The sequence below is a fragment of the Phragmites australis genome, chromosome 10 (assembly GCF_958298935.1).
Source record: "Phragmites australis chromosome 10, lpPhrAust1.1, whole genome shotgun sequence".
NCBI classification, from domain to species: Eukaryota; Viridiplantae; Streptophyta; class Magnoliopsida; order Poales; family Poaceae; genus Phragmites; species Phragmites australis.
The window spans coordinates 10637752-10709163 of NC_084930.1; the positions used below are offsets into that span (position 1 = coordinate 10637752).

Below are 71412 nucleotides of genomic sequence, written 5' to 3' on the forward strand. Positions count from 1 at the left end.
TTTTCACATCTTTTGTATAGTCTTTTATCTTTGATGTTTATACCAAAGATATTATACACAAATATTCAACAAAGGGGGAGAAAATTACATTTATCTAGAAATGAAAGAAAAAATTAGAATATGTGCCATCATAAAGGAGGAGCATGTGTTCTTGGGTTTTTGAGTTTTTCTTGCTTTTTTTATGTTTTTGCCTCATCTTTGTCTCTCTTAGGTTTTTTGCAATATTTCTTATGCCAAGTGGTATATTTTGCTCTTTCTTGAGTTTTTGTCACTTGGATGAGTTTATCTTAATTTCTTCAAACCAAAATCTTTGTACTTTGAGAGTTGTCAATATGTCTTCGTTGAAAAACTAAGTTGAGATGTGTCTTGGTTTACTTATGATGAGTGATTGATATTGGTATTTATTTTGCTTGATGATCTTCAGTTTGGCATGAGCTTTTATGTGATTTGAATTGATTTGGGATTTTATTTGAGTATACTGATTATGGACTGACTGGAATTAGAGTTGGAGATATGTGTGTATTTGTCTCATGGTGTGTAGGTGATGGATGCAACTTGACGGTTGACGACGGGATGATCGGGACCAAGCAGAGTGCTTGGTGTCGGACGATCAAGGAGGCTGGATAGGGTCAGGAGCGATTCTAGCTAAATACGTGGAGGTCAAGCAAAGTATGGAAGGAGGATGGAGACGGTGTGTTGACAAAATCAAGCGAAGCAGATGCTGATACAAGTGACAAGACGGCCGTTCAATGAATTTAGAAGAAAATTCCCTCAGTGGTAGATAGAAGTGTACTACAAAATAGGGGTATTTTGGGAAAAGATAGAAAACTTAAAGGTCAAGTTTTCTATGCCTATAAATAAAGGGGTAGGACTATAGAGAATTTGAACCAGCCACTTGAGTCCCCTTATGCCATCCATTTGAGAGCTTAGAGCTAGGATTTTAGAGCAGAAAAAAATGAGTGTTTAATGTATGTAATAGATAAGAGTTTTGAGAGATAAATATTTGTAATCCATCTAAAATAGGGTTGATCTCTTTGAGTAATGAAGTTTATATTTTTGCATATGATTGAATTCCTCTTCTTCTAGTATCCCTCTATTGGTTCCCTTGTAAGTTTGCAAGTTTTCATTTTTTGATTTTTATTTTTATTTTGATTTTTTGACTAAAATTTCAGCATCTTGTGAGGTCATTCTTCTTATTACTAAAGGCATAAAATTCGCATACACACGTTTATATAATATGATCTTAAATTCCCTAACCTCTAGATAATCAATTTGGAAAGTTTCATTGCTCTATGTTCATCTTTTCTTGTTTTTTGTAAGTTATGATCTTTCGAGTGCTAAGATACACTGATTAATCTTAAATGGAACATATGGTTCATATACTATCTGTAAAGTTATATTGCCTCGATTTTCTCTTATTAAAACTTCTCTATTTTTACTTTCGTTTGAGTTTTGATGTGCGTTAGATAATCCAAATATGAAAAAACCATCAATTTCGTCTATTTGATCCTTATAGTCGTCAATCTCAGTTACTACATATAATCGTTATTGCTAATATGGCACTTCTGATACGCAAGTGCACAGAAGATTCAGGCAGCACTGTCAAACTTCTTATCGTATCATACCTACCGCTAGATAATGTTTTTTTAACAGAAAGGCAGCTGCTAGATTGTATGATGGTTAGGGTGTATACGTATATGGTCTTTGAATCACTCCTAGAGAGAGAGAGAAACTCGCTATCACAAGTTGTAAGGTGGTAAGGCAAGGCTCAATGATAGACTTGTGCCCAACAAATACGTAACTTTCTGAAGGCTCTGCAAATCCAAAGGGATCATGGCATTGAGCAAAAAGACACCATGTGCCATGTCTACAGAATACAGGGACCCTCTGTGGGGGTAAGAGCAAATGCATGGTTGGTGATTGAAGAAGGAAACAATTACAGTACATATACAGGAAATTCAATCAAGGATGGCGGCTGCACCTTGAAGCATAAGGTTATAATAGCAAAACCTTTTTAAGAGGCGTTGCATAAAGCGAGTTGTGTCGGTTGTCAGCACTTAAATGAGACAAGGAAACTATAGACATATGCATGAATAGACCAGCAAATTAACAATAATTTCGTTGAGAAGCATGTTAATGAACCCAGATTCTAACATAAACTATGTTTTCTCTTTCAACACTATTTACCCCTTTCAGTAAGCCCAGAAAAGGATGGGCCAAGATATTTGAAAAAGGTACCACTGAACTCTCGGTCGTCAGAAAATCGAAAAAACAGTAGTGACAGATTAGGTCATATCTGTTTTATCATCGAGGTACAGAAGGTCCTGCCAATATTGAATTCATATAAAAAATAAAAAGACAATTACTGCACTCTGTAGCAAAATTAAGAGCACAAGAACAAACCATAATAATTTATCCAATAACTATAACACTGAAACTAAAATGAGTCATTTGACTAGTAAAATGATGGGGATGGGTTCAGACTGCAATCTGGTAAGTGGTTGTGGGGAGCACACGCCCGCAACAATTCATTGCTATCACGGGAGCAACAAAAGCCAGAATAATCAAAGAGAGAACGATTAAGGATAAGATTAACCTACGGGTAGGATGAAGGGATGAACCACAGCCACTTATCTTAGGGCTAATGCTTGCCATTCTTGGATTATATTTGGTAGCAAAGACGAATTATAATAAAGATAAAAGAGACTTCCGTGACAGATTTGCAGATCAGGGAAGAAACTAAATAGTCAGTATCTCTTTGATACCTACTACTTCGTAAGAAAAACAACTCTGCATAGTCCATATGAGAGATCTCCATCCATCATCAGTTTGCATCCATAAATGGAGTTGGCAAATAAAAGTTATGTATGTATAAGTTGTTCTTCTGTAGATTTGTCAGACTACGCATTGGTAATGTGTTGGCTAGGTGATGGGTTAATTTCATACTTCTGTTTGTTTTTTTTAATTTGAGATATAACAAGTATGATTTGTACCAGTGTATATTGTTTGATATGAAAGGCAAACAAAAGACTCACTTCTATCAGTTATGCATTACTTTATAACCTCACAATTATCTATGAACAGGAAGCATAAGAATAAGGTGGTGGAAAAACAAAGTAGTACATGAGTAAAGGCTTTTAAAGCTAGACCCTGTCTTATACTTATACAGTTCTGCTGCACTATCACTAATTTCTTGAAAATACATTAATCATTGTCAAACAAAGGACCTAACTTATTGATTGGATGGCAAGTTGGCAATGTATCAATCAGAACTAGGATATTTTATAGAATGGTTTGCAGTGAGTAACTTTATTTGGAGAACGAGCAATCACGCAATCTTTCCATTTTTCCAAAAGAAGAAAAATATGTTCATCATTGCCATATCTATTGTTCCTTCTTCGTATTCCCTTTCTTCTTGGGTTAATTGCCAAAAAAGCAGAGGTAGAGCCCATGGGATATCAAAAGGTTGAAGTCCTCAGACCTTTTCCCTATTCTACTGGATTGTAGATGTCTACTTTTTGTCTTCATATCAACTAATAGGTTCAAGTGTATACAAGCTCCCTTTGGTAAGGAGAAATAAATTACTTAAATTGTTTGATACTGATTGGTCAACAAATTCTGACTGTTAGGTGAAGTCCAGTTAAGTTAGATTGAACAGGATGTGAATGTTTCTCGTATTAATCATATGGCAGAAAGTTCCCTCCAAATGAGTGTACAGACTCAAATTAAGAAGGCAAACTACTAATGGGCAGCTGACAGTTTGTGTTACGAGTGAACTTATGTTAAACAGGATACTATTTCACCACAGAATACTTCAACCAAAAAAAAGAAAGTATGGTCTATCAACTTATTTCCCTTTCCCTTTTTCGTGAAAATGGCTCCTTTTATCCATTCCATAATGCACAACTCAACCCTGGTGTTTAATTCAACATCGTAATTTCTCAACTATGTGCCACGAGGACTATAAAATTTAATGTGCAAGTCAATGTCTTAAAAGTATGCTTACTAATTTCAGATATACTTATGAATGGAACAAACTATTTTGTCTCAAAACGATAAATCTTCATAATTTTAGCATATCATCAAACATGACATAACACCTCATATAGAACCAACACAGACAATAGTAATACTCTAATGGTACATTCATTATCCAGACCACTAATGTTTAAGAGTGATACAAAAGCAGACGAGCTGAACAACCTAACTTAGACAAAACCGTAGGTTATCTTGCACAGTAATTACTGAGTGAAATGGATGTGATGCATGCATGTTTTATTCTAGAAATTGAGACATCTCTTCTGCCCTGTAGAGAAGGAAAAACAGCGCAGGACATATTCCAGTTTCATGCAGGCGTCAACAAGAGATAAATACTAAATCGAAAAGGATTACGTCAAGGATGAGTACATTTCATTACACAACGTTCTAAAAATACCATGTGCATCCACAGAATCACTGACACTGATACTTAGTACCTGTAAAATAAAGATTTGTCTATCAGGGCAGTGGTCCCATATTTGTCCTTCTATCCCAACAGCAACGACCCACCAGTAGTATAAAATTCCCATGAACACTCTTGACCTAACCTCCACTGAAAAGGAAAGTATACTTGACACGCCTTGGCTATTGCTTCCACTTATCTCATACAAAATACTCTCAAAAGTTCTTGAACAAAGAAAGGGGTTTCTTAGGTTTCAATTTTCTTTAAAAGAAAGAAAAAAGGAATGCCTAGCTTTTTGAAACGTAGTTACCTAACTTGTATGTGAGAATCACCTAAAATTTACACGCCTTAAACAGAACAAGCACATACACCCCCCAAATCACATTGTCTTTCTTTTCGTGAGGACATTGTCCTCCTTGATGATATAGATCCATAGCCTGAAGATTTGCAGCCTCATGAAATAAGTACAAACAAACACAAACTGCCAATTTTCTTTTGTACCGCACTGCGGCATTTCAGTTATGAAACCCTTGCGGATTATACCACCAACGCTCATACTAAGAGCACGAGTACCCTGAACCTAAAGATCCCTCTAAACACCTCGCAACCCCAATGCCAGGAAGAACGTGATTAAACGCCAGAAACACTTCGAGCGCATTCCGTCGAACACGCCGGGGACAGCGAAACAAAATCACGATCGCGCAATCCGCTCGCGGTAAGAGAGGGAGGAGGGGAGCGGAGCAGAGCGCAAGGAGTCACCTCCGGCGACGGCGGAGGAGACAGGAGCGGGATCGCCATGGCCCGCGGCGACTCGATTCCTCTCCTCGCCCTCGGCAGCTCGCGGGACTTCGCCGGGAGCGCGAACGGAACACGAAAATTCGCGTGCGGGCGCATGCACCGTTCAATTTGTTTTAAGATTCGTGTTTAACGAATAGGGAAAAAAATATAAAGTAAACGAGAGAATTGAGGTGCACAGCTGCTACTCGGCCCGAGAAAAGCTGGGCCGGGTTTGGGCCGAGAACCAAAGTGCTATCAGATTTGGGCCGATAAGCTAATAGCCCACCAAGTTACGGGCCAACAGCCGGCCCTGCAAATCAGGCCCTGAAGCCTTTTGGCATGCAGGAGATGCTGCCACACGATACGGAATATCCATTTGCTTCAGGTTCCATAAGTTTCTTTATGCATGTAAATCCCAGAGGTTTCAACTTATGAGAGGAGGTTCCTCAACTGAGACCTATATTAATTGGCCAGGAGAATTACAGTTAATTTCGAGATGTTGCGCAATACAGGTAGAAGTAGGACATCACCTCGCCTCGACTAATGACAACATGAACCATTCTCCTAACCAAACTAAATAATTTACTAGCAGGAGCATTTTGCTCTCTCTTTGCCTTAAGAGTGTGTACAATGTGTGCTTAGAGTAAATGTTTATGAAAAAAAATCATTTTTTCTCAACTGTACTGACATAGGTGCTTAGTCGAATGACAAGATGCTTATTTAAGTATTGTTACTTATATTAAGTGCTAGCATGATAGTTAATCATATTTAAGCAGCTATAGCCTTTGTGTTACATTAGAAATTATAATTTTTATATAGGTACTTAACACTCTTTTTCTTTAAACAACTAGTATTTTTCATCCCTGACAACTTCCACCTAGGCAGCAGCTGCGGCAACTCTGGCTTCCTGGACTAACAACAACAATGCAGTCATATCCCACTTGGACTGGCGCCTTCTTTCATGCATTTGGAATTCTATTTGAACTAGGAGCAACTCCATTTGCCTCCTCTTAACTCTTTCCGGAGTCCAAATTTCGTACTCAACTCCAAACATCCACTTGAACAATCCAGATACGAAAAATTGATGTAAATCACCCAAATCCGACCATGAACCGCCATGATGCTAGCTGATGTACCTTCCTTTTTCGACCAAGGGAGCTCCCTTGTGTCTTCTTCACTGAAGGATCCACAAAAGTTTGAGGTCGTACTACATAGTTCTTCTTGGCATCAACACAAGATGCACAGGTTTTAATGTCAAAACCTGAAACATAATCAGGCAACACATTCTGTTGTGCACACAGGTCCTCAAATAAATTATTCAAAACTCTCAGCCGATATTGCAACTCAAGTAAAATGGCAGCCAAAAATAAACTAAACTTGACAATGATCCCTCTTTCTTTTGTTTCTTCGGTTAGTCTTCATCATACTAGTACCATGGCACCAGTCTGACCTTGTTTTTCCATCTCCCCCAGATGTTCTTGAATGAGTCCGTCCGAATCTGTTTGCCTTGCATCGAGTGCAACTGCAATTCTGTCAAATACTGGAAGAAAGAACAAGATTTGTATGTTACAACCTGAGGATCAAGTATTGAAGAACGGTTAAAGCCAGGGGCGGAGCTCCCGCTGGGCAACCGGGGCCATGGCCTGGTCACAGCTCGTGTTTTGCCATTAATTCTCTAGTACCTCTCTCATGCAAGTGATCGTAAAATGTATAAATTTAATATTCATTCATTTACTGTAGTTCTAAATTTGATCCGTCACTTCTCAAACGTACAACTAAGATGAAGCAAAATCAGAGACACTGTAGCTCTCCGACTTTGCTACATGCAGTTAGATAATCCCATTCCGCATATGCCATTGTGTATCGTCACAAAGACCAGCTTGATCAATGCTGCAAAACATATCCAGTGACATGTAATAATCATCCCTGGAAGCAGTTTCTGAGCCCACCTACGAATTCTCAAATACATCTCGGTTTTAGCGTTAGTTCCAAAACAACTTCCTATCGTGCTCCATAGAAATTCTGGAACACTGAACATTGGAAAAAATGAAGTGATCCACTGGTTCTTCGCCATAATAGTAGCATCTTCCGTGAGCACTGGACATGCATAGCTAAGCCTGCAAGGGAGTTGTGTAAATGAGATAACGGATAATTATGGTGACAAAAAGTAGTGCTAATAGCAAAATTTGACAAGTCGGATATTATGTGCAGGTGGGACCAATATAATAGTCATTTATTTGTGGAAATCGATTCAGATACGATTTGCAGCCCATTCGAATTAGACGCAGACGAGGTTCCTATACAAGTCCACAGGGACGGTCGATTCACCGACGCACAAGCCAAAAAGCAAAATCTTTATTTTATTTTCATATTCCCTCCGTTTACAAATTCTTGTCACTGAGTTTTTATTGTAGAAAATTTGATCATACATTTTTTTAAAACAGATTTATAGATACTTAAAACTTTATATTATTAGATTTATTACAAAATAAACTTTATTAGTATTATAGATTTTTAAGTATTTATAAATTTTTTAGAAAAAATACACAATCAAATTTGTTATAGTAAAAAGACAGTGACTACTTCCTTTTGCATCTAGGTTAGATTAGAGTAGTCCTGTTCCTTTTCTCCTCCCCGATCAATTTGTGCGCGTCGTCGCTGCGGGAATCTCTCGTCGATTTGCGCATCTGCTGCCGCGCGCCAGAGCCGAGACCGCCACGTTTGATCATCGCGAGAAGGCAACACCGCGTCGCGCAGGCGTTGGCGTTGGCGTTGGCCAGAGCCGTGGTCGCCGCGATAATATTTCTGCTCTGCGCCGATCACAGATCCACGTGAAAGCAAGCCTGTGACCGCGACCCAGCCACGCGTCACTTGAATCCTATGCTTGAAGAAGCCGATTGGAGCTTGTAGCTGTCTGTCACATGGAGTGGGTGGCTCCCTCTGCTGACAACTCTATCGATCAAGGTCTGCGCTCTACACGTCCTCGTTTCTGGAGTCTGGTACGTGGCGTGAAGGAACCGCCGGCAACATCGAGGAGCACTAGAAAGATCAAGGCAACTGACCTGCTCGTTTTTGTGCCACCCATCCGAAGAAATCAAACCTAGAGAAGAGAAGAAAAAATTCAGATCGAAGCCTGATAATTCGAGTGTTTGTGCGAAAAAATATGCCAACAAGTAGAAATAGGAAGAAAGAAGTAAGACGTAAGGAGGGGACACACCGACTCTTTAGCATTTCTTGTTCACTTTTCACTGACTCAATAGTCGTCTGCCTAGCTTCTTAGGCATCACCGATGCAACAGATGCCATCCTCTTATCTAGCACGATAGCATCTAAGATCATCTTCAATATATACTTTAAAAATTTATCTCGTATAATACTATTATAATATCCTTTAACACTATTATAGCATCTTCTATTTTTTTCATCTCTAACAGCTACCATATTTCCTACCTTCATTACTTTCTATCTCTCCTCGAACCCACAGTCATTCACTAGCTATAGTAATACGGTATCCATTTTCCAACCGTAACTTTGCAGCTAGCTATTTCCGTCGGCAACACTGTAGCGTTAGAAGCCGATGCTGTTGGAGCATGTTACGGACGCCAGGAGGAAGCAAATATGCAACACGTGTTTTGGAGAATGGCAGCACAGTATTTTGAAGATCCTACTGGAGATGGCCTAATTTATCAACTCTTTACTATTTTTTTAGAAATATAAGCTTAGCTCATAATATTTGTATAATTTTAAATAAATTTTAAAGGTCTAACCATGTGAATGAGGTATATTTCTTTAGTCTTATATTATTAGTGGATGTAGATAGAGATAAATTTAAAAGAGTTTCTCTTCTTCACTCACTTAGTATGTGTGAATGAGAGGACACACGTGCGCTTGCTCGCCTTGTCGGGCCGTGGTCGGGGGCATGGCGGGGCAGAGGGCGCGGGCGCACAGTATCTGTGTGAATGATCCGCCAAAATCAGGTCCGGTTGCTTGTGCAGGTCCGACTTCCTTTTACGGTTTTATTCTTTTTGCTGCGTAGGTAAACAGATAAATATATAGAAATAGTGTCAGTTAAGACTCCGATCGTGGCGACATAACTGACTCCGATCTTGGTGCATCTCAACCGCGCGACTCTCTTTCTATATATATCTACTAGCTGACGCACAAAAGTAAGACGCGAGTTGTATATTCGCAACTAGGGTTTTGCTAATTTTTTCTATTATGCCGTCGCATGTAGACTACTCCATCCCGCTGCACCGGTGTGCACCGACGAACAGGAGAGTAGATCTCCAGGATTCGTCGCTTTTGGGATCTTGTACCGGGAAATGGCGAATAAGATTTTTAGGAAGCGCTCGTCGCGACCGCTCACAATGTGCTTCCTCTACATCGTTGTATGCTACTTTGTCTATATTGCCACCATCGTCACCGTCTGCTACATCGAGATCAACTTTGACTATTTCATCTTTGTCATCGCCTGCTGTATCGACATCACGAGGGCTTCTGTATCTCACGTCGTCATCGGGTACGTACATTGCAATCCTACTCGAGTGTTTAATCGAGTGAACTAGTCGATATACTATTTGAGTGTTTTATGCGATACATTTCTTGAGTGAGATAGTCAAGATACTTCTCGAGTATCTAGTCGAGACTGATTATGAATGGTCAAATTCTAGTTGATTCTACTCGAATATTATCGTGGCTCATCTGAGCTAGTCGATAATTGATGCATCTATTTGTGTTCATGTTATATCAAGAATTGAATCAAATTAAATTTGAAAGTGTTATTTTTTCCAACAATCCAAAAAACCTTATTGTAAGTACTTTGATTTAACGATGGCTAGTTTTGCTAATGCACTAAGGCCGGACAAGTTTACAGGTGTGCACTTTAAGAGATAGTAGGTCAAGGCTACTCTGTGACTTACGGGACTGCAATTGGGTTACGTCTGGCAGGCCTGAAGGAACTCTTTCCTCTGATGAGGAGAACGAGTTCCAGGAAGCCAACACACTCTTTATAAGATGTGTTCTTAACGCTCTTGTCGATCGTCTCTATGATATATACATGCACATAAAGGACGCAAAAGAGTTGTAGGATGCACTGAATGCAAAATTTGGTCATTAGATGCAGGCAGTGAATTGTATATTATGGAGCAATATCATGACTGCAAAATGGTCGATAATCGATCGATAGTCGAGCAGGCTCATGGAGCAATATCATGACTGTAAGATGGTCGATAATCGATCGATAGTCGAGTAGGCTCATGAGATTTAGTGCATTGTAAAAGAATCTGGGCTCATAAAGTGTACCTTGCATGATAAGTTTGTGGTTATGGGGCATTATTGCCAAATTGCCTCCCTCATGGAGGAATTTTATCACTACTCTAAAACATAAGAGAAAAGATATTTCTGTTGAGAGTCTAATCGCGTCTCTAGATGTTGAGGAGAAAGCTCGAGCTAAGGATGTGCATAACAAAGGAGGCGATGGATAGTCTAGCGTAAATGTGGTGCAACAGTCCTCTAATGGAAAGTACAAAAGGAAAAATAATAAGGGCAAACAAACCACCAACTTCAAGAAAAAGAAGATGAACAAAGATGATAAACTTTACTTCGTGTGCGGTGAGATTGGCCATTGGGCTAAAGATTATCGAGACCACAAAGGAAGAAAGGTTAATCAAGGGAAGAACACTAAGTCTGCCAATGTGACCACTGGTAACACTGGAGATGGAACTAGTGGGTATGATAATCTACCCATTGTTCTTTCAGTGAATCAGCTTACCAGTTGGTGGATTGATACTGGGGCTAATATATATATATATATATATATATATATGTATATATATATATATATATATGTATATATATATATGTGTGTGTGTGTTGATAGTTCAATGTTCTCTTCTTATCAGATTGCTAGAGGTTCTTCTGTCTTAATAGGAAATGAGTCTCATACTCATGTTTATGGTGTTGGTATGGTAGATCTGAAGTTTACTTCGAAAAAGATCGTACAGCTGAGGAACGTGTGGCATGTCGCTTCAATATACAAGAATCTAGTTAACGGTTCTCTTCTTTGTAGAGATGTGTTTAAGATGGTACTCGAGTCCAATAAAGTAGTTCTATTGAAACATGAACTTTTTATTGATAAAGGCTATGAGTACGGAGGCTTGCTCCGTTTTTCTCTTTCTGATTCTGCAATAAATCTGTGAACCATATTTATGGCAATATTAATGGAGATGAGGCTAATGTTTGGCACTCACAATTATGTCACATAAACTTTGGTTGTTTGACTCAGTTTTTCACCTTGAATTTAATTCCAAATTTTTCCATTGTCAAAGGTTTTAAGTGCTAAAGTTATGTGAAATCTAAGCAACATTGTAAGCCTCACAATGCAATGTTAGAACTCATACATTCAGATCTTTGCGAGATAAATGGTGTGTTGATGAAGGGTGGAAAAAGATAATTCATGAATTTAATCGTTGATGCATCTATATTTTTTTATGTGTATTTATTGAAATCGAAAGATGATGCTCTAGACTACTTTAAGATCTATAAGGCAGAAGTTGAAAATCAATTGAAAAGGAAAATCAAAAGACTTATGTTAGATCGTGGTGGAGAGTATTGCTTGAGTGATTTCAACTTATTATGTAAGGAATATGGAATTATTCATGAGAGAACGCATCTCTATTCGTCCTAATCAAACGGGGTAGCTGAAAGGAAGAATCACACCCTGACCGACGTAAGTTAATACCATATTAGACACTACGGGTTTATCTAAGGCATGGTGGGAGAGGCCTCGTCAACTTCATATTATGTTCTAAATAGAGTTCCTACTAAGAATAAGGAGAAAACCCATATGAAGAATGGGAAGGAAGAAAACCATCAGTTTTTTATTTGCGCACTTGGGGATACTTAGTGAAAGTCAATATATCAATAACTAAAAAGTGCAATCGGGACCTAAGACAGTGAATTATGTCTTTTTGGGATATGCTCATTAGAGCATTGCCTATAGATTTTTTTAGTTAAATATGAGGTATCTGATATGCTAGTCGATACAATTATAGAGTCTAGAGATACCACTTTCTTTGAGAGCATATTCCCTATGAAAGATATATATAATATTTCTAGTCAAATATCTGAGATAATTCCTAAACCTATCATACTAATAGAGTATTCTGAACAACCACTCGAGCTAGTTTCTGAGGAGAATGGTAGTGAAGCTCCGAGAAAGAGTAAGAGACAAAGGATAATAAAATTATTTGGTGGTGATTTCACTTTGTACCTTATGGATGACACTCCCAAGTTAATTTCAGAAGTTTATGCATCTTTAGATATAGACTACTAGAAGGATACTGTTTGTAGCGAGATGAATTTCATTCTTGCCAATGGGATTTGGGAAGTCACAGATTTACCTTATGGTTGTAAACCTATAGCTTGTAAGTGGGTGTTAAAAAAGAAGCTTAGGCTTGATAATACTATCGAAAAGTATAAGGTTCGGTTTGTGGCCAAGGGTTATACCTAGAAAGAAAGCAAATATTTCTTTGATACTTACTCACCAGTCGCTAGACTGGCCACAATAAGAGTACTACTCTCCTTGACTGCCTCACATAGTCTTCTCGTTCATCAGATTAACGTTAAGATAGCTTTTTCTTAATGGAGAGTTGGATGAGGAAATCTATATGGATCAGCCTGATAGGTTTGTAGTAGAAGGTCAGGAGGATAAGGTATTTAAGTTGCTACAATCTTTGTATGACCTCAAACAAGCTCCTAAGCAATAGCATGAGAAGTTCGATAGAACATTAACATTTGCGAGCTTTGTTGTAAAGGAAACTAATAGATGTGTGTATTATCATCATGGTGAGGATGGGGAAGTTATTCTACGCCTGTATGTTGATGACATCTTGATTTTTAGGACAAATGTTGATATGATTAATGAGATCAAATCATATCTATCTAGAAATTTTGATATGAAAGATCTGAGAGAGGCCGATGTGATCTTAGACATTAAGTTGATCAAAGGTGGGAATGAAATTACACTTTCGTAATCCCATTATGTGGAAAAGATTTTGAGCCGCTTTGGCTACATGGATAGCAAGATCGCTCCAACACCTTTTGATCATAACTTAATACTTCGAAAGAATAAAAGAATTGCTATGGATCAACTAAGATACCCTCAAATAATCGGATCACTCATGTACCTAGCTAGTACTATAAGGCCTGACTTCTTATTTGATGTGAGCAAATTGAGCCAGTTTACTTCTAATCCGAGTGATGATCATTGGCATGCGCTTGATCGAGTCATGCACTACTTGCTAGGTACTATGAATTTTAGACTTTACTATACTAGGTACTCATCAGTACTGGAGGGTTATAGTGATTCAAATTAGATATCTAATATTGATGAGATCAACTATAGAAGCAGAACTCACAACATTAGACACAGCCACTGTTGAGGCAGAATGACTGCGTGAGGTCTTGATTGATTTGCCAGTGGTTGAAAAACTGACAGCGGCTATCCTTATGAATTGTGATAATCAAACGATTATTGTCAAAGTGAATAGTTCTGAGGACAACATGAAATTCTCAAGACATGTAAAGAGAAGATTGAAATCTGTCAGAAAATTAAGAAACTCCGGAGTGATAGCATTGGATTATATCCAAACAAAATCTGTCAGAAAATTGAGAAACTCTAGAGTGATAGTATTGGATTATATTCAAATGACTAAAAACCTAATAGATCAATTTACAAAGGGACTATCACGAAATGTGATAGATAATGCATCAAAGGAGATGGTTATGAGACCCATATGAGTTATACAGTAGTAGTAACCCAACCTATGTGATCGGAGACCTCGTAAATTAGGACCTAGGAAGAACAAGCTATTGGTTAACTGAAGGAGAGTACCACATAACCCACTCGAGTAAAGATGCAATACTCTCAAAATCTGTAAGACAGGTTGATTATTGCCTTAATGTGTTCTGTTGGCATTAATTAGCAAAGATGCTAACCTACATAGTATTCTTGAAAGAACACACATATATAATAAACTCATGAAGTGACCATATGTAACACCCTAAAATTCAATACCAGCGGAGTAGCCTATTAGCAGTCAAGTATCAGTTATGACTTCAAGTGAAACTTGTTTGCACAAGACTTGCAATTAAAGGCTTAGTCCATTGTCCAAATTATGAATGAGTGTAGCTTGATGTTCTAAGTGAATGTTCAACTTAACAGCCCCAACTGAAACACTAGTTTATCAAACAGTATTGAGGAAAAGGAAAATCTTCGTGGGACTTTAAAATCTGGTGGGGAATTGTTAGAAGATATGTGCTTAGCCCATTATATTTGTATAATTTCAAATAAATCTCAAAGGTCCAATCATGTGAGGGGGACGTGTTTCTTTAGTCATACTTTGTTAGTGGACGTGGATGGAGACCAATTTAAAATGATTTATCTCCTCCGCCCACTTAGCATGAGTGGATGAGAGGACTAGAAGAACACATGCGCGCTCGCTCGCCTCGTCAGGCTAGGATGGGCCATGGCCAGGGCTGGGGCTAGGGCGGGGTGGAGGGCACGTGCGCATGACACCTGTGTGAATGGTTCGCCGAAATCGGGTCCAGTTGGTTGCGCAGGTCCGGCTTCCTTTTGCGGGTTTATTCCTTTTTTGCTGCGTGGGCAAATGGATAAATATATGAAAATTGTGTCGATCAAGACTCCGATCATGGTGGTGTAACTGACTTTGATCATGATGCATCTCAACTGTGCGACTCTCTCTATATATATATCTGCCAACCGCGTGCACAAAAGTGAGACGCGAGTTGCATATTCACAATTAGAGTTGTGCCAATTTCTCTCTGTTGCACTGTCGCATGTAGACTACTCCATCCTATTGCGCCAGCGTGAACCGACGAGTGGGAGAGTATGTCTTCGGAACCCGTCATTCTTGGGATCATGCACCGGAAGAGGGCAAATAAGGTTTTGGGGAAGTGCTCATCGTGACTACTCATGATCTGCTTCCTCTACATCATCGTGTGCTACTTCATCTATAGTGCCACCGTCGTCGTCGTCTGCTACATTGAGACCAACTTCGACTACTTCATCTTCGTCATCACCTACTGCATCGATATCACGGGGGCTTCTGCATCTCACGTCGTCATCGGGTATGTACACTATAATCCTACTCGAGTGTTTAATCGAGTGGACTAGTCGATATACTACTCGAGTGTTTTAGTCGATACATTTCTCGAGTGAGCTAGTAAAGATCTTTCTCAAGTATCTAGTCGAGGCTGATTAGGGTTGGTCGAATTCTAGTCGATTCTACTCGAATCTTGTCATGGCTCGTCCGAGCTAGTTGATAATTGATGCATCTATTCATATTTATGTTATATCAGGAATTGAATTAAATTAAATTTGAAAGTGTTATTTTTTCCAATAGAAACTTCAGATAAACACACAGACGCGCGCACACACACCATCTTATGCATGCATTCATACAATGCCTACTAAAGACCGAAGATGCAGAGCTTGAAGATTGACGAAATCACCACAGACACTTCGTTGTCAACGGGTACGTCACTTACCACTAAAAAATAATTATATTTGATGAAACACACAAGAAGCAAGGTTTAATTCTTGATGGATACAAGTACAACCAACTCTGGTAACTATCCATCTACTCTTTACTTACTTTCTTCGTCCTGTATCACCTTGTGAGTTGTGACTAATCACATATGATCTTTCAATTTAACTGTTTCCTATGAACTTATCCTTTTCCAAAAAAAATATTTGCATGCCCCTTTCTTCGTCCACGCCTTTCCTACAGAAATTGGGTGCTTGGCTTGGACCGATGCTTAAACCTGCAATAGCCAGATCTAAATTACAAGATAAATTCCAACCGAGTTGCTATTTGCCTCCCTACCCTATTATTCAGCGAAGAGACACAAAAAATTGCCTCCAACCGTTTCGCTACTCCTATCGCCACTTCTGGCACCTCGCCTCTGCCTTGTGCCACATCTGACGAAGGTCTCCCTCTTCCTCTCGCAATCGACCAACGACCACCAGAAAGTTGGCCCTTTCCCACCACCACAAGTGCGTTTCATCTTCCTCTTCCCGGGTCAATTTGAGGTTGTAGGTGCTCGAGTTAGCCGGATCTGAGAGAGAGAGAGAGAGAGAGAGAGAGAGAGAGAGAGAGAGAGAGAGAGAGACCAGAGAGGGAGACCACCGTAGCTCGCTGGCGTTGTGGTCCACCTTGAGCTCGCGCGTGCTGCCCTGCCGCCATCGAGATTGTGTGTGACCACTGCCTAGCATAGCCTCTACTTGCCGCGCCTCCTCGCTCGTCTACCACGCGAGGTGCTCTACAGGAGTGCCACAATAGGGGATGAGAGGTAGGGGCGGGAGTAGTGCGAGGTGACGACCGGTTTGGGGTGAGGAGCCATGGATTTTGGGAGGTGATTGTTACTGCTTGGGGGAGGGAAGGCCAGCGGAGAGATATAGATCTGGTGCTACGCTTCATATGCTTCATGTGATGCTTGGATACAGAGGCTAGGTGATATTGTTGCTTGTGCTTTGTATATGTGATGTTGTGCTCTCATTTTTGTTTCTCAATTGCGTGAGTATTGACCAATGGTATATAATTTTGCAATGCAAGAAGGGATAGCTATATGCAGCTATTGAGTGGCCAAAATCTTGATGGCAACCAATTTTGTGGTGACAGCTAATTTGCAAGTCCACACGTGGAACAAGGAGATGAGGGTGCAAGTTATGGAAGCTAAGCCACTTGTGAAAAGCAAGAAGAGAACAAAAAAATTTAGTGAAAAGGAGGACGCTCTTTTGGTGTCGGCATGGATGTTGTTCATGGCAATGAACAATTTCGTAGTACGTATTGGAAAAGAATTCGTGAGTATTTTCATGAGCATAAGGACTTTGAATCAGATCATTCTTCCAACTCTATCATGCCCGTTGGTCCACCATACTAGAGAGTGATATTAGATTTTGTGGATGGTATGCTCAGATTCAAAACAGGAGGCAAAGCAGGGTGTTCGAGCAAGATAAGGTATAAATGTTTCTTCTTTAGTTTAGTTGTAACCGTATATGATGCTAGTATGTTTGACAACACATATTCACTTGTGCAGATACTTCAAGCATGTGAATTGTACAAGGCAAAAGACAAGCAGGGTAGATCGTTCGGTTTGTTGCATTGTTGGAATATCTTGCAGCATGAGCAAAAGTGGAATGATAGATCTCTCAAAAGAGATAGAAGATATCCGCCAATGCAAGTCCAAAATCGTCTACTCCTAGAAGCAATGAAAGTCATCATGATGAAGGAGAGGGTCTTACTTCAGAGCCCGACGATGCAAGGCCACATGGTAAGAAGAAGGAGAAAGAACGACAACTTCTAGGTAAAAAATTGATTTCTCCTGAAGAGAACCTTTACATGGAAGCATTAGAAAATATATGGGCCAAGAAGAAAAAGGCCAAAGCCTTGAAAGAGATTAAGAAAAAAGAACACAATGATGAGATAATTGCATCGGAGAAGAAAAATTTTGAACTAAAGGAAATAGATCTAGAGTTAAGATAGAGGATAGAAGATGATAAAGTGATGAATATGAGCATTAGTGGTATGAGTGAGCGACAACAACAACTCTATATGAAGATGCAAGAGGAGATCATTGCTCGACGATTTGGCACATAGTCAGGTTGAGATGATTTATTATATGTGGTTTGTCATGTTCTTTTGTGTTCTCTTGTATGAATATGTTGTTGAATGAACTGTGCTTTAATAAGACAATACATATTAAATGCGTACTCTTGTTTAATACTGGTCTCTATGATATTGCTAGAGGTGCTCGATGAGATCTTCTCGAAGCTGAGAGTGAATTTTCTTATCTCTAATATTATGATGAACTTGAATGAATTCATGTAATTCACGCGCACGAACTGTCAAAGGTCTCACAACTTCTTCAACACCATCGTATTGGAAATCTTCAACTTCATCTTGCTCATCTTCAATAATCATGTTATGCATGATGACACAAGCTATCATGATTTCTCTGAGTGTGTGTTTATCCCAAAAACAGGCTGGTCCACGAACTATAGCAAAATGAGATTGTAGAACACCAAAGGCTCGTTGCATATTCTTTCTAACTGCTTCTTGTACCTTGGCAAAATATTTTCTCTTATTACCTCTTGGTGATGATATGGTCTTTACAAATGTAGCCCATTGAGGATAGATTCCATCTGCAAAGTAATACCTCATTGTATAATTATGACCATTAATGATATAATTAACTTTCAGATCTTTCCCTTCGGCTAACTTTGCAAATAAATGTGAACAGTGAAGAACATTGATATCATTGTGAGACCCTGGTAAACTAAAGAAAGCATGCTAAATCTAAAGGTCTTTAGAAGAAACAACTTCTATAATGATTGTGGGCTCATGCATATGGCTGGTATACTGATCTTGCCATGCTGCAGGGCAGTTTTTTCACTTCCAATACATACAATCTATGTGCCAAGCATTCCAAGAAAACCTCTTTACTTTCCTATTACAAGTAATCTAGTTGTATCATTCTTATTTGGAGATCTCAGGTACTCATCTCTGAAGACTTCAACAATAGCTCTAATAAACCTTCTGAGACTCTTTATAGTAGTACTTTCACCAATACGAACATACTGATCCGTATGGTTCGCTGGTACTCCATAAGCTATCAAGATGAGTGCTGCAGTAATCTTCTCCCAAGCAGATAACCTAAGGCGTCCACTTCGATCTCTTTAATCTTCTGCCAAGCAGATAACCTAAGGTGTCCACTTCAATCTCTTTTTTGCACAAAATAATACGAAAAAATAGAGAACGACCCATTCTAAACATGAGCAAAGAAAGAACAGTGAATAAACATGCATGAAGAAAGAGTATGAATTAACAAATAAGACAAACAAAAAAACTAGATTAACTACAAACCTGTGTCGAAAGAAAGTTGGGTCATATATAGGAGCATCCAAGAAATAGTCATTGTATAACCTCCAATGCTCGGCTTCTCTACCGCGGTGAATATACTGACATCTAGGCACATAATCGCGAAGCCGTGAAGCATTCATAAGTTAATATTATGTGTGCGCTTGATGTAGTGTACCAAGAATAAGTTCATCATCACCATCATTCGAGGATGATGATGAATCTAAGAGAGATCGATGACTTTTTTTTTGACAAGGAAAACATTTTTTGGTGACAAGGAAGACAGAACAAGACCAATGACCTGGTGTAGCAACCAGGTGAACATACATGTATATATATAAAGAGGTGAAAAATAACCGTTGAAATATATGCTGTTGGAATATAACCATTTGAAATATAGTCGTTGGAATATAGCCGTTCAAAATATAACCGTTAAAAAACTAGCTATTGCAAAACTAGTTATTCAAAATATAAACGTTCGAAGTAACGCTATTTAAAATAAATGGTTACTTAGGTAATAGCTATTGGCATATAGGGAGATAAATTTAGAATGTCGATTAGAGCAAACCGAAGAATAGAGAAATAAATATAAGTAAAGAGCTCTCTAATTAAGAAAATAGAAAATAGAGAGGTAGAAATAGCAACTCAGATGGAAGTTGCTGTAACACAAAGAGGCTCATCGCGCCATCAGACCATCCCGCTCGTCTCCAGACCAATCTCGTCCGTCCATCCGCCCACGGCTCGCCATCCGGACGCCCGCCGCCGCAACCCTAGATACTACGCTCTCTTCTCCCTCTCCCCCTCCCCTGCGCCGCCATAAATCCTCTGCTCTCTCCCTCCGTAAACCCCTCTTCCTCCGCCGGGCTGCTGTGCTGCCTTCGCGATCTCCTCTCCCCTCGCGCCAAAGTACGATCCCCCCAATCTATCCCGTGGAATCGCTTCTCCGATCCATTCGTGCCGGTAGCTCTCAATCTCGCTTATTATTTTTTCCGTCTTGTCGTCTGTGCAGATCTGAGTCTCGGATCGGGCGAAGCCGGCGCGAGTCCCGTCGACATGGCCCTTGTGAGTTCCCCCTGCTGTTTCGTTCGTTCTTGCTGATTCAGCGTTGTCGATGCACTTCCTCGGACGGATTCTCGGGTTTGGATGGCGCGTCCCGGTTGGTTAGCTTGATGTGATTTGCAATGCGGCTTGTTAGTTTGTGGCTGCGTCGCGTCTCTGCTGGATGTGATTTGCTAGTCTTTTTTTTTTTCAAGCAATCGATTTGCTAGTCATGGTATGGGCGTGTGGGGATTTGGGAGGTTTTCCTCATGTGATTGGGTATCAAGTTATTTAGATAGATCATCGACTTCGCTTTGGATTAGGCGTGTGCTCGTCTTTAGGAAGCCAAGACGAGACGATAGATCACCTGCTCTTTACCCTCGGAGCTCTGGTATGACATTCAGGGCCTGTTTGGAAAAGAGGTTTTGGGATCCAAATCCGTAGGATTTAGTATAAAATTGAACTAAATCCTCAAAATTCGTAGAGTAAACCTCCTCTTTCAAAACAGAGTTGCTGGATTACTAGTAAAATGACGGTTAGTGCACAATTAAGAAGGGCCACCTTGGTGATCATCGTATTTAAGTGACTACGGAAGTAAAGGAATGGCATGGTTCTTTAAGGAGTTCATCATGAAGGAGCCCAGTTGGCAATGAGCATAACAGAGGAATGTGAGGAATAGAAGTTGGGAGGTGCAATTTGTGAATTGTGGACTTGTGGTTCAATTGATACGTTAACAACAGTGTTACCTGGACACGCGTATCTGAAATTTTTTTGGTAGATACGCGTCAACTCGCGTCTGACACTGCGCGGTACGCATCAGACTCTTCTCCGCGGAGTCGCCACCTTCACTTCAGCCGATGGCAGCGGCAGGGGAGAGGAGGCGGAGGCCGCGGCCGCGGCGGGGGCAAGGGCGAGGGTGGGTAGGTGGTGGCTAGGGTGAGGAGAGGGAGTCGGGACTTGGGAGGGGCTGGAGGAGATGGAGTCAGGAGGGTATGTAGGGCATGAGACGGGCTGGATGGGCTGGGTGGGCTGGAAGTGGCAGCCCAATAGCTCATCTAATCCTTTTTTTTCATTTCATTTCTTTTCTTTTTTCTTATTAAACATAGGATGCATTTGCTAATACATCAGTCATGAATGTGAAAAAAATAGTAGTTGCAATGCAAAATTAGTTGCACAACATATTTTCTCTAATTTGAATTTCCAATTTTATTTTATTTTATAAATAAATAAATAAATAAATGCAAAATTAGTTATGTTTTAGATTGTACTACGATTACAATCTTGTTCCTTAGGTTGTATATCATTAGGCAAGGAATTCGTTAGGAGTTACGTTCATCCATAACACAATTGCAACTCAATATATTTTTATTTGTGTCTGCTTGTAACTCCCTGTCTCGTGAACTGTAACTCTACTATTTTTTGGATTGTAACTGAGGGTGACGCAACAATAACTAGAGTTGAGCCTATGTACATTATATGTATGTATGAAGAATCCCCGAGTCCCGTTTTTTAGAATTTGCCTAATCGGACACCCGCACCCAAGTCGGACTCTGATACCCGCACCCGTGTCTCTGTAACACTAGTTAACAGTCTTACAGTTTATTTTTCTAGTAAGCATCTAGTTTCTACTGCATAATTTGTAACATTTTCTTTTCATTTCTCTCTATTTGCACTTACCTTTACTTAGTTGAATTGGTAAACGGTATTGTTTAGTCATAATGTATATGACAAACACTCCTGCGTGTTCTAAGAAAAATGTTAATTTATCTACTATTTTAGCTGTCGGTAGCTTGTATGTGGCCATACTTGGTGGATTTTAGGAGCTATCTTTTTTACCTATGCTAGCAAAACATGCCTGTATTGTTGGTTATGCTTATGTTTCTGATTCATTCACTTCTATTGGATATTGGTGTAGATGTAATTATTGGATTGCATATGTAATATTAAATTTCTATACCAATGCAGGAATTTCATTTGTTAACTCGATATGTCTAATACCTATTGTTGCGTAGGTATTGCATTCTGGACCTGGAAACAAGAATGCTTTTAAGGCACTTATTGCTGCAGAATATAGTGGGGTCAAGGTTGAATTGGTTAAGAATTTCGACATGGGTGTCTCAAACAAAACCCCTGAATTTCTTAAGATGAACCCCCTTGGGAAGGTATACCAACTATATTTAGAAAATAGTTCATTATAGTGGTTCAGGAACTAATAACTCTTCTCAGGTGCCTGTTCTGGAGACTCCTGATGGTGCTGTTTTTGAGAGCAATGCTATTGCACGCTATGGTATATATAACTCCACAACTTTTCATTCCGAATCTTTCATGAGTTTCTACTGATGATCCAATGTCTCTGTTTTTCTTTAAGTTGCTCGCTTGAAGGATGACAACCCTCTTTTTGGGTCTTCTCCGATTGAACATGTGAGTGTTTTTATCAAATGCTAACATAGCTCAATAAGTTTTAGTGCTTATCCATTACTGGTTCCTGCAGGCCCATGTTGAGCAATGGATAGACTTCTCTGCCACAGAAGTTGATCCCGGTGTTGCACGGTGGCTGTACCCAAGGCTTGGTTATATTCCTTATGCTCATGTGGTAAGTTGTAGGATGGATAACTTAGATCTCACATTGTTGAACATCAACTAGCTATTGTCTAATTTCTTACCTGTGCAGACTGAGGAAACAGCTATTGCTTCATTGAAGAGATCGTTTGGTGCTCTGAACACACACCTTGCCTCAAACACATACCTTGTTGGGCATTCTGTCACTCTAGCTGACATTGTAATGACTTGCAACCTCTACCATGGATTTACACGGATCTTGACCAAGAGTTTCACATCTGAGTTCCCTCATGTTGAGAGATATTTCTGGACCATGGTTAACCAGCCTAACTTCAAGAAGGTCATGAGCGATGTCAAGCAGGCAGAGTCTGTACCTCCTGTTCAGAAAAAGGCAGCTCCTCCTAAGGAGCCAAAGGCAAAGGATGTCAAGAAAGAAGCCCCGAAGGAGGCCCCGAAGCCAAAAGTGATTGAGGCACCAGATGAAGAGGAAGCGCCAAAGCCAAAGCCGAAGAATCCTCTTGACTTGCTGCCACCAAGCAAGATGATCCTTGACGAGTGGAAGAGGCTATACTCAAACACAAAGACCAACTTCCGGGAGGTTGCTATCAAAGGTATCATCTCCGTTTCTTCAATGATATCAAAAATATATTCGGTTATTCCCTTGCAATTGTTAACTGTGAGTGGCTGGAATTAGAAGTCTGGGTTTCATAATATATCGATGCTACCTAGACACTAACTTGGGTGTCCTCTTCCGACTTGAATGCTTCTTCCTTACCAAATTTGGGCATGTCATAATATTTTTTAGAATAGATGGTAATATAAATGTTACTAGTTGTAGTTGAGTCAACCACAGATAACCACAAAATATTTATGCCAACCCAAACTAAGTTACAAAGTAAGTGGATCTGATTTCCAGTTGGACTTGAGAGTCTCCCGTTCCAGTTTCGTGCTCATTTCTGTAACACCTTGCCCCCCCAGTGTTCCCCAGCTAGCCTTACCATACCCTCCCAAATGGTTAGCATTACCTGGTTCTGTCTCCCTCTTTGTCCTGGTCTACATTGCTTCTTACTGCAAAGGTAGCAGTACTTTCCCCCCAAAAGTGTGCACACTTCTCCATGCTTTTTTAAAAAGGGATTTCGAAATATCAAGACCTTTTTCTAGTTAACAATAGCTACATGCCATGTTAGCTTTAATCAGTGGAATACTATAATAATATTCTAGTTTGCCACAATAGTTTATGATAATTTGAGTAAATTAGTTAGATGAATGAGCTTCATTCCTTATTCTCAAAATTTCAACCAAAACTTATTTGCTGCCTATGTTTCAGGTTTCTGGGACATGTATGACCCAGAGGGTTACTCTCTGTGGTTCTGCGACTACAAGTACAACGACGAGAACACCGTGTCATTTGTGACAATGAACAAGGTTGGTGGGTTCTTGCAGCGGATGGATCTGTGCCGCAAGTATGCCTTCGGCAAGATGCTTGTGATCGGCTCTGAGCCCCCTTTCAAGGTGAAGGGGCTCTGGCTCTTCCGTGGCCAGGACATTCCCAAATTTGTCATGGACGAGGTATATGACATGGAGCTCTACGAGTGGACCAAGGTTGACATCTCCGACGAGGCCCAGAAGGAGCGCGTCAACACCATGATCGAGGACCAGGAGCCGTTCGAGGGTGAGGCCTTGCTTGATGCGAAATGCTTTAAGTGAGTGCGTTTTCCTGGAGGCAGAACTATTTAGGCCTTGAATCGATGTTTATGGAAGATTTTGTTTGTTACTTGTGTCTATGTTGTCCTGGTATACCCCGCGAACTGGTTGAAATTTGTGCTGTGATGAGAATTTTGGCTATCTTGTTTTCTTATCTCTGTCTCCATTTTTCCAGTCAACAATTTTAGTCCTGTTTCTCACACGATTTTATGTGATTAAAGGTGGGACTAGCCGACTAGTAGTGCTTGTCTGTAACACGCTAGAATTTGCAAGGCAGCTAGCACGTCTTTAGTCCGTGCTAGTTTTGTCTTCAAACTTCTCAGATTGGAGATTAAAGAATTATTTTGAAAGCTCAGGTGTACAATGGAGGGGGAGTAGGCATCTGGGTCCAAGCCCGGTGAGGGGGAGTAGGCATCGGGTCCGAGCCCGGTGGGTCGCTGATACGTGGGTTTCACATGTCAGCGTTTCCCGTGAGCGTGGTGCTTGGTTGAACCCTCGATTAGTTGAGCAAGCACTCGGTCCTTGTAGACTAGAGATTTTCATGCTTTCAAACAAAAAATTTCAGTTTAATCAGATCTTACCCAAAACGTAAGTATCTGTGACTGGAGTAAGTAGCTCCACGATAACGTATTTGTGAAACTGAATTAATTGTGCCACAGAAGTCAGGTGAAATTACACGACAGGAATGGCCACAAAAGCATCTTGAAACGATTTCTTTCCTACAAATAATCCCATAGAGATGGAGATAGCACCAAATTTGCTGACATCTGGTGTCGAAAAATATTAATAACATCATTGCCCCTACCACCAAAGTATAGTGTACAGTGATGGGAACCATGATACAGCTTCTACAGAAAGGAATACACCAAGGAACAAAAGGTGAATTCCTGCATGGTCACCCTGCTATAGCGTATTAGGCTGCATGTATGGGTCCTAAGAAGATATCCACTGTTCCACACCAATCTCACATCCCCTGCAATTAATTAGCTGAGCATATTATCTTTCATTATACACCGACTCGAGTTCTTGCGATGGGTCAAAAACTCAAAGTTGAAGCCTCACGCAAAATGAATTTGTATACGGTTCAGTGAGGGCTGCACATGTCCATCGAGAAACATACAACACCTTTGAGCAGGATCAACTGTAAAGAAAAGACAAACTTGTCAACAAACAGTTCATACTGAAGCACTAACTCTAGCAGTCGAGTGAAGATTGCACAATGGTGGACAACTTGCAAACACTACATATACATTGCAAATGAGAACCAAAAGTCCAAGAGCAACATGATTTATATTTTTGTGAACTTTAGAGGGCACAGGAAAAGAAACCTAAAATGGCCATTCCAATTAAATAAACCAATACAAATAAGCAACGCTTGGTGTGTGTGTGTGTGTGTGTGTGTGTGTGAGAGAGAGAGAGAGAGAGAGAGAGAGAGAGAGAGAGTACCATATGTTCATGTGGGCAGAAGCTTAGAAGTCATATTTTGTCCGTCCACTCTTCAAGATTAGGCAAAGCGTATCAGATAGCATAGAGGTTGAGTTATAGAAATTCCATGCCTCAAGCATCAAACGCTTCCTAGAACCTTTGAAATGCACAACCTGAAAATATTAAGTCAAGAATCAATCTGTGCGTGCCTCATAGTTACAAAACAAGTACGAGTATGATAGAAATGTGCATATTTATCAAACTAACATGATCCACGGTGTGCTACTTAAAAATCTGTATGTGTAAAACTGACGGAGTGGTCATCGATGGGAAGCATAGTCTGTCGATAACAAAAGGAACTATTACTAATTCACTATGCTCAGTACTAATGCAGTCTCAAGAAAGTAATTAAATCATAATGCCATAGATCCATGAAACAGAAAGTTGAAACAAATTATCCTATTGTTCATACTCGTTTATATAGAATCATGTGAAACAAAAAGGTTGCTAAAATAATTTATTGATGTCTGACCAAAACAATTTCCATGAAGAAAAAGAGAAGAACTTGGAACAGGTAAGTTCCTTACAAGTAAGAAAAATGTTATACCTTCACATCCAAGGGCATACCATGAAACTGTCCAGCGCCTTCAGGTGGAGTCCAGTTATAAATAGCACAAGGCAAAAAGACAACCGACGCTCCATTGACTTCACCTGTAAACGCCTCATGCTTAGAAAATTTGCCAAAAGCCGATGGTAGATGAGACTTCACAACCCATGCCAGGGCTAATTGATCGCCAAGCATGTGTGAAGCCTTCATATATTTCAAGCTGTAAGCTTCAAGGACTTGTTTAAAGAATTCCACAGCTCTGAAATAAAGAAGAAATAAAGGCTATTTTAAATATTGCCGACTTTTTATGCTACAATCTGTTCAATAGCTGTAAACTTACTTAGAGATGCCATCCCTGGTCCCTCTTATCGCTATGAACCCAGAATTTAAAGGTTGACCTTTGTTATTACGAAAAGTAAGAGCCAGGTGACAATGGGGATATTTCTTGAATATATGTCCAAGATCGTCAACCACTGCTATATCGGAATCAGTTAAAACAAAATGATTGAAATCCTCCACCCTCTCAACCTCCACAAGCTTTTGCTCCAGAAATGCCTGATAGAGGGAAAAGAAACATAAACACACCACTCTTTCAGTAGAAAATAATGAATAAAGATGACTTTTGGGTGATAGTAATAATATTTAGATCACAAAAGTGGGTTTTGAGGAAACATATGCGGAAAAAATAAGATATTTGTTCAAGTGAAGCTTATAGACTTACAATGTAGGACTTGATTCTTTGAAGCATCAAATTTCCTCTAGAATAATTTCCATCAATAGGCAATAGTGTAGCACTCCCTTGAGTTATTGAGAGTTTTGAATTAGGATCAGTCAATATGATCACATTGCTTCTTGGCATTGACACCTGCAGGGTTCTACAGATAGGATCAGGTGTTAAACAACCACCATTACTAGTGTTGATAGAGATCATGAGGCACACTGTATTTGTTAAGTTTCAATTTAGATGCAAAAGGCTATTTGCTATGGCGCTTAATGACATTGTAGACAAATACATGGTTTCTAAAGAAGGTTATGGTAGTGATGTTAGTACTTCCATTCAGACAGTGTTGGTTATATTCCTTTTCTCTTACCTCCAAAAAAATACTCTCACCAACACCAAGAGGGAGAAAGTAGCACTACGATTGTAATTCTAACAGATGGGGGTCTTTGCTATCAACCATTCACAGCATGCAAAATACATTATTCGAAACGTCTAGTTGAAATATTGGTTATCAGTTATCACACGAACAAAAGAGAGGAAGTAGAGATTCAACTGTAATTATAATGGATGGAGGTGTTTGCTATCTATTATTCACAACATGCCATCAGTTATTAAATTACTGGTCATCAAAACATTTTTGCTAAAGTATTAAATCACTGGTCATCAGTTATCACACAAATGAAAGGAAAGGGAACAGGTACCTGTATGAAACTGATGAAAGTGTAGAGAATGGCCATGGACCTTTCAATCTTGCCATAAGAATGGTTTCCGACTGTTACAGCGTCAGATGACACTTTGCCATCTCCAGCTGGTTCAGAACTGTAAGTTGTGAATACCGTAACAAAAGAAATATGTTCTCTAGAATAATTTCCTGCACTCGATATGCCAATCTTATTCAGAGCTTTAAGTCCTGAGGAAAATGAGCAAAACATCATCAGTCACATGAAATCAGACACTAGGTCCTGTTGTGCTTACAATGTAGAGGTATCCATTGGAGATAGCCGGAGCCCAAAAGCCAACCTACGACTATTAAGGTCCAGTTTAGCAGAGCTCCAACTCCAAAAATTCTTGGAGCTGGGTATTCCTAGCTTCAAAAATTCGTGAAGCTGGAGCTGTAGGTATATTGAGGATATTTAGATGAGCCATCTTAATTCTATTTTAGATTAAAAACTGATACTTAAACCACTTTATTTTAACATACAATCTCAAAATCTGACGTGGAGCTGGAAGATAGAGCTCTGCCAAACAAGGTCTAAATAAAGATTACAGAACATCATATACTATAATTGAAAATACAACTGTTGGAGATCTAAGTGCAACGAAAACACTAGATTTATTTGAAACATGTTCTTCAAAGTCAAAGATGTCTCTCCTTTATAATCTGCTAATGTTTTCCATCCAATGCATTAGAGATGTTCAATTTTCTGCTCGTGATGCACAGATTCCGTGTTATCAATGTTTGTCATCCAGGTTTTACAACCCTAAGCCTATCACAACCAAACAAGGTTCCAATTTGTTAGGCTCTAAATCCAGTTTAATGAAATCTAAGTTTACAGTGGAAGAGCAACATTGGAGCAAGAATGTACATGCATCGCCATTCCTATTAAACCCTAAGTATTAATGTGTAACATACTTGACCCATTCTTGATTCAAGAACCGAGAAAACTTCTACAAAAAATTTAGCAATGATGGTACAATAACTCATTTCCGAAGCATAAGGACTGGCCGAGTTAATTTGCAACATTTACTAATAATTTTATGATGTTCGCTCTACTATAAGCAATTTATAGTTGGAAACATTTAACTTTAGCTATTATGTACTTTAACATTTTTGTTGGACAATGCAATGTTAAACCCGTACCCCTACTACAAAAATTGTAGCTCTACCACAGTGATTTTGATAACGGCCTGTATGGATAGGGAGGAATTGAGCTCCAAATCCTTGGTATTCAGTTCAAACTCGAACGCAATCCTCCCTATCAGACAGATAGGCCCTTGGCCTAAGATCCAAACAACCCCCTACAAAGGCCGCTAAACTCAACATGAATGGAGCTTGCCGGAGGGAGAGGAGAGAAGAGACCTAGGCACTGGAGGCGGTCAGGGCGGCCCTGTCCGGCGGCGGGGCCGAGGACGAGTCGATCAGGACGCTTCGGCGCGGCGGGAGGAGGCAGGCACAGGCCCCTCTCCGGTGCCCACAGGTGCAGCCTGGACACTGGCACAGATTGGATCGTCAGGGGCGCCCCATTGCAACATGCTTGCGGGAATTGAGAGGGCAAGGGTCGCACCGGAGTAAATGAGCGGGACGAGGAGGAGGAGGAACAGCGGGCGGAGGGGGATGGCGCGGATTCGGGGCCTCGGTGTCGCCATGGAAGCGGAGGAGGAGGACGAGAGCCGAGCCCCTTTCCCGTCGGCGGCGGCAGGCAAATGACGAGCGTATTGCAGTTCAACGCCGTTACTTCCGCGGAAATCGTATTTCTGTCCTCTGCTTCGGGGGCCTCCTTTCATTTTGGTCCCTGTGAACTTGTGAAGTGTCTCATGAAGGTACTAATTTACCTGTTTTACTAAACGGTGGATTTTGTTAGACATAGGCAACTTCCTAACGCATATCATTTCTACCCTTATAACAGTACTTAGGATGGTGTATTTATCTTCTTAAACAATAATGCCCTAGTTGTGGTTTGTTTAGCGCATGAGTACTGCTGTTCCTCTCCTCCGCGGCAAGCGCGCGCAAACGCGGCGGCAGAAGCCCCTGGCCGGTGGCGCAACCCCCGCAGCGCGGCCATTCGGTTCCGCCCCAACCCCACGCGCCCCCTCTCCCTCTCCCGCTGGTGGCGGATGGCCTGCTCCGCCTGCCCCCGCGGAGCCCCTCCGCCGCAACTGAATCCTCTCCAGCAAGCTCTACATGGACGTCCCCGCCTCAAAGGTCGGTCCCAAACCACCTCCCCCCCCCCTCCGTTCCAAGGACCGGACGAGCTGCCCATGTTTCGATTTCAATTGCGTTTGTTTCTCGCAGGCGCCGGTGGTCTACTCGCCGGCCTACGACATCGCCTTCCTCGGAATCGAGAAGCTGTGAGTTGCCTGCCTACCCATGTCGCTATGCATGGAGAGAAGCATCGGCTGTGTGTGTTTGACAATGTGCGCGTGTGCAATGTCTTGTGCAGGCACCCGTTTGATTCCTCCAAATAGGACAGCATCTGCAAGTTCCTCATCAAGGAAGGGTACTTGCAGAAGAACAGAGTTGTGGAGCCGTTGGAAGCCTCCAAGGAGGATTTGTTAGTGGTAATGACCAAGAATCAAGAATATACTTTTCGCCTGGTTTATAATCCGGTGTGTTTTTGCTCCGAGTCTCATGCACGGCTTGCTTGACCAGGTGCACTCGGTGGCATACCTGAACAGCCTCAAAAGCAGCTTCAGGGTTGCATCTATTGTAGAGGTACCGAGCTATTGATTATTCAAAAGAGGTGGAATTGGACTGAGTGGTGGCAAATTGTACAGCATAGTTAGCTTATGATTAATGAAATGTTGTACAGCATAGTTAGCAAATTGTACAGCCTGCACCAAATCACAGTATATCGTAGGTCCCTCCTGTGGCGCTTATTCCTAATTGGCTTGTGCAGGGAAAGCTACTGTACCCGTTCCGGAAGCAGGTAATGTCTTGTGATTTGGTGCTCCCATTTGGATTGTGTAGAACCCAGCTGCATAAGTTGAGTATCTGAGAAGAATGTAAGTTATTTTTCTCTGATTCTCTCCATAGGTGGGAGGGTCCATTTTATCGGCCAAACTTACGCTTGAGAGAGGATGGGCCATTAATGTTGGTGGAGGATTTCACCACTGTTCGACAGAGGAATAGGGTGGAAAAGATTTTGCTAATGATGGTATGGACTTTATTTTATTTTCCTGCTTATTTTCTGTTCATTATACATGTCGTTCTGATGCCAATTTTCCACTTGCAGGAAGGGTTTACACTTTGGACATGTACAATGCTGGGATTTATCCCTTTGTAAGTGTTGGGATCGAAATCCCAGACAAGGAGGGCCTTCGGGGGTGGAGGTAGCGAAGGTCCCTTATAGTGACGTGTACTAGAAGTAGAACAGTTTTCGATTACCTTTCACGGTTACACTGTGGCTCTATTTATAGCCCGTACCCGCCGATTACGGGCCCGGTTTACACATATTACCCTCAAACCTGCTACATTCCCGGAATATCCGGGGGTAATATGGTATAAATGAGCATGATCCCATAATTACAACCGTGCTCAGGACAACTGGGCCCACTGTCAAGCTAGCCGTCCAACCGAAGGATATCGAAACCCTCTTCGTCCGACCTCCTGACGAGCTACCTTCGCCGCCTCCTGGCGAAGACCTGGTCTTGTCTTCGCATGGGCCGAAGGACACGGGACGCGAATTGGGGCTTCGCCCAACAATTGAGATCGGTCAGCCTTCGCATGCGCCGATCTGGTGAGAAGAAGATGCAACCAGCACAACAGCTATCACGCAGCACCTCCAACTAACCTCGCAGTTGTCTTCGGGTGCGGGGATGGTGGGAGATGATCCCCAACAGTAGCCCCCTACTGGCAAGGTTTATCTTCGATAGGCCGAGCCTGTAGTCTTCGAAATATCTAAACGCCGTCCCCCTTCGGCACGCTGTTAAAAAAATTTATTTGTTTTGTGTGGTTTTTTAATACCATTTAGCACCGCCGCAACGATATCTATAACTACCTGCATTTAATGTTCATGGTAGTTATCCGAGCACGGTTTCCGGTGTCGGTTCAATTTTCGATGCTGGAAGTTGTAACCGCGTCTGAATCCCCCTATAAATACCAGATGCTGTCAAAATTTTTTGTACCGTGCCCTCGTTTAAAGTTGTCGCTCTCATACGAAGTAAGTTACAGTTCTTCGGACGCCCTAGACGAAGCCCCCGATTGCCTTCGCACTGCAGGAGGATTTCCTTGAACTAGATGGCTCCGAAACACAGGTCGTCCCGACCGAAGACTTACTGGATTGGACAGTCTAAGGTAGATGGCGAAGTTCTAGCTGGCCTTGTCAGGGAAGGGCTGATTAGTGATGTCTCGAATGTCCGGCTTCCCGGGAAGCAAGAGACACCGGAGCCCGTTGACGATGAAGCTATCGTGTTTGTGCATTATTTTAGGGCTGGCCTTCGGCTTCCCTGTGACGAGATGGTAATCAAGGTGTTAAAACTCTTCGAGGTATATTTGCATCAGTTGACGCCTAACGCCATAGTCAGAATGAGTCTTTTCGCCTGGGCCGCTCGATCGGAGGGGGTTAAGGCTTCCGCAAGGGCCTTCTCCGCCGCGCACTGTCTGCATCATCAACCAAAGCCGGTCTTTGTCCGCAAAGTCCAGAGCGAAGCACACTACGGTTGTCTAAACTTCGCCTACCGCGCCAGCCTGTCTACTCCCATGGTTGTATACAAGAATAAGTGGCCTAGCGATTGGACTCAATGGTGGTTTTACCACAAGGTGGAAGCCGAAGACTACCTTGTATCGAAATGCGAAGAGGTCAAGGGAAACCGTGCACCAGATGTGCGGTTGAAACCATCGCACCAAACCGCGCTTGAAGCCTTCGCCCGGTGTGCGAAGCATCTCTCAACTCGTGATTTGGTGGAGGAGTATTTGGCGGCCGGGGTCTGGCCTCTTAGCCATGGCTGGGCTATTCCGGCCTTCGGGGAGAAAGGGCCCGAGGGGCTTTGCCATCCTCATCCTACTGTGGAAGGCTTCGCAGGTACCCTCTTGGCCGTGCATTCTTACTTAATTTAAATCTTCTCATCTAACAGTTGTTAATTTTTTTTAGATTTGTCAGTTGCTGAAGTGGAGGCGAAGGCTGTGATGCTAGTCGGCAAGATTACTCCCGGCGAAGCGCAACTGTGCGCCGACCAGGGAATTAACCGCAGATTGAACAGAATCTTCGATTATCGTGGTATGTCATATGATGAGCGGCCGAAGATTGCCGCTGTGCTGCAAAGTAATGCGGGAGGCTCCCTAGCAGCGGAAGCGGGGGATGAGGGCGACTCCGCCCACGGGTTGGACCACACCACAGGCAAAAGTCCTTCCACGGGCGAAGAACCCGCTGCTGGCCCTCCGACGAAGAGGAAGCTCTCAGAGCGATCGCCAAAAACGGGCCATACCAAAAAAGTTGTTGCCCTCCGTAAAAAACCACGCGAAGCCGCGCCCGAGTCTCACGCAGAAATGTCTCCGGAGGGCTCCGCTGCTTCGTGTGACACGACCCGTCGGGAGAGTTCCGAAGGAGCGCAGGAGACCCAGGCGCCGAAATCCCTGTTTTGTTCGCGCGTCGATCTTCCGACGTTAATTCTGAGCGACGACGAAGAATTGACGGAGACGGGTGCAGTATCTGAGCCCGGCGTTCCAGAGGATCCTGTAGCCGAAGGTGGCGACGACATAGAGGTGGCGGCGTACTCGTCGCCCTCCTCACCTTCGAGCTCATCTTCCGAGAGCGAAGATTCCACGCCAAGTGCGCCCCGCCGCAGAGGGAAGGGCTTGATGGGGCTTGGCGGGCTGCTCGACGCGAAGGCCCTTGAGCCCGAGGCTTTGCGGGCCGCCGCCTTTGAACCGAGTGTCGGGGAGGTCAGCGATGCGAGAAAGATTTTTGGAACCTTCGTTCTTCCTGAGCTCGAAATCCCGCTTGCTCAGAAGTCTTCTAGCGAATTGATCGATGCATCCGACGTGTCTATAACGAAGGTATATCGAATATTTTCTTACATTGATAGAAAGAAAACTTGGTATTTTACTAACTTACATTTGATCTTTCAGGTTTTGCTCCTCTCCCGAGCTCAACGTAAGCAAGCAGAAAAGTCCGAAGCCCATGCCCGAAGCGCTCAGGCCCAGATTGACTTGCTACAAAAACGGGCGGAAAAAGCTGAGGGCCAGAAGCGCGAGATGTCGTGGCGTGCGAAGGATGCAGAGTCACGATTGCAGCGGCTTCAAATGGAGGTCGACGCCCTTCGCTCGGTGAAGGGGATCGTGGACAGCGAAGTGAGTTGCCTTCGGCAGAATCTGCAGTCCTCCGAAGCGCAAGTTTGCGAATTGGAAGCACTTTGCGCGTCGGAGAAAGAGAAAGCTGAGCGGCTACAGAATGAACTAAGCGAAGTGAAGGCTTACAATGACGATGCCCTTAATGTCATTGGGGAGCTTGAGCCGAAGGCGGTTGCCGCTTGCGAAGCAATCAGCCGTACCTTCGAAGGTATAGGCGCCTCGGCGACTCCCCCATCACTTGAACTCGTAGGACTGGGTGGGCTTATTGGTTGGATCAATGAGACCAGTAGTAGCCTCCTTCCAGCTGCACAACTTTACAGCAACTTCTGCGCCATGGTTGCCGCCCGAAGTCTCGTACAATCTGTGGAGATGACGGGTTGCGACCATCACATTGCTCTCCAACGACCTTCCTTCCAGTATCCTTCGGATCTGTCAACTTCGGCCGTTACAAAAGCATCGAAGAGCACTGCTCGATCATTCACCACCAATTACTGGTGCAAGCATGGCCGCGAGCTCGCTCTTCGAGAGGCCGAGTTGAACCGGCAGAGGGTATGGCTACTTAACTTTTTTTTTCTTGTCGAAGGTTATGACAGTGGTTATATGTAGCAATAATGTATTTATTGTTAGGCCAAGGCGAGGGATGACACCTTGTCGAAACCAACAACTATGGCTGCTGAAGATACTGGGAAGGTGGGATGAATTGGCGCGAAGGGTCGTGTTGTTTATGCTTTTGTTTTTATAATTTAGCGATGTGACACACTGGCTATGTAATACATTATATATTCATATCGAAGTGTTATTGACCTTTTTGCGCTCCCTGCGCAGGTCCTTGCTTCGGACACTGCGCAGGTAGCCGAAGAAGCTGTGCCTTTGTCTATGATGAGGGATAATTTTTATGTGTCCTGGTCCTGTTGGGAATCATTTCACCGACGTCATGCTAATATCGATTTGGAGCGGTATTGGCATGCGAAGTGTAGATCGTATGACGATATGAACGCTAGGACAAAAGCGTTTTGGAAATCTGTTAGTCCTTCGACGCTAGTTAGTTGACGAGCTGAACGAAATCTGCATCGTGCGGCGAGAGGGGACGTTGACGGCACATCGGTGCTCGTTGAGCCGAAGATTGAACCTCAAGACGAGGAGCCGTTTTCACACAGACCCCAATTGTGCTATCGGCGTGGTCCCTCTTCGCAAGTAGCTATGCGAAGTGGTAGTGATGGCGAAGCTCCTATGTCGCAGTCTCATTGTAATCAAGTTGGAGCCCCTTCGGCCCCGTCGTCGCGTTTCCATGCCAGTGAAGGCATCAATTATCAATTTTCTTTCAGTCGTTTGTATAAGGATTTTGTTGATCCAGATGTTGATTTTGATGCGGAATAAATTGGGTTTTTGTTATGATTTGTTCTTTTGTTACACCTTTACCGGCATGACGCCCGAAGCATTTTTTTGGTGCGCTGCGCTCTAAGCCTTTGTTGGACTCTTCGGTTTAGACTTTCTTGACGAAGGCCATCCCCCGATTTTCACCACAGTTTCCTGCGATTCTACTGGGTTTAGACTTTCTTGACGAAGGCCGTCCCCCCCCCCCCCCCCGACTTTTACTCGCAGGTAACTTCGGCTTGGTGGGGGGCAAGCGATCTTGGCCTCTGACGTCTAGCTTTGAAGGTTTTTGGCTTCAACTCGTTGGACGGTTGATATTTGGGCAGGCACTCCTAGCCCCCTGCCCTTGACGAAGTGCGCTGCCTTTTAGTTGGCTTAGGGACACTTCATTTTTTTTGTCCCGAAGGTTTGTTTTACCCTTCGGTGCGGGGGCAGGCACTCTTAGCCCCCGACTTTCTACGAAGTTCGTTGCCTTTTCTTTGGCCCGGTGATACTTCATTTTTTCTATCGCGAAGGTTTATTTTTCCCTTCGGTGCGGGGGCAGGCACTCTTAGCCCCTGACTTTCGGCGAAGTTCGTTGCCTTTTCTTTGGCTCGGCGATACTTCGTTTTTTCTATCGCGAAGGCTTGTTTTCCCCTTCGGTACGGGGGCAGGCACTCTTAGCCCCCGACTTTCGGCGAAGTTCGTTGCCTTTTCTTTGGCTCGGCGATACTTCGTTTTTTCTATCGCGAAGGTTTGTTTTTCCCTTCGGTGCGGGGGCAGGCACTCTTAGCCCCTGGCGGTTTTTATAATTCCGCGAACGTCGCAAGTGTACGCTTGCTTGCCTACACTTCGCACCGCGTTCTAGTCGTCGATTGTGCGCCAATCTCTTTAGGCTGGCGCACTTCGACGAAAAGTACTACTACTCAAGACAAGCAACATTTTTTGGGGGGGGGGGGGTGGCACTATCATTGTTTACATGGGTTCCTGCCTCGTTAAAAACCTCACCCCTGGTGAATGGGTCCCCCTGTGAGGAAAAGAGTGCAGTACCCTTGCAATGCGATTACAAGAACTACTACGAAAATTAAAAATTACATTGGAGTCTCAGACTCTAATTACCGATCTTCAGGCGTAGAACTTGCGAAGGTTGTCTGCATTCCATGTGTGTGGAAGCTCTTCACCCTCCATATTTGCTAGATGATAAGAACCATGTCTCAGAGATCTTTTAACTATGAAGGGGCCATCCCATTTACTCTGAAGTTTGCCAAACGATGCTGCTGTACCAAATCTTCGCAACACCAAGTCTCCGGGTGCGAAGGTCTTTTCGGATACATTCCTATCTCTCCATTTTCTTGTCTCTTTTTGGTAAGTGGCCAGGTTTTTTGCGGCTTGCAATCTTACTTCTTCGAGGGCATCTTTCGATGAAAGTTCCTCGCATTGGTCTAGTTCATTCCCGACCCTGAATGATTTTGTTTTGCATTCCTCTGGAGTCATGGCCTCTTCGCCAAATAGGAGGCGAAATGGCGTGTATCCTGTTGGTCTTGCAACCGTTGTTCTTAATGACCATAGTACCTTGGGCAATTCTTCAACCCACTTTCCTTGTGGCAATCCTTGAAGACGCTTCGCAACCCCTGCGAAGATGATGTCATTTGCTCTCTCAACTGCGCCATTAGATTGTGGGTGGTAAACTGATGCAAACATTAATTTTATGCCCAGACCATTACAAAAATCTCTAAATCCCGCGCTATCGAACTGAGTACCATTGTCCATGGTTACTTCGCTTGGAACCCCAAAGCGGCACACAATATTCTGCCATAGGAATTTTTGTATGTTTTTTGACGTTATGCTCACAAGTGGCATTGCTTCTACCCATTTTGAAAAGTACTATACTGCCACCACCGCATACCGCAAATTTCCTGGGGCTGGCGGCAGTTGCCCGACAATATCGATTCCCCATCGCCGCAATGGCCATATCGGCGGAATAAGTTGTGTCTTCGTTGTCGGTCTGTTTGATCCCTTCGCCCAGAATTGGCACTGTTGGCAACTTCTTACCAGTTGGTCCGCATCACTTACAGCCGTTGGCCAATAAAAGCCCTGTCTGTATGCTTTTCCTACCAAAGCCCTTGTTCCGATATGTGAGCCGCACAACCCGCTGTGAATTTCACTTAACAGTTGTTGGCCTTCTTTCTGAGATATGCATCGCAAGAATGGTGCGCAGACTCCTGCTTTGTACAGATTTTTGTCTATAACTTTATAATTTCTTACCCTCTGAGCCATGCGCTTTTCTTCGACCTGATCTTCGATATCCCTTTGGCCCTGTAGATATGCCATTATCGGAAGATGCCAGTCTTCGCTCTCAATTGTTGCGACCAGGCGCGTTTGGTTGGAACTGTCATCAAGGGCCGGTTCAGTTAGTTTCTGATAGAAGACATCTGGAGGCATGAGCATGTTCTGCGAAGCCGCTTTTGCTAGCTCATCTGCTTCGTTGTTATCATTCCTCGATACACTCTTGACCGTGAATCCGACGAAGTATTTTTCCATTCTTTGCACTGCTGCTCTGTACTTGATCAGCTCTGGTTCCTTTGCCTGGAATGTTTTTTCAATCTGGCTTGCTACAACCTTCGAGTCTATTTTGACAAGTATTCTTCAAGCTCCCAAAGCCTTTGCCTTGCGAAGTGCCAGGAGTACAACTTCGTATTCCGCCGTATTGTTTGTGGATCGGAACTCTAACCTGGCGGCGTACCGCAGCTTCGTCCCCGAAGGTGAAAATATTACTGCCGAGACTCCTGCTCCTGCAGCTCGCCAGGCTCCATCACAGTACGCGGTCCAGATAGGTTTTGCTGCTTCGTCATCTAAAGTCTCAGATGAAGGTGACCATTCCGCCACGAAATCTGCCAGCGCCTGTGATTTTAATGATGTTCGTGCCACGAAGACAATCATGAATGGAGCTATCTCTGTTGCCCACTTCGCTATTCTTCCGATGGCTTCTTTGTTTTCGAACATGTCACGAAGGGGTAGGGAAGTTGCCACTGTAATCTTGTGAGAAGTGAAATAGTGGCGGAGCTTGCGGGATGCCATTACTAGTGCATATGCTACTTTTTCCAACTCTGTGTATGACTTCTTTGGGCCTGCTAGTACTTCAGATACATAATACACTGGTGCTTGGCGCAGCCTGTTACCTTCGGGTTTTTCCTGCACGAGAACAGCGCTGACTGCTGAGGGGGATGCCGCTATGTATAACAGCAAATCTGCGCCTGGATCCGGGCTGGTCAATGCTGTAAGCTTCGTCAAGTATACTTTTAACTCATCGAAGGAAGCCTGCTGCTCGGCACCCCATTTGAAAGGATTAGAACTTCTTAACACCTTGAAGAGTGGTAGGCTTCGCTCGGCGGACTTCGCAATGAACCTGTTCAATGCTGCTAGTCTTCCTGTCAAGCGTTGGGCTTGTTTACTGTTATGTGGCGGTTTCATATCTAAAATTGCTTGTATCTTCTGAGGATCCGCTTCGATTCCTCTTTTCGACACTAGGAACCCCAGGAGTCTTCCGGATTGCACTCTGAAGACCCATTTCTCTGGGTTTAATTTTAAACCTGCTCTTCGCAGATTATCGAAGGTTTCCCGGAGGTCTTCGATGTGATGGTTTCTCCTGGTACTTTTTACTACTATGTCATCAACATAGGCCAATACATTTTGCCCCAGCTGCGGCTTTAACGCGGCCTGCACCAATCTTGTAAAGGTTGCTCCAGCATTCCAGAGTCCAAAAGGCATTCTTACGAAACAGTATGTTCCGAAAGAGGTTCTGAAACTCGTTTTGTCTTCGTCTTCCTTTGCCATCCATATTTGATGATACCCAGCATAAGCATCTAGGAAGCTTAGCATCTCGCAGCCGGCTGCGGAGTCTTGAGCTGGTCAATTCTAGGCAGTGGAAAGTCATCTTTGGGGCAAGCTTTGTTTAAATCTGTGAAATCGATGCACATTCTCCACTTTCCATTGCTTTTCCTTACTAATACTGGGTTGGCCAGCCATTCCGAGTGCATAACCTCGTGTATTACTCCGGCATCGAGCAGTTTTTCTACTTCGACCTTTGCTGCTTCTTCTCTTTCCCCCGAAGCTTTTCTAAGCTTCTGTTTCCTTGGCTTCGCTTTTGGGTCCACATTTAGCTTGTGCTGAATGATGCTTTGACTCACTCCTTGCAGGTCTCTAGGGGACCACGCGAAGACATCGTTGTTCCTGCGAAGGAACATTACAAGTTGTTGCTGATCTTCTGCCGGGGCCTCTGCCCCTATTGTAATCTTCTTATCTTCTTCATGATTTAGTCGTACTATTCTGGTAGGTCCTTCTGGTGCAGCCTTCGCACATTTCTCTATGGTTTGCCTGCTGTGGCCTGCTTCGGCACCCGTTGAAGGGTCTGCGATGTTGTGGACATTTCTTCTTCCTGGGGCTATTCCTACTTCGATTCGCCTAGCAACTCGCTGATCTCCCAACACCTTTATGACTCCTTCTGGGCCAGGCATCTTCATGCACAAATAAGCGTGGTGCGGTATTGCTCTGAATTTATTGAGGAACCCCCTCCCAAATATCGCATTGTATGGGTAACTAATGTCCACCACGTCGAAGGTAATTTCCTCTGTGCGGAAATTCATCTGTTCGCCAAATGACACTGGGATTGTTAATTTCCCCAGAGCGTTGATTGTGTTTCCACGGAAGCCTAGCAATGGTGACCCAGCTTGTTTCAAGTCACTTCTTCGCAGCCCCATCTTATCGAAGGCATCAGCGAAGATAATGTCTGCAGAACTTCCTCCATCGATCAATATCCTGTGTACTTCGTTTCCCGAGATGTTCGCGGTAATGACTAAGGCATCTGTGTGCGGATAATCTAATACCCTCATATCCTCCTGCGAGAATGTAATGGGAATGTTAGACCATATTGAATTGATGTACGTTGGTCCCACTCCGACGTGGTTAACCCTTCGTACGTATTCTTTTCGCTGTCTCTTGGATTCTGTTTGCTGGCTGGACCCCCCTGAAATAGCCAGCACCACACTGTACCCATTGTTTATGGCATTAACTGATTTGCTACTTTCTGGTGGTGCCTCGATTGCAGGTCTTGGCGGAGGTGGGGGTAGATCGCCCCGAATGTTCAGTTGCCTAGTTTGATCAAATTGGGCTGAAGGTGTGGGTGCAAATTGGGGTGCTGGAATTTGATGCCATTGGTTCGGAAACACCACGTTCTGATTGTGGTTGTGCCACCCTTCGCTTCTTGCGAAGCTTGTTGCATGGTGAACTGTCCTTCTGTTATCTACCGACTGCTTCGCTAAACTTTCTTTCATGGCCACGACTTGTGGGCAATGTTTAGTCCGGTGGCCTGCTCCTTCGCCGTGCAGCTCACAGTAAAAGGTTGCCGGGTCATGCGAAGGTCGTCCTCCTCTAACTCCGCGGCCTCTTCCCCTGCCCGCCCGGCCTCCTCTATTGGACGAGTTGTAGGCTTCGCACAAGCCTTGGACTACTTCGGGCGGGCCGGGGTTGATCTGGTTGATTTCTTTTTGGCTTGGATAATCAGGACCTTCGGGTTTTCTTGGACGCTGAGGTCTGTCTCTCTGATTGCCACCAACTGCCTCCTTAGGTGGTGCATGCTTTACTCTTGAGGCCGTAAACTCGTTTTTCCTTCGTAGATGATCAAGTTCAGATCTTGAGTATTCTTCCATCTTGTTTAGTAGCTCCTAGACGCTTGTGGATCTTTTTCTGGTGAGCTTTCCTGCCAAAAGGCCCCCTCTGATGCCCTGTATTGCGGCATCGATGATCGTATCTTCGCTCAATTCCTTCGCCTGACAACGTATGTGTACGAATTGGCGCATATAGCTCTGTAAAGTTTCTGTCGGTTGCTGCTTCAGCGCGAAGAGGTCAGTTGCGGTGATGTTATCCGCCCGGTTCCCTTGGAAGTTGATGTACAGGGCAGTGCGTAGCTGTTCCCATGAATATATGGATCCCGGGGGTAGAGCGGAGTACCACGACCTTGCTATTCCCTTGATCGCCAATACGAAAGCCTTCGCCAAGGTTACACCGTCTCCACCAGCTGACTCTACGGCTGCCTCGAAGCTCATGACAAATTCTCTCGGATCCGATTCTCCATCGAACATAACCACTCTGGGCATTTTGAATCCTAACGGCCATGGCTGATTTTGCAGGTCCATTGCTAGGGGTGACTCAGGATCTCCCATGGAATATCTTCGCCGAACTTCTTGCGAGGCTCGTATCAAATCTCCCGGTGGTGTCGGCCGGCGAGACATGCCTTCTGCTTGGAGTATATCGATTTCCTCCTGGATCCTTTCCAACGTTTTTCTTGCTTCGTCTGCCCGCCGGCGGTACTCCGCAGCTTTCCGGGTCGCTGTTAGGCCATCCAACATGCGCTTTTTGTGCGCAATTTGCCTTTCCAACTCCTCAGCTTCTAGCCTAGCGTTTCGTTCTTCGTTTGTTTCTTCATCATGCTCCAACTCCGCGAAGTCGCCTAGTTCCTCCCATTCTTCGCTTCGCCCTCTTTCGCCTTCTTTTTCTGGAAGATCGAAGTGAATGTGATCTATTGGCTCCATGATTGGCATTTGCTCCGTCTCCACCCAAAGTGCGTTGTCATGTCGGCCATCGGCAGTTTGTTGTGGCGCTGTGTCAACTTCGCAATGCTGCTCTTGTGCAGCCGAAGCCCCCCCGGCCGAGGCATTGCCTGATTCTGGTACCGCCGGAGTGGTTCTGTCGGCCAAAGGTCCGACCGCGGCTGGGAGTTCTAGTAGCGCCTCCGCTCCTCCAGGTGGCTTCGCTTTCTTCTTGGGTGGCATGCCTTCGTGGGTTCGATCCCGCGGACGGCGCCAACTGTTGGGATCGAAGTCCTAGATAAGGAGGGCCTTCGGGGGTGGAGGTAGCGAAGGTCCCTTATAGTGACGTGTACTAGAAGTAGAACAGTTTTCGATTACCTTTCACGGTTACACTGTGGCTCTATTTATAGCCCGTACCCGTCGATCACGGGCCCGGTTTACACATATTACCCTCAAACCTGCTACATTCCCGGAATATCCGGGGGTAATATGGTATAAATGAGCATGATCCCATAATTACAACCGTGCCCAGGACAACTGGGCCCATTGTCAAGCTAGCCGTCCAACCGAAGGATATCGAAACCCTCTTCGTCCGACCTCCTGACGAGCTACCTTCGCCGCCTCCTGGCGAAGACCTGGTCTTGTCTTCGCATGGGCCGAAGGACGCGGGACGCGAATTGGGGCTTCGCCCGACAATCGAGATCGGTCAGCCTTCGCATGCGCCGATCCGGTGAGAAGAAGATGCAACCAGCACGACAGCTATCACGCAGCACCTCCAACTAACCTCGCAGTTGTCTTCGGGTGCGGGGATGGCGGGAGATGATCCCCAACAGTAAGTATTCACATCTGGAATGTTCCTTGCACATATTTGTTACGGCTGTTGGTTATCTAATAATTACCATTAAGAAACGTACGATTCAGGTTGCTTAGGCGATAAGAGGTCACCCGGCTTGTTTCAAAAGCCGCCGAGTGTTTTACAAAGTGCAATTCGGGTCTGCTTATGATGTAGAGATGATCTGCCTAGAATTTTCTTTCTTGTCTCACTTGTTATCTTATCTGAACCCCTTACATTCATACCTGGAAGGAACCTTAGCATGCATCCATTCTGTTTGGTTCAATACCAGATATATTTCTGAATTTCTATTTCTTTGTAAACTTGCATGACTTCGTTTCAGGATCATGTTGCTAAGCGGTACATTAATCAAAAAGTTGAATTAGTTGTAAGTTCATTTTGCAACCTGTTATTTACCATTTGTTTTTTTTTTGTGCGTAATTCCTAATTATGGGGTTGTGTATTATATAGAGCGGGACAAAAGCGGATGAATACTTGGAGCAACTTGACAAGGCTCTCGAGGTAAATTTACAATTTAATAGTGGCATCTCTGCAAAATTGGCAGTTACTAAAAGGGTTATAATGGGTACAAGATTATGTTAAAAGTGTCACATTTGCATGATATATGGTCCGAATTTCAATGAACTGGACATAAAAGTGAATTTTAGTGTGTCATTTTAACATTTGATGTCAAGTAAGTGCATCCATGGACCATGATGCTGTATAAATTGCTTGCCTCTGTTTTCTACTAAGCAGGAGGTCTGAATCAGAACAACTTTGGTCCCTTCACCCTACGTTGGGCCTCTGATATTATTTCTCATATTACCCTCTGATAAATTGATCATGCACAACTATAGTGACAACTGTGCTTTCCTCCATAATTTCATTTCAAATTTATTTCTCCTCGTTTTGCATTCTCCATATTTCCCCAGAATTGTTGTACTTAGAACCGTTCATTCTTGTTGTTTATGTATGTGTAGTTTTGACAAACTTGTTATTTACAGTTCCTCTTGGAACATATTGTTTGCAGGTTTCCAAAAGTAGATTTCCGCCGCAGTTGATTGTTTACAATGCTAGGACAGACACCTGGATGGTGATCCATTGGGCAGATTGAAGGTAATTTTCTCCTCTGCTCTATATATATTTTTTAACTATAATGCATCTATGCAGCTTCCAATGCAACAAGAATTCCACAACCTGAATTATGGATGGCAACAAAAAACTTGGATCAGCCTGTTGAATTCCTCACCTCTAAGGTGATCTTTGTGCCAGTTATGCCTAGCAGCCTGGGTTTCATGTCCTTGCAAGCAGAAGTACCATAAACACTACTTTACAAACAACCTGTCTCCTTGTTTTGCTTCTTCACCGTGCACAAATAGGTGCTATGCGCTCAATTCAGCATGTTTTCTCTCCACGTTCCAGATATGTCTTGAGGTGTGGTGATCAGAGATGAGAAGGTGTTTAGGTTCGCGAAGATCAAAACATCCCACTGCTCATGCTGACATCAGGTGAAATATTTTCCCCACATATTTTATTTCATATGCTAGGAACGCAAAGCCACTAACACCGTATTCCTGTGCATGAATTCTGTCTGTGCCATGTTATCAGGAGGCTACATGAAGTCAAGCGCTCGGGTGATGGCAGATTCTATCATCAATCTCTTAAATAAAAGCTTGATACCACTAGGTGGCCGGCTGGGTTGACCAAGTACTTGTGATGAGTGTTATACTGAAACACACATTTAAAAAATTTACTGAAGCACACATATCCTGGATTTATATATCTTGTGTACAAGAAGTTCATGCTTTTTATGTTGACAAACATGATAAACAACATATATGACACAGGGCCTTCTTGGCTGTACAATGTCAATGTGCATAAAGAGGAGTTTTCAGGGTCTTTGTTTTCCAGTAAAAGCAGCAACGATCCAGAAAGACCTCCATGAAGACTCCGGATTTTCTAGAGGCAGCTTACAACGCATGTTTGTTGTCCAGATTGTCAGTTGTATCGCACGAAAGAAGATGGATTGCGCGGGACGTAGCGCTGCGGGTGGGCCCAGGATGTCAGATCAGTGAGAGAGTTATGTGCAACATCCCAAAACCTTGCCTTTTTTTGCAACACTAACCCAAAAATGGGATCGTCTCTTTGTTGGGGGATGATCTCTTCTCGAGCTGGTGATATTTTTATCTTTAGCAAAAATCCCATTTTTTGTCGATTAGATCAATTTCAAATCAAAGAATCAGACGACTTAAGACTTACAAAAAGAAATCAGACGACTTGTAAATAGCAAATCTAGTCACAATATTGGGCATTGCATAGACATCTAACTAACATCAATCTGAAAACTCTGCTATATTTTCTTGCGACTAATCTGAGTACAGTACTAGATGGCTAATCAGTCCCGCTATGTACTTATTCCTCTCTCTTGAATCCTGATCTAACAATCCAAATCAAAGTCCTAATCAACTTTGCCTGAAGTATCACAAGACATGGAAAACGACTGAAGAAAAACACAGACACCATTCAGTGCCTCCAAAACTGCATTCTCCTTGCCCTGATCCGGTCAAAACTGATGTGCGCCACCCCATTGGTTCCGGCCGGGCGGGGCCCAGCCTACGGCGACCCCGGCGGCGGCGATGGCGGTCTTGTCACCGCATCCTGGACAACCTTCGCCACAGCTTCCTTCAGGGATGCCTCGTCGAGCTCGTCGTCGCCGGCCTGCAGCGTCAATTTGACAAGTACTCCATCGTGTTAGCTAGGCTTCACAAGCAAGTACTCTGACCGTGTACATGTCTACTGAACATACTTTTCAATAACGCCAAGCAGCTGAAAGCCCTACTCGATCACGAGTAATTACTGGTCGTTGTCAGCGTCAGAAACAACGGGTTAAGAGATGGTAGTAGATGGTATCACGAGAAGATGATATCAGGCACGCATTAGAGATGGCTGAGCCGCTGAGGAGATCAGGAGCTGAAAGGGGCCATGCCAATTTTTCGATTATTTTCTTGGGTGGGAGACACTAATTCTCAGTCGCCTATCTTTTTTCTCCGAATAGGACATGGATTATACCAAAGTGAAGACGCTGATTACAACCTGGTTCTGCATAAAGGACCCTGAAGATAAATTAAGTAACATATTGTGTAGCCTAAAATCATATTGCTACAAATGTGTAATTTTAGTAGAAATCTACAACAATAACATGTGTAAGCTATTGGATGTTGATCTGGCGGCGTGACTGATTTTTTTTATTTTCAATCTACTGACACAAAGTCCCTCCCTTTTTTTGTTCCTATTTGAAAAGTATCTTGCTTTGAGGAGCCGTCACCGATAGATTTCCATATTGAGAGGAGAATACATGAAGAACACTGCCTTAGTCTATCCAGCATATTCATAGTCTCATAGCCATGGAAACTTTAGCTGCAACATGTGCAATATTCAATTATATATGAGTGCCGAATTGGTCAAGTGGTCAGTCATATCTTCTAGAGCCAATTCAAAGAGCTTAGGTTAGTTTAAGTACTAATTTGACCCCTGTACGGTCCACGGTTTTGATTGCACAGCAAGGACTAGTCTAGATTCTGTACAGATCGGAGCTAGTTTTTTTCTCGAACATTTCAATGTTTTTTCCAGGCCAGGTCAAGCACATCAATATTTCATGCCTTTCCTCTCAGGGTGATATCAATGGGAGACCCCGTTAAAGTCAACCATTCAAAATAGAATTTTTACCGTACTATTGTACACGTATGAGCTTGTCCACCTAGGATTTTGTCGTGTCGCGTGGTCGTGTACTTACTTATCATGTTTAGTTTTATGCGCCAACATGTTCATCTTAAAGCTTAAACCATAAAAAAAAGAAGGAACACACAGTGCAGTATAGTCCATACCGCAACTCGCAATGTGATGCCGACTTGTGCATGAGTGCTGCTCCTTTGCCGGGCATCGACGGTCACCACGGCGAAGCGCCCCATCTCCTTGATCCGTGCGAGCATGGCGATCACTAGCTCCGACAGGTCGCACTCCGCCCGGACGGTGACCCTAATGGTCACCTCCTGAGGCTGACCGGACGTCGACGTTGAGATCGATGCGCCGGTGGTCACATCAACTTGCACTTTAACCGGAGAGTCGTCGCTTGCAGTTTGCTGGGTCTCGCCGGGCGGGCCAAGCCGCGCTTCGAGCTGCCGGTTCTTCTCTTCGAGGTCGCACACTTCGGCGATTAGCTTGTTCATGTATTCCGTCGTGTTGGCGAGAACTGTTGCCTTGTCCTTCTGCCAATGGATCATGATTGCACGCGTGAGGACTTCAAAATGTGCGATGTTGCAGATGCTTACAATGGGAAATTGAGAAATCTTGATGCTTGATTTGGTTGGTTGTGTTGTACCTTTGATCCGGGAGGGAGCAGTGCTTTGAGAGTCTGGAAGCTCTCGTTGAGCCGCTCGCGCCGGCGCCGCTCCGAGATCATGTGGTGCAGCTGGCTGCTGGTGGGTTGAGCCGCCAGCGGCGGCGGCTCTGGCGGCTGTGCGGCGGCGATATCCTCCTGCTGGCGCGCCGCGGCGAGCTCCCGGTCGCGCATTGCCATATGCACGCTCACCATGAGCGCGATGGCCGTCTTGATCATCCTCTGCCCCGGAGCGCCGGGCCGCGGCCGCGCCCTTGGCGAGAGCGCCGCGTTGTACGCCTTGAACGCCCCCACCCTGCGCCGTGGCGACGAGCGCTGCTCGTGGTGGCGGGCCAGCCACGGAGGGGACGACGGAAGTGGCACCGAGGTGATCGGCGCTGGCGGTGCGGAGGAGGAGATGACCGCGAGTATTGCCTGCGCCATTGCGGCGTCGTCGGCCTCGGCGCTCGGGAACGGCGCGTGGCCATGAGGCACGTAGACCGGCGCGAGCAACCCGTGCAGCTGCACCGCCGGCTGCAGTGGCAGCTGCTGCCGTTCTTGCGAGGATGGCTCGGTGGCCGCAGCTACCGTCATCGCCATCGAACGGATTAGTGAGGAGTACTCCGGGCTCCCGATGGAGAGGGACGGCAGCGAGGAGGAGGACGACGACGGCCGCGTCGGCGTCAGCTGCATGAGCTCCTCCAAGAGGGACTGCTGCACGTGGTCCGCCACCGCCGGCGCTGAGGTTGTCGACAGCCCGATCTCGATCTCTCCGTTGTCGCAGCCCATGAACACCGCCATCTGCACCACCACGTCGAACTGATCAGCTGGTCATCTCCATTTATCCTCCAATGCAGTGCTTGAATGATTAAGAAAACGTACCTTCGTACCGGCTTCCTGTTACAGCAACAACAATGTAGAAAGAGGTCAGCAATCACTATCGATCATATGGAATTCAAAGTAACACTCATTAATCAAACATTTACAGGATGCAGTGTATGTTATGTACTGACATGGTAGAACTGCTGCTGCACCTGCAGCGACGCCGACGCCGTGAGGTCAGGCTCCGGCAGCTCCATGTACGCGCGGCCGTCCTTGTACGCCCACCCGGGCACACAGCTGCAAACTCGACCGCTGTCAGAAACAAATCGACCTGAAGAATCCAAGGACTGAAATTGAGTCGCAATTCATCCTTACCCGCTCACGACGGCACAGAGCGCTCCTCGGTACGCCTCGAACACCGCCCGTGCGCGATCACCTCCGCCTCCGTTGCTGATCCACGCATCCAAGCAGAACAAATGGCTGCCCAGTCCAATGCACGCCGTCAGACCAAAGAACGCAAGGGAGCAATGGTCGAGTGGTGACGTACCTGGAAGGGAGCTGGCCGGCGATCACCGGCGTCCAGAGGCAGACGTAGAGGCAGCCGGGGATGCGGGGTGCAGCGCGCTCCAGGACGCGCGCCCGGGCCCCCGCCGTGAGCGCGAAGATGGCGTCCATGAGCCGGAAGGCGTGGGTGTCTCTCTCATTTTAGGAGGCTACGGAACCATGGCCGAAGCAGTCTCTAAGTACGTGAGGCAGCGCGCGCGGGAGAACTGAGGAGGAAGGGGAGGGAGAGAGAAAGTCTCAGGTAATCTGTCCGGGGTGCCATCGCAGGACCCGCGTCCAGAAGGGGAGGGAGCTGGTGAGAGAGAGTTCGTTTGAAAAGTACAGAAGGGATGCAAACGAAGACAAAAATAAACAGTTCTATTCATTTTTTTATCGCCGAAAATTTCTTATCTCTCAGTCACCTAGAATTTTGTCCTAATCAGCTTTAAATTGATGTACCAGAAAATGTACAATTTTCACGGGGCATATAAAAATGACAAATTTGAGCTGTTGCATACTGATTTAATAGTTGATAGAAGTTACTCACTTGGATACAACACTTCAACAAAACAAGTAATCAATTTTGTTGCCAATTTTTTTGGCTTGCCCAGATCTACAGTGTCACTATAGTTCATTTTTACGCCAAATCCTGGATGAGATGTGGGCGGTGAAATCGTTCACCAAATCTTGGATGCACCCATGCATTGGGTGAACGAGGTGGGGCTCAAACCAAACGAGCCCTATGTACCGCCCTCTACAGCTAATGGCTAACTGTACTTGCAGGCGCCAACCCATACCTCCACCCCTTACATTTTAACTCTTATTATTTCAAGGTTCGATGGTATTCGCACTATATACCCCCTTCGTCAAACAATTTTTTTTTATTTATTTGGTCCTTGGTATCGCAAATTTCTGGTTCCTCCAATGATCACATCTACCAGCGGTGGCATCGCTCCACTCCAATGTCACCCCTTCATCATCAATACAACATCGGCCACTTTCCACCGTCTTTGGCTACGCAGCCACCACCACCTCCCGCTGCCTATTACCTAGGTTGTGGTATTTCCCATCACACTCTTACAAATCCGGCAGCTTGTGGCACCACAGGTGTCTCGTCGCACTGCTACCGTATCCATCCCTCTAATCTTCAGGGTCGAGTTTGTGACCCTAATCTCACCTTTCGTCTCTTGAGAAGAATGGTGATATACTGATCTTTTTAAACTTTCAATGGCCTGAAAATTAGTAAACAACGAAACAATCATTTTTTGGGATAGAAGAGGAAGTGTTTTAAGCTTTATTTATCAAAATTTCTATGGTATATAGATTGGGTATCAAGAAATGCCACGTACACATGTGTATCGAAAATCCTTCATAATATAACAATTTTTACTAACTTCACAAATATATAGCACATGAGAAAATAGCTGCCCATTATCGATGTGGAAAATGTCGCTTTCTTGAGTAGATTGCTGCAGCCTACGAATAGTTGAGCTCGTTGAAAAGTACAGAATCGGTCATCCTGATTCCTGTCTCCCATTCAAAAGATCGGTTCCTTCTGCCTGTCTCGGGTCAAACCGCCAAAGGCTCGAAAATGGCCAGACATCTACATCGATCTACCTCAGCCAATCGACGGCGTCCATGGCTGTTGTTCACAGGATTTGCTTTGCCCTTGGCACAAGCTACACCTACATGCTTGTGGAGTCAAGAACTTTGGTTGGCTCCATGCATTACGAACACAGCAACAAAAACACTTCTGCCTAAAGCGTCTTGTTATGAGATTAAGTACGTACGCAAATGTCATGAACAGCCACTTCTGCCTAATGTTGGCCAGACGTTTTCTGTTGGCCAAATCCAAGGAGAATGATGATCCTGACGTACGATTATTTTTCTAGTATAATTAATTTGCTGTTAAAATTGGACTTGGTCTACGACAATGCATGTCTATCTCTCTCCTCAGTTCAATGGCTCGCACAGGTACTAGCATCTTGCATTGGGATCTTTCGTACTTTTGGGTAGTCGAAGATCATAATTCTTTTACAAGTCAAAGATACAAGATCAACGGAGTACAGATTACAAGGTCCTGTGATGCTTTGTATATGTGAGATACGTGAAGTTTAGATTGTATTATTATGGAGGCCGCCTCTTCAGTACTTTATACATGTAATGCAAGTTTTAATTGTGTGATACGATGGTGACTAGGGGTCAAATAAGTGGTACTTCGACAGTCACAAATACCTAATGTTTAAGACAATGACACGATCTCCAGTAATAGATGTGACCATTATTTTTTATTAGAATATATTTATAAAATCTAATATATTTGTGATATTATTAAAGTATTTTTCAAGACAATTCCATTTGTGTGATTTTTTATTATTTTCAAACAAAATATTTTAAAATACATTGATAATCAAAATTTTATAAGGTTGACTAGAACCTTGTCCAAAAAACGTTGTGTTTTCATGACAGTAGGGAGTATTACTTGTTGGGGGAAGGCATGAAATGAAATCAATATTAGCCATCAGATGCTATTGATGAGATGGATAGGATTAACCGCTGTACACTAATTAAAGTGGGTGGATATAGAAAAGAATGCCACCAGTTTTTTAGTTCACCAGAAAATAGAGGCCCCATGCCACTGATAGGGGGCATGTTATGCGTCGTTTGGGGGCATGCTATGAGAAACCAAATGGCTTGTGTATGGTTAGCAGCAAGTGGTGCGTTGCTCTATTTATCGGCACTAATGGCTTGGCCGTTGGGAAAGCTAAGGCACGTTGTCGTGATCCAAATGCTTACTAGATAGACATTTGCATTAAGTAATATATGGACCACATAAATTAAACGTGTTGGCTATTATTGGTGGTCCACATGTAGGTGTCACAAGATTGTTTACCAATATACGAAAACATAGAGCGGCTCTTGTATTTGTGGTTGTTGTTGGAATAAAATACAGGGGACTTTTAAGTCGGTAAATGAAACATGTGCTGCTGATTTAGGATGACTAGGATAGATATCAATCAGTTTTACTTAGTATTTTCACTGTCCTATGTGGGTAGTATTTTTTTTTGTTTGGATAGGTCTGACTAGCAAATGGTCCCACATGGAGGGTTCTCACCTTTTTATTAAATGACGTGCAGCTATATATTTGTTACGCAAAGGTGTTGGCGTGAGGCACTAGCATAATTGGTAACGTCTGGTGCTATTGTACACGAGAAGCTTCATGCATATCTCTATGACATGTGGGTCCTTGGTAGAGTTTTACTTAAAAAATGCAAGCTGCAATTAAATAAGCAAATAACCTTGACTATATAGTACTCCATACAATATTTAATTACTTAATAAGCGTAAGCAAATTATTTGGTTAAACAAATCTAATCATATTATTTGCTAGTTATTTGGTTTCTCACACATGCAGTCCGCCCACCCCCATGACCCAACACCACCATCTCCCTACTGCTTGCCCAACGTTGGCTAGCGCTTGGACAAGCCACCGCCCCATTTCTCCTCCTTCCACATCTCCGATGAGATCTCATTGCTTCCCTTGCCTCTACATGCCCTCCTGCTCTGTCTCTTGCGCCGTCGGATCCGTACCCGTCACCACGATATCCCGACTTCATCGTGTGGTTTTTCTTGACCCCCCACCATCGACCGTCCCCCGACACCCACAGCCAGCGGCACCCCACCACCTCGCTACCCCTCCCACAATCCATAGCCACCGTTGAGCCGCCCTGCTGCCCAACGGCCTCCCTATAAGCTCAGAGGCCATCCAATCCATGAACCTTAACAACCCCGTCCCCTATCCCCGTCGCCAGCGGACGAGCACACCAAAGACGAAGGATGACGATGCTGGAGGTTGAAGAAGGAGCAGAGCTCGCTTGGTAGTGAGCAAGAGGGGGTGGGGGCGTCACGTACGGGTAGCATATGTGACATAATATTGGCGCACTTGTAAACCCTAAAATACCAAAATGTTTACACACAAAATAAAACTAGAACTATTGTGAATATGTCACAATGGCATGTCAGCTTGCAATGTTGTTAGTCATGCACAGTGACGGATACAGAACAACTAGGTAGGGGGCTCATCTACCTCTCTCTCTCTCTCCCTCTTATTATCCCTCTTCCTTCTCCTCTTCTTCCTCCTCTTTCTCTTCTTCCTCTACCTCATCTATGGCAAAAAAATTGTTTGAGGTTGTCACAACTAAGAGCATATTTGGTAGAGATCTAGCTCCAAAAATTCTTGAAGCTTGGTATCTCTAACTCCAAGAATTTATGCAGTTAGAGCAAATGGTACATTGGGGGTTTGTGTATGCTATCTTATTTCTATTTTAAACTAAAAAATAGATAGTTAAACTACCTTATATTAGCCTACAAACTCTATTTCTAAGGTGGAGTTAGAAGTTGGAGTCCTACCAAACAGAGCCTAACAAAATGTTGTGACATGGCAATTGCAAACTCCTGTGTATGTTCAGCAAATATTTGCTCACAATTGTATTATTTGTTCTGAGTAATTAATAGTTCTCTTTTCCTGAAAAAACAGTCTTCCAATTTTGTACAGCATTTATAACATTCTAGATTTGATCAGTGACATTTAGAAGCTTTTACTTAATCTTCATTTTTCTTGTTAAAAAAATATGTGTAGCCATGTTTTTTAGGGGAAAAAAACAGTGCGTAGAGTGAAATTGCACAGTGAGTTGAAACAAAATCAGGGGAAGCAAGTTGATCCCCATGCACGTAATGACACACGTCAAGATTATTTTTGTTTAGAATTTCCATTGTTGAAGATGACTCCTTTTGGACTTTGCTTTAGATCTTTAATTGGACTAATTGTGTTCTTCTAGAATAAACAGGCCTATAGTTTTTTCTTCTTCAATTCCTTGTTCTCTTTCACTCAATCTAATCTGAAACTGTGAAAAGGTCTTATATGTGTCTCATGGAAAGTTGGCAGGAAGTCAGAATTTAGTCTTTTTGACACTATTGTAGATATATGTGTTCCATTGTTGTCCCAGCATGTATCCTATGAACCAGGTAGGAATGTTCCAAGCTGATTTATTAATCATTCCTAAATTTCCCTGTCGTTTCACTTTGCCTCAGAGGAAAACGATTGCACATAGTCAATCAAACTTTGAGGTATAAATATGGATTTGACTAGTTTTATAGTATGAATAGGTAAAATGAGTTGACACGGTGTCCATACATAGCAAAGTTTAAATGCATGTTTGTGTACTTTTCCATTCATACCCATTTAGTAACATCCGTAGTCTGAACGTGGACTATTCGTTAAGAACATTTGGAGAATTTAGTTAGAATTTTGCAGGTTCATTGAAGACTTGAGTACTAGTATCTACAGGCTAGAGACAGGAAGGTATTATATATAAAAGTTGATACTACCACATAATATATTAAAAATAACGGCTCAACAATGTCAGTTAAATATAAATTGAGACTAAAAATATATTAATATCGGTTTGTTATCTCCCGCTCGTGAACAATAATTGAACCACTAAGAATCAATACTGAAAATAATTATCAGTACTGATTCATGACTAAAATCAGTACTAATGAAGTGAAATATCACTGTTATTTCTAACCATGATTTTTTTGATGTGATCTAATTTTGGCTCAAGACCTCACGTCCGGCTCGAGTCCAGGCCGATCTCCACCATTTGTTCTTGTCCACTCATTTTCTCCCCTTCTGTTCAATTCCAACTCCAGAAAATCGCCAAGCGCCGGTCATGGCTACCTATGAGCAAGCGATAGCCCGAGGGGAGGGGGTGGAGGGGATGCGAGTGAGCTCGAGCAGGGCTAGCATGTCGACTTGCGGCGGTGACCTTGCGCAGATCCACATCATCCCGGGCTCCTCCTCTGCGCGGTGAACCGTGAAGCATGGCAGCTATGGTCATGTTCCTCGCGTGCGGCGGCAGGTTCGAGTCTATGCAGCCTCATATGCGTCCCCAGCTCCACCCGTAGCTCGTCGGAGCGCGGCCTCATCTGCATCCCCAGCTCCACCCGTAGCTCATCGGAGCGTGGCCAGCAGCACTGCTCCTCGTGAAGCTCGTGCAACGACGTTGCTAGTAGGTTCCATCCTCTGGCTGTCCCTCCCGTTTGTTGATTGTGCATGCTCTGTTCGACGAAATGTTTAAATGACCTGTTTGAGTTTGATTGGATTCGACTGGCTTGGCAGCTCGGAGCAAGGTGCAAGCCTTCCTGGAATTCGCGTGCATTGGCGACCTACTTGTGAGCTCGTTGCGGCCGTATAAGGCCGCCGAATCGGGTCGAGTTTGGGACGAACTCGCCGACTTCCGTGTCGGCGACGACCTTCGCGGCGATTCGTTCTGCGTAAGTGCTGCGGCGGAGACCTTCTAGCCGCTGTGTTTTCTGGTTGTGCAGGTGTTTGCCATTGTCGAGCGTGCGGTGACAGCGGGCGTGCGACCGCCCGAGCCGGCTCGTTTCAATTTTTTTAAGGGACATCACTGTCGATTGGAGTCACGATATTGAAAAAAATTTTAGGATTGATTATAGACCTAATACTAATTGTCACTATGTTAAGTAATTAGTGACAGCTTAAATTCGTTACTAATAATGATTTTAAATCATCACTAACAATTTTAACAAACGTCGATTTCGAAACACTGCTGCTTAGAAAACTTATGACGGGAAATACATTTATTTGCATATATTCTTCCATGAAATCGTGCAAGTGTGTCAGGGACTTGTGTTGTGTAGTGAGTTGGTGTGAGGCCTGAGCACGAGTCAAGGATGAGCCTTCTCCATGATATCCTCAAGGGTACGAGATCATGCTGAGACGTACGGTGCCAAGCGATCTGTCTAAAGGTTGCCATCCGATTGTCCCTTTCGTCTATACCTATAAGTCATCCACGTTAAATAGACTGACAATAAGACGAATGTTATGAATTATTTACTTGATTTTAGTTACCTGTGGACGTGGTCTGGAACCGTGCGAACGTTGACGAGGGGGAAAACCTGGTAGCGCCTGAATTGCCATATGACACGGTGGGGTGAGTACTCCTTGACGTAGATGTTAAAGACGAGCGGCGTCTTTGTAAGCCAGTATTCCTCGTCGCGACTAAACAACGGAGATAGACCCATAGATGCACAAGCTTGGATGGACAAGTAGCTGTAGGGGGTACAGACCACGTCGTCTAGACGAAGACGGACGAACTGCGACCTAAAAAGCTCATATGCGCTATGGGCCTGCTCACGCGCTCAGTGCGGCTATGGAGAAATATAGTCAGAATCCAGAACAAAAACATGTGACAAGTAAAGCATTCAAATATTATATATGTACCTGACGTCGACACCACAACGAGACCATGGTGGCCCCGTTCTCCTCGGGCTCGCCGTACCATTCCTCAGGGTACGGGGAGTGGTCCACAATCGGTCGGCCTATCGCGACTCATAAGACCACAGCTGCAGCAGTAGTGGGCACCCAGTAAATATGGCTAGTGGCTCCTTCTTCGTGCACGCGCTGCACAACGCCCGATACGTCGCAGCAAGGATAGCAGATGCCCAACTCAATTGTGGGACATCATCGAGCTCCGCATCCGCTATCCACCTCGCGTACGGAACAAGGGTCCTCGACACCAGGTAGCCTTGGCCGCTGGTGAACATAACTCAGCCAAACAACCAAAGCAGGTAGGTCTCAAAGTGCCTCGAGACCGAGTACAAGCCGGCCTCTGGGTGCATGTATGCAGGCTACAAGTAATGCAAATGATGATGAGTAAAATATTTAAAAAATCGTAAAGTAATTGGGAAGTTAAATTGGAAAGTACCTGGAACTGTAGGATCCACTTCTTCGTGGGCCCTTGTGGATCCGATAGGAACTCGGGCACGTAGGGGGGTGCATCGTCAATCCGCTGAACAGGGGAGAAACGCTGATGCATGACGTTCATCCTGTTGGCATCCATGTTGACGACTCTGACGACAGCTCCGGCGCAAGGTAAGCCTAACAGGTAGGCTACGTCCCGCAACATCGGAGCCATCTCACCATAGGGGAGGTGGAAAGTATGGGTCTCAGGCCTCTATCAGTCAACCAGGGCAGTGATCAGTGAACGGTCAAGAAGCTCGGGGGTCGGAGGGTGCGTCATATTTGCATTGAAACCAAATATACATGAATATATTACAACATGTAGATAAGAAGAATATATATTGAATCCAAATATACATTGCAACTACATATACATGAATAATATGTATAGTCTGTTACATGAAAATATACACATAGTTACGTAAACAGCATATTACATACACATACAAAAAGTTATATGAATATATTGTAACATGTATGTACAAATTTAGGTCCAAATGCAACGTAGGTAACTAAGGTTAAGACTGTACAAATATAACAGCAAGATACGCTAAATACATTCACACTTACCCGCGGTCATGCCCCTACCTACACAACAGGTACATTTTTCGGTCAATACTTGTATGTGTGACATGTTTCATTACACTGGCTGCATCGCTTCACCCTTAGATCTGCCTCGTATTCATCCATATTGTTGCGAATCCGGCTACTTTGTCGACGTCCCGGTGCATTCTTCATCCTTTCAAAATCTGGCACATAGATTCATAAGGGACCTGGATTAATTGTAAATGTATCAACAATGTCCTAGTCATACAGCTCATGGTTCCATGTGTTCAGTATCTGATCCTTCATAAAGTACTTAAAAACTTATTGTCTGGGAAGCATATTGTGCTCTTCACATGCAGCTATGACGTGTGTACATAGCCTGTGTAGCAATTGTGGCTTCTGGCACGTACAGATGCATGATCCACTCCTAAGCATGCACTCTTGCACATGCCGCTCACGTCTTCCACCCCTACGACCCTTATCCTGGCACAAGACACTGAACCTGTGCTCTGCAGTCCCCTCTTGATTAGCGTGATGCATGTGTGCCTTTTTTGTGGCCTTCTCCATATACTCACATAACATCAATCCATACAGCATATGGTTATCTTCCATTGCCTTCGAAGCAGCTACGTAGCGATCAATAAAATATCTGCAAGTCCCATGCATAATACCTTCTACAATTCCAACAAGTGGGAGGGACCTCATACCCTGCATGACCCAGTTGTAGATCTCAGCAAGATTAGTCGTTATTATCCCATACCTTGCCCTACCACTGCCGTACATCAAAGCCTATTTTTCTTTTGGCTTATTTTGTACCACTGCGAAAAGTTCCTGATAGCTGACTCTGACCTCCTTACTATCTGAGGAGTATCTATTAGGAGAGGTCTAAGAGCAATCGGTTCATCACCTGTAGCTGCTAGCACAGCTGTCTGCTTCATGGTTAGTTCATCTAGTCTTATCCATAGGGTATTGAACTTTCTCTGCTGGTTTTGACTGCACAATTTTTTGAAAAGCTTCATCAAGTCTTTGTTTTTGAATTGTCTGTAAAAGTTTGCACCCATATGCCGCATGCACCACCTGCTCTTCAAGTCAGGCCACTTTGCTGTAACACACCGTCGAACACTCCCATATTGCATATCCAACAAAGCCTGCAACAACCCCGCATGTCTATCATGAATCAAACAAACATCTGACCGGTCCAGAATGATAGCATGCTTCACCCACTCAAGGAACCAATACCAGCTATCCCCGTTCTCATTCTCCACGAAGTCAAACCCCAGTGGCAGGACTTGGTTGTTCCCGTTGACCCCAATTGCAGACAATATCTGTCATTTATACTTCCCAGTGAGGAATGTCCCGTCCAAGCAAATGATGGATCGACAGTGCCTAAATGCTTTGATGGTTGCCACAAATGCAAAGAAAGCACCCTGCAATACTCGTTTCCCGCAATACTTCACATCAGTCGAGGGGTAATACTTGATGTCATAGTAACTTCTAGGGTTTCTTGCACATATTGTAGCTAATTGACACGGTAGATTGTGATATGAATCTTCATATGTCCCAAATCTCATCTCAATAGCCTTCTGTTTCGCCTTTCATGCCTTCGCGTAGTTTATTGTATACTGGAACCTTTGCTCAATAGCACAGATTATTGATCGTGGCTCATACTTCAGGTTGTCCACAATCTCCCCATACATAATATTGGCAACAAAAGTAGATGACAGGTTCCGGTGGGAGAACTCTATTTCCTCCATATGACAATTATGCTCCTTAACTATTGAGCACTATCAGTAGTCAACCCACTTCCCCCTGAATGTGTGCACCCGCCAAAGACAATCAGGCACCAAACACTTCACGTCGTACTCCCTTTTACTCGACTTCACAACCTTGAACTGCCTCCGAAGAGATAGTGGCCAGAATTTAACTGCATCAATAACAGACTCCTTAGTAGGGTACATAGCACCCCGAGACACCTCGTTCTCATAATATTCCCATGGTGTCCGATCAGCCTCACTAACCACTAGCTTCGAAAATTCCTAATTCCTCCACTCTGTAAGAACAGGAGCATTTCCCTCCTCATCGGATGAATCCTCATCGACAACAGCTTCCTCCAGCTCTTGATCCTCCATCTTCATCTCTTCAATTATGCTAGGGATGTGCTTCCCCTCATCAGCTACACCCCTCGGTTGTATCTCACGCATATCCCCAACATCTTGCGTGTCCTCGACATTTACCAGGTCTGATTCATCTACCACTGTCTGACTTGTTCCCGCTACTGCTTCCGCAGAGTTTATCTCTGTTGGATCCTTCTAGTACGCCTCAGCTAACAAAACTAGTGGGCGCCCACGGTCACATGATATAACTACATACTGCCTCCAAGTAGATGTCGCATTGATCGGGACGAGCTCGTCAAAGTAGACCTGATTAGCACGGCTTAGCATAGCTCTCAACGTAAGATCATGTTGCAGGGGATCCAGTTAAAACTGACGCATCAGCCACTTGCACACGTTCACTATGGTCCTCTTGTTGGCTCTATTAAGTCCCTTAACGACATGCTGAAACCCAGATAGATCTACATCGTTATGACCATAACTAATTTGACCTTCACCATAATATATCTAAAAATATAATTTATCTGCTGTCGGAGGGTTAACTCCTGTCGCAGGGATTCTGAGGGACCCCCTTTTTAGAGATTCGACCGGGGGATGATCCTGAATATGTTCGTCGGAGAAATAAATGGGTATGAATGCGATGGCCGGTGGGGTGGAATGATCTAATGCGGAACGGAGTGAATGCGCTGGTGTTTAGATAGGTTCGGGCCGCACGGAGGCGTAACACCCTACTCTTGTATGGATACTATAAATGCCTTGAGAATGTCCCTCAAGGATGTTGTTGGTTACAAGAATGTCTATTTATCTTAGAGCCTGGGGCTCCTTGTTCTTCGGTCTGCGTATATCTGCTAGCTTTGGGTGCTCTCGATCTTCTCTTCTCTTCTTTACCTCGGAGAGCTTTCTCAGGGATTTCCAAACCTCCGAAAAAAAAACTCTCTCTGTTTGTCCGTGCTGCCGGCGGCTTTAAATACCCGCCGGCAGTAGCGTGCCCCGAATGGGAGGAGGGCATGAGTTCCAAGATACCATAAATGGAAAGGGCGTCATCATAACCTCTGTGCGAAGTAACCGGGGGTGGAAAATGCGTTCCAAGATACCATAAATGCACTGGCAACGGGCGCCGTGGAGAGGGCTCACCGGGCAACCGCGGAGCGGCCCGGCGTGCCCGCCCTGTCTTGTTCTCCTGCCACAGCGGCGCGGCAGACGGAACGCCTCGGCCCTTACGACGTTATCCCGAGACGGGCCGGATGGCACGGGATGGGACCCGTGCATTCAATGACCCCACACCCTTCTGCCAGAATGTGGCAGGAACTGACACCGAACGTGGCGAGAGCAGTTGGGGATGACAGGCCACGCGCGCTCTTTAAATGCGGCCTTGGGCCTTTGACTGGCTGACACCTCATCAGTGGGCCCCTCTGGGGCCACTGTCGGGGGGCTCTCTGAGTCGTCGGGGAACCGAGTGCTCGGGGGTCACTGCTCACCTCCTCGAGCACTCTCTCCCGAGAATGCCCTTTCTTGATTCTTGGGGAACCGAGTGCTCAGGGGTACTGTTCACCTCCCCGAGCACTCTCTCCCGGGCACGCTTGTACAGATCCTTGGGGGACCGAGCGCTCGGGGGCCGCTGCACGCAGCCCTGAGCACTCTCTCCCGGAGCTTCCTTCTGTGGGTCCTTGGGATACTTGGGTGCCCAGGGGGTCACCGCTCGCGGCCCTGGGCACATTTCTCCCGGTACTTAGCTTTCCTGAACGTCGGGGGACTCGGGGGCTCGGGGGCCACCGTATACCTTCCCGAGCGCTTTCTTCCCAGCACTTAGACTTCGTAGATCATCGGGGAACTCAGGTACTCGGGGACCACTGACTGTGGCCCCGAGCGCCCTCTCCCGGGACTTAATCTTTTTTACCTCGCGGAGGAGACTCCGCAGGATGGCGCCATGTGGCGGATTGCTGACCTGGCCTCGGGATTCGGGGACCCCTGGTTCCTGATTCACCGACATCGGTCATCCCTGAAAACATCCAAAAAATATATCCAATGTTAAGACTAGAAAACTATATTTCTGATTATCGAAACTATAACAAAATTACCGATACCGATTATCGCCTAACAATAGTTTTCTTTAATTGCCCCTAAGCAAACTAACCTAATTAAACTAATTAACCATCCATCTACTTAATAAAATTTCTAATTACCTATGACTATTACTTACATCATTATTCTGTACAATCTAAATATTCAAAACTACCATACTATAAATACTACTATGCATCTAATGGCTATTCTACCACGTCGTAATTAATATTTATAATATACTACAAAATACAATATTTTCTACATTTCTAAACCCTATGTCATATCTAATATAGCTATTGTTATATCGCTAAACCTAAATCTAGTGGTACTTTACTTACTAATAAAAATATGAGTATAAAAAATTATCCAAAAACGTGCTTCAAAATCCGCCGATCGAAAACAGTAGGGCTTCGCCGCGCTGCCTACCTCTCCTCTCCTCTCCTCTCCTCTCCTTTCCTATCCTCTCCCTTTCTCTTTTTCCAGAATAAAATGAGAATTTTTTCTCATTTTTGAGGTTTAAATAGAGGAGGGGGGCGAGACCGGCCCCCTAACTGCTCCCTGAGAAGGCGGCAAGGGACCTAACCGTCCTCTAAAAAAAGGTAAGGGTGGCGAGCGCAGGGATTCTCTCTACCCACCCTCTGAGAGGATAGTTAGCCCCACCCCCCTTTTAGAGGGCGGTAAGGGGTGGCCCTGTCACCGTGGCAATCCTTACCCCTTACCGCCCTCTGAAAGGGCTACTTATTTTTGCAAATCTTACCACGATGAGCCTATTTATTTAAATATTTAATGAAAAAATATAAAAATAAAAAAACTCAACCATCAGGGCCATTAAAGGCCTGTTCGGCCCATCCAATTTAGTTCAAGTTCGCAGCCCATCCACTTGCATGGGACTATGAAGTTGGGCCTCCCAAACTTCTCGGCCTGCTACACTATCGAGACCAGATAACTAACACATGCCACGTGGTCGGAGGAATTAGTAGTACATGGCCCGGCAGACCATGTGCCCACTCAGAAACAAACATAAAAAATGTTGCGACAACAGAAACAAATGAATATAGTAGCATAGGTAGTGATGAACTGATGATTAGTGAATGAGAATCTCCTAATGCGCATGCACAATCATATTCCTTTGCTTTGGTTTAGCGAAGAATGCAGAATGGATTGCTAGAGGCCTGATCTCTTTTTTTTTCAATTCTTCTTTCTCTTCTTCTCTTTTATCTCTTCTTCCTCTTGATAGAGCACCAACCCCTGCTTTGGTTGGCCCTACAAACGAATCAAATCCGAATTGTTTCCAGTGCGCATGCGTCAAGTCAAGGTAAGCCAGTACACATACGGTGTCGCCTCCACAGGAATCTCTGCGTGAACGCCTAACCGGATCCCTGCTCCGGCGGCTTTTGTCAGGGAGCGACCCAGAGACGGCGTTGCCGCGCTCATCAGCACGCGGTACCGACATATATATCTGACAAAAGAGTTCAACGCATCTGGCTAGCTACGCGCTGATGCGTAAGTACGGTACGTGTCTGCAGATGACAAACATTGCACAAGTAGGATAGCATAATAACGAACTGGACAGAAGCCATCGTCTCTCTTCCGGGGTAGATTAACGGGACTAGCTACTTGCTGTTGTTGCAGGTGTTTGTTTGTATCGTCATCACGTGTATCACCCTGGACGGCATTTGTATTATTGCATGCTGTGGGCATATGGTATGGATTCCTTGTCTTGCAGTAGAATCTAAGGTTGATGCCTATGTTTGTCGTGAACTGCGGCATGGGAGACTAACTCGTCCTTAGTTCCTTACATGTCAGGTCAGTTGGGGTGTGACAAAAGTGCAGTTTTGTGCGAAATATGATACTACAAAGAAACCGAACTTCCGTGGCTCGAGCAAAACATGTGTCCTATAATTTTGCCACTAGGAAAAGTGCCTCTCGACGTGAGTCTGTACATGCATCATTTTAGCGTGGTGCAAAACGTTTTGATTGCAGGTATCAATTAACTAAGCTATCATTTGTATGTGCGCTAAGAGCATCTTCAATAATATATATAGTTAGTATTTATGAGAGTTGTACATATCATCTATAGATAGCATAGTAGATAGCTTCTCTAGAGGATTAGCTATAGCATACTCTCTAAATGTAGCATGGATCCACATATAATAGGGTGTTAAAGTCTACATACATCTTGCGGTGCGTGAATAGACTATCCACTACTCTCTCTGTTTCGAAATTATAGGACATATTAAGACTCAGAAAAGTTATTTGTAAATTTTAACCAACAATTAGTAAAACTATGCACATGTTTAGTGCGCAGAAGATGTATCAATATATTAGTAAAATTATATGCATGTTTAGTGTATAAAAGATGTAGCAATTGATAATATATTGTAAGAGAAATTAATGGTCAAAGTATACTTTAAAAGTCTTTCTCAAATCCTAATACGCCCTATATAAAGAAATGGAGGGAGTAACTAATAGTCGAATTTAATCTCCCCTCTCATTAACTCGTCTCCACAATAAAAAAATATGATATCAACATCTTTATAGCTAATTTACACTACTACAGAAAACCCCTTCACTGTCAGCTCCAAAACCCCCTTACCTGCCGGTTTTGGAGCCGGCAGTGGGCAACGGGCAGTGATAGTCGAGGACTATCACTGCCGGCTCGATGGACCGGCAGTGAAGGGGGTTATCACTACCGGCTGAAGGATTCAGCCGGTAGTGATACCCAAGGCATCATTGCCGGTCGAAGGTTTGAGTCAGCAATGTTTTCCCTCTCCCCTCTCCACGGTCCTCCTCTCTGTCCTCTCTGTACTTTCTCTCTCCTCAATCTCTCCGTCTCTCTCTCAATACATGCATACAATGATACATATATTTACTGTAAATCAATAATAAAAACACCTTCATTAATACATAGTAATGAACACATATTACAAGTCAGGCATCGACAAACACACAATATTACAAGTCACCCCCTGAAAAGTCAGTTGAGTTGAGCCAGTCCAGTATCCCTCTACCTTTCTCGTGATGAGAACTGCGTCCCCGCACTGACGATTGATGGCGTGAGTACGTCTGGGGACGTCGGGGGGTCGATGGTGGTGCAGCGGAGGAACCGGGAATGCCTGATCGACCGCAGCATCTCCTATGCTCCAGGCTCATTGGCGTGCCAAAGACATCGAAGTCTGACGCCTGAACGCCTCTAGGTTTTGAGCCTTCGGCCTCCTTCGCAGCACACTGACGGGCCACCCTCTCGTCCTCCTCATCCTGGGCGCGTTTACGGGATACTGATTCTTGCTCCTCCGCAGTGCACAGCTCACGGGCTAGCCTCTCATCCTCCTCCTCTTGGGTACATTTACGTGAAGCCACTTCTTGCTCTTCCTTCGCATCATCGTTGGAAGACCATTGTGTCCTAGAGTCGTCTGACGATACCAACTTCGCATCATACATAATAATTCATATCATTCATTAATAAATGGAAAAATCTACGATTTACAACTGAATAAGTACTGGTTCGACGATATGCCATCCATTATGAGGATGACAAGTAGGACCTGGTCCCACATGTTATTGACACACCGGTGGTATATCGTAGAACAGGTAATGTTATTCATTAATATTGTGTGAATTGCGGAAATAGAATATGTTGTCAAGCCCCTTGGTAGCCTTCCTCCTTGTCGCATATTCTTTGCTTGAAGGTAAGGTGTCATCTAAAGGTCTCGCACGCGTGAACGGCACGATCGGTTCATGAAACTCGCCATTTGGGTTGATAATATGTTCCAATATGAACCCGGCCATCTGTTCTTAAAGGGCATGTATTCGGCAGGTTGTAACACACTTGTGCGTAGTTTGGAGAGATGTGTTTGAAGAATCGAAAGAACTAGTCCTTAAACACGTGTAGAAATTGAAAAGAAGGCATCGATATGTTGTTTCATACCTCAAGGTCATTGAACCTAACAGCGTCTCCATCCAGGCTGAATGCGTGCATGAAAGTAAGAACATAAAATGCGTAGAGATTGTTGCCGGGTGGTTGCCTCATACACTTCAAGAGGAAAGGATTCGTCAGTGGAATGAATTGACCCTTTTTATTCAGTAGGAAATACAAGACATGAATATGTATTGTGTACTGGAAAGTCGATTTTTACAGCATACTCCTTCCTAAATGGAAAGTGAATAACACTCTTCTTGCGGTATCTTATGTACACCCTGTACGTGAATATGAATATCAATTAAACTTAGATGCAATTGTCGAGAAGATTAAATGATCGAGTTAACCTGTTTAGCATGTCGATGAGGTGTTGGTAAGTCGTTTGATCTCTCTTTGCTGAGTCCAACACAATGATCTTGCTCAAGTCTGGGTGGATCACAAAGAGGATCCAATGAAAACTGCAGAATATGTCACCATAGAAAATTAGTACTAGAATCGAGTTGCCCATAAAATGAGGATGCCCTTACGCGCAAACACGTACTCATAGCTGTACGGTAAGAGTACGAATTTCTTGCATTGGTGGTGAAGCAGACACTTCAATAAGTAGGCCTCAGTGAAATTTGGATTCTTCGTTACAAGTTTCTGGTTCACAAGGCCAGGATCGATGGATCCTACTTTCTTATCTAAGTCATGTTCGTATACTTGGATCTTCATTCTACGAAAGAGAGAAGTTAGCTATGTAATTACAAGTTGCAAGATCATATAACGTGAATTATATGCATAAATCACTTACAGAGTCCACGCTCTGACTATAGCCACATCGAGAGCATCTTCCTTTTACAGTTCATACAAGTGCAAGAATTCCAACCAGAAGAAGCCATCCCTGTTGAGAAAATATTCTTCTTTATATCTCACGGGGAATGCCTGAAAACCCTGCCTGGACTGCTCCAAGTATCATTGATGTAATCGACGCATTTGAGTTATAAGGTTTCTTTCTATATCTGGTTTGACTAAAGGTTTGCCCAACTCAAACGGCCATATAACATCCGACTTTGATATATCCACTCCCACAGTGAGTCGTGCTAGTTCTTCTGCTATTAATTAGAAGAACCCAGGAAGTCTGCAATGCTTGGAGCATCCTTAATGATTGGATCTGGTTTGCTCTTGGCCTACATCTTACTAATGCATTCATAGTCAGTCGGCGGCTTACTTGAAGTCGACCCCTTCTGTTTAGCTTTGGCCATTTTCATGAAAAAATTCAAGGCATCTTCAGGCACAACAGGCTTTGGTGGATGTGGTGGAGGATGGAAATGAGACGTGACACTGGCGTCCACAACCTTTTTTGTTTCCTTAGCAGTGAGTGAATAGACATCCTTGGGTTCTGCCAACTTCTTAGATGATGTCGTCTACTTAAATGTTGCAGAACCTAATTTTGTTTTCCGAGCTGATGGTTGGCTTCTTGATGGTGCTGACTTCTTGAGCGATGGACTTCTTCGAGGCGATGGCTGAGGAGGTGGAGTTCTTTTGGGAGATGGCTGAGGAGAGGGAGATCTTTGAGGCGACGATGGCCCGGGGTGTAGTGGAGAGTAGAGAGTCTCGGGAGCTGTCCCTAGTGGAAACACAACGTAGACCTTCTCCCACACGATGAATGTGTGCTCGTTCTCTCCTATAGTGTTCGCCCCTCCTCTGCGGGGTAGTTCACCTCAACATGGCGGTACTAGTCAACTGCCTCATCTACTTCGACCGCGACGTAGCCCTCCGGTATCTAACGTCCGTGCAAATGTTCATGGGAGCCACGGGGATAAGCCACGCTAGAAGCCACCTTGATGGTAATGTTCCAAGCACCAATGTGTAGTTCACACGGTGTCCGTGCTGTGATGAGGTCCACAGGATAAGTGATGGGGTCAACTCCCGAAACTCCCGTGGACGTATAGCTACTCGATGACCACCGGGGCTGGAGCGCACAAACTCAGGAGACATTGCTGACCATTCCTGTTTGCTCACAATGGTGCCTCATTCACACATGAGGGCTTATGATATTTTTTCTTCTGTATGTTCACTCTCCTTTTTTAGCGCTTGTTTAAGCATTTCCATCATCCTAACTTGTTCTGCCTCTCATTCTGCATCTCGCTCTGCTTGGTATCTCTTTCAGCTCTTGTAATTGTCAACTTTGCATGGGAATCCATATTTCCAACCCATCACTCCAACGCCTCGTGTGCGACCATCGTGCTCCTTATTTCTCAGGGCCAAAGTGAGCTCGTCTCTATCCCTGTCTGGCTTGAAAGAGCCTTGTGCAGACTGTTCGTGGGCTTTCGTAAGCTTTTTTGCAAGCGTTTGTGTCACTTACTGGTCTTTGGAGGTCGTAAAGCATAAGCTTCCATAAGACGAGTAAGAAGCACCCCTCCCAAGAAGGAAGCGCATCGATCGATTGCTCCAGCCCTCTGTCTCAGGCGTGACACCTCTCTCTCATAGTTGATCTAGCTTTTGTTGCCACTACCGTTCTTTCCTCACGTACCCATGACTGCCGACTTTGTGGGGTAGAGTTTCTTCTTTGAGTTCACTTTGTTCACTGCACTCAACCTCTGTACTTCTTCCGATGACTTGTACTCCACAAAGGCTTGCCAATGATCTTCCAGTTGCGGTCACTTGCAGAAATCTGGCGTTGTACCTTTCTGCACATATGTTTTGTTCAGTGTGCCCTTCTGGTTCTTAAATGAAAGGCCCATGATCATTAGCGTCTTACGCTTAACTACTTCCATATCTGTCCCTTCAGAAAAGTCGAACTTCTCTAATATCTTGGGCCACAAGATGTCATTCTTGATCGAATCAGGAATCACATGCGGATCGCCTCGTTCACCAGTCCACAATCTGTAGCCGATGGGCACGTGATCCTTAACAGCAATCCCATAGACTGACTTATATAGCCCCAAAACTCTCTCAGGTGCAATTAGCTCCCCTGCTGGAGAGAACTCCGTGATCACAAATCGCCCAGTAGGCATCTTCGAGGGACCTCGGACACGATGTCGCGCCTGGGATTGCTCATTGTCATGACCCCCTGGAGCATCAAGCATCTGCGCATATACGAAAAAACTATTGGAAACTTATACGATAATATGTAGAAGAGATGCATTCATCTAATTATGAATTACCTCATTGACTCCATAGGTGCCTATTTGTTCCAGGTTGAGGTAGTGGCTCAGGCTACCTTCTTCAATGTTTGACGGTGGCACTACATATCCTTCTGGCACCTCGGCCGGATCGGTGGTTGGTAGTGCCATTCCTTCCTGAAAATTCTGCATACGATGATGACGAACGGTTGAGTAGTATACATATAGAGAGCTGAGAAAGGAGGGAGGTAGAGATAAAGCAGACAAGGGAGGGAGAGAGGCTGTCGAAAGAGTGAGATAACCATGAAGGAGTCGATAGATAGAATGTATACACATACAATATTGTAATTAAGTGCGTTAGAACCACATTTAACAAAAAAAAAGTCACATCTAACGTACCAAAATAGGCATAAGGGTACTGACAATTGACACATTATTCTTACAAGTCAGCATTATCTTACATAGCAAAATAATGATGATTGATCCAACAAAGAGTCTACTATTTGATTGATCCGCATCAGATTATGGAGATAATTATATACGACTGCAAGCTCAACTGGGATGGTGAAAAGACGTGCAAGGTGCATATGTAATAACCATTCCAGTCGAGCTTTGCAGGCATATATATGGTAAATAGTTATCTTCTTTCATCATTTGCGACTGCAAAATATGTTTGAGGACCACCCGAATATAAAAATCAAGAAACAAAGTAGTTCATATACACTGAACATGAACATACACATAAGTGCCATAAGTACAGAAGCAAAACCACCTCCCATCAAGCAAGATAATGAACTGAATAGCATATGGATGATTGAATAAAATTGCTCTCAGATAAATATAACAATTGGCCCCAGGACTACGATATTCTGCTCCCTAATTGTCCATTTGACACATCACAAGCTGGGCTAGAAGCTAAGATCACAACTAGATGTAAAACTAAAAAAAATATTCTCTGAAATTGAGCTTTCTTCCTAGATAATGCTGCTGGACATAAAAGCTGACAGGGAGAGGATTACTCTTTGAGAAACAAACACTAACCGAGTAGCAAAATATCATAGTAGTACCAAAGATTTTCCTACTCTTCCAGAATTCAATCAAAACAAGATTAATTGGATCAACAAATACAACAGCTCCTAGTCCAGGAATCAAGCCTAACTGGTAATATACAGACTATCAACAATAAGCACAGGGACTGAACAATGAAATGCACCACTACTATCAGGGCAATCTGTGTCGATCCAACAACAGAGAACAAACAATTTTAACACCTATTTCACTTAGACACCTAGACCAATCTCAGTGTTCCATTTGTTCATCACAGAGCATATCACCAAGCGGTCCAGAGAGCATAAATGAAAGGGAGAAGAAAACCGAAATACTCATAGTGCAATTCCGCTAAATGGAAAATCGATACAGTCAATAAGCACCTCCAAGGCTCCAACACAGCACCTCCACCAACACAGCACCACCACCAATCGATTGCCTGAGCACCAAAGTTCTAAACACCAGAACCGAGCTCACTCGGCTCAATTTCAATTAACTAAACAACCCAATGGTGAAACCAAAACTCAATTACCAAATCAACCATTAACCTCACAGTACCTATCACTTTGCAGCAACCACAAACATCGTGTGGGAGGTGGAGGGAGATGGCGGGCGGTGGAGTACTCACCGCGATGATGTATTGGAGCTCGGGGACGACAGCGACGAGGACAGCCGCGTGGAGGAACGCGGCCTCGGGGACAGGGCGGCGGCATAGAGGCAGGCGACTCTGAGGAAGGCGGTGTTGGGGACTGAGGACGGGGTCAGCGTCGGGGAGGAAGACGACGGCGTTGAGGAGGACAGGGAACGACATCGAGGAGGACGAGAATGGCACCGGGGAGGAGGACAGTGACGGCGGCGGGGAGGAGGACGATGGCGTCAAGGAGGACACGGACAGCGGCCACAGGCTCGTGGACCTCCGGCGGCATGGGCTCCTCGATGTCGGGAGGCGTTTCGGCGAATGGCACAGGGAACGGGAAAAAATTTCTAAATGTCAAAGGGTGCAGGGCGTCGAGCTATTTTATAGATGAGGACTTTCACTCCTAGCTCAATATGACCACCGGCAGTGAAATGGTACCTTCACTGCCAGCTCACTAGGACAACCGGCAGTGAAACTACTTTCACTGCAGGCTCAATAAGTACACTGACAGTGAAAGTAGTTTCACTACCGTCCCAATATATCCACTGGCAGTGAAACACCTTTCATTGCTGGCAGTGCTAGGTGCAAAAAATTTGTTTTAGCTTCGCGCGCGTATGCAAAGACTCGAACCCAAGCCCTACACCAAGTAAGACTGAACAAACCGCTGCACTACTCAGGTGATTTCAATTAAGTTGTACTATCTATATTTATTAACATTAAGTTGACCTAGCATACCTAATATATATATTTTTAAATTTGAACTTGCTAGATACCAAAATTAATTTTTGTATATACCTAAAATCAAAAATCAATATGGTCAATAATAAATATATCTTCCACCATACACTACAAATTGAAGCTTCCATAACAAAAGTGAGGTATAATTGCATCTAAAACAAATTCATACATAGTAATTAATACAATTTAGTTACTTTGTCTTAACAATTCGCCCTTCATTATGATCACGACGTACATAGTGATGTACATGTGAGGATTGTAGTAGACTGTCCGTGAGCTAACACATTCAACTGAGCACACTCTATCTGTTTATGCAACACCTGTCTGCGTAACCAAGTGCCAAAATGATCTCTGAGCTCTCGCACGATCCAAACATCGGACTTCCCTGGATTTTTGGTGCGTAGCATCTTCTGGTGTTCTTCGACATACGGGTCCACTACAACTGATTGTTGCAGAACTGCAAAATGTGCTAGCGTGAATGAAACGGGGTCGTTAGTGCAGAATGCATTTCCACCTATCGTCCCTTTCCCCTGTAGCCTCCCCTTATGGCGAGATACAGGCACACCAATCGATTTGAGATTCATGTAGTCGATGCAGAAATCAATTACCTCCTCGGTTCCTGAGCCCTCGGCCATGCAGCCTTTGGCCAATTTTGGTTACGAACATATTTCTTAAGAACTCCCATGAAC

The 71412-nt window shown here is 44.0% G+C and overlaps 3 protein-coding genes and 1 pseudogene across 7 annotated transcripts; 2 read left to right on the plus strand and 2 right to left on the minus strand.

The window, feature by feature from the left end:
* The first annotated feature begins 19836 nt into the window (after window positions 1-19836).
* LOC133883554 (elongation factor 1-gamma 3) lies at window positions 19837-24612 on the plus strand. Its single transcript, XM_062322906.1, has 8 exons — window positions 19837-20063; window positions 20167-20219; window positions 22208-22357; window positions 22422-22482; window positions 22564-22616; window positions 22687-22788; window positions 22867-23365; window positions 24082-24612. Exons 2-8 carry the CDS (start codon window positions 20211-20213, stop codon window positions 24459-24461), a joined length of 1254 nt encoding a protein of 417 aa, XP_062178890.1. The 5' UTR covers window positions 19837-20063; window positions 20167-20210; the 3' UTR covers window positions 24462-24612.
* Window positions 24613-25154: 542 nt separating this feature from the next.
* LOC133883667 (uncharacterized) lies at window positions 25155-29673 on the minus strand. 4 transcript variants are annotated; one of them, XR_009902936.1, is made up of 9 exons: window positions 29497-29673; window positions 29292-29423; window positions 27913-28121; window positions 27212-27355; window positions 26831-27045; window positions 26491-26749; window positions 25905-26056; window positions 25521-25599; window positions 25155-25431 (listed from the first exon to the last, which is right to left on the minus strand). XR_009902936.1 is itself a non-coding variant. In XM_062323038.1 (8 exons), the coding sequence occupies exons 1-7, from the start codon at window positions 29576-29578 to the stop codon at window positions 25928-25930; spliced, it is 1170 nt and encodes a 389-aa protein (XP_062179022.1). In that variant the 5' UTR covers window positions 29579-29673; the 3' UTR covers window positions 25155-25431; window positions 25905-25927. The 4 variants fall into 4 exon arrangements, 2 of the variants coding, with proteins under 2 accessions (XP_062179022.1, XP_062179021.1); XR_009902937.1 differs by having other exon boundaries at window positions 25155-25599; window positions 26511-26749; XM_062323038.1 differs by lacking the exon at window positions 25521-25599.
* Window positions 29674-30232: 559 nt separating this feature from the next.
* LOC133931319 (histone deacetylase 2-like) lies at window positions 30233-44855 on the plus strand (annotated as a pseudogene).
* A 394-nt stretch (window positions 44856-45249) lies between these two features.
* Window positions 45250-49008, minus strand: LOC133883755 (putative transcription factor bHLH041). 2 transcript variants are annotated; one of them, XM_062323184.1, is made up of 7 exons: window positions 48734-49007; window positions 48562-48666; window positions 48378-48483; window positions 48247-48261; window positions 47368-48165; window positions 46874-47254; window positions 45250-45707 (listed from the first exon to the last, which is right to left on the minus strand). In XM_062323184.1, the coding sequence occupies exons 1-7, from the start codon at window positions 48859-48861 to the stop codon at window positions 45603-45605; spliced, it is 1638 nt and encodes a 545-aa protein (XP_062179168.1). In that variant the 5' UTR covers window positions 48862-49007; the 3' UTR covers window positions 45250-45602. The 2 variants fall into 2 exon arrangements, with proteins under 2 accessions (XP_062179168.1, XP_062179169.1); XM_062323185.1 differs by lacking the exon at window positions 48247-48261 and having other exon boundaries at window positions 48734-49008.
* Window positions 49009-71412: the final 22404 nt, after the last annotated feature.

What these genes read in the sequence shown, in the direction of transcription:
- LOC133883554 (XM_062322906.1), top strand. An exon ending in CAATGCTATTGCACGCTATG is followed by an intron (nt 22,483 to 22,563) that starts GTATATATAACT and finishes TTTTTCTTTAAG; the next exon opens with TTGCTCGCTTGAAGGATGAC. An exon ending in GGTCTTCTCCGATTGAACAT is followed by an intron (nt 22,617 to 22,686) that starts GTGAGTGTTTTT and finishes TGGTTCCTGCAG; the next exon opens with GCCCATGTTGAGCAATGGAT.
- LOC133883667 (XM_062323038.1), bottom strand. Translation starts at nt 29,578, where the DNA reads ATGGCGACACCGAGGCCCCGAATCCGCGCCATCCCCCTCCGCCCGCTG. An exon ending in CGTCCCGCTCATTTACTCCG is followed by an intron (nt 29,424 to 29,496) that starts GTGCGACCCTTG and finishes AATCTGTGCCAG; the next exon opens with TGTCCAGGCTGCACCTGTGG. An exon ending in TGACCGCCTCCAGTGCCTAG is followed by an intron (nt 28,122 to 29,291) that starts GTCTCTTCTCTC and finishes CATTTTCCTCAG; the next exon opens with GACTTAAAGCTCTGAATAAG.
- LOC133883755 (XM_062323184.1), bottom strand. Translation starts at nt 48,861, where the DNA reads ATGGACGCCATCTTCGCGCTCACGGCGGGGGCCCGGGCGCGCGTCCTG. An exon ending in GCCGGCCAGCTCCCTTCCAG is followed by an intron (nt 48,667 to 48,733) that starts GTACGTCACCAC and finishes TGGACTGGGCAG; the next exon opens with CCATTTGTTCTGCTTGGATG. An exon ending in TGCTCCCTCCCGGATCAAAG is followed by an intron (nt 47,255 to 47,367) that starts GTACAACACAAC and finishes ATCCATTGGCAG; the next exon opens with AAGGACAAGGCAACAGTTCT.